Here is a 71,871-nt window from a genome sequence, read left to right as displayed (position 1 = left end):
CGCACAAAGATAAGCAAACAGATGCAAACCTCTCTTTGGCTCTTGAGTGCACCAGTGGAGGCCCATGCATTGCACCCCCTCCATTCTTTTGAATGGGACCCTGCTTGGCTGGCCAGCCTACTGCCAGGCCCCCTGCACATTCGAATGCAGCCAGCCTCCACCCAGGGATAATGGCGTCATTGTTGATGTGACTCATTTTATTAGCAGAAATGTCCCCTTTAAAACAACAGGCTCACATCTGGCCAACAGTCTTTTGAATCCCTGCCGCTCAGTCAGTAAAAGTTGACTCACAGTGATCTATTTAAATTATAGATAATCAGCCAAGGTGTATCTGACAAACGTAATCCGTGTTTGTTTACAGCACCTTTGCGTATTCAAATAATGCTAGTTTCATACGTGTATTTATGTGGGTCATGACATCCGTCATGTGAGATACATCTTATCTTACCCAGAGTGGGTCTTTGTTGCCCAGGAATGAATTATGCCATTCTTCTTATCAGTGCATTTAAACAGATTGCCTATGTGGTATGCGAATGGTTGACCTGCCCCCACTACTGGTTCCAATCCGCCTCAGTCGAGAGACTGGGGTTTCTTCTTGACTTAACCCTTTATTACGCCGACATGTTTGAATTCCATCCACCCTGGGAGGGCTTACCTACTGTGTCGTGACTGTGGCTTAACCTGCGCGTGTTGGTGTAGGTGCGCGGCCTGGACTGAATGGAAACAGGATCCCCAACCCCCCTCTCCCCTCATGCGAGCAGGCAGGTGTTGACACGGGGGATCACAGGTGGGAGACGAGGCACAGGTGAGGGCCTGTAGGATCAGAGGCGCTCAGCTGTGGCCTGCGCAGCGGCAGGCATTCCGGGTCGCCCCGGCTCACTTGCATACCAGCGCTGCCGGTCGCCGCAGACACACCGTCTCTCAATGTTCTTAACCCTTACATGTGGAAATGATTAAGCTGAATTGCAAAAAATGTCAGAATGGATTAAAACATCATACAGTACATGCAACAGCAAGACATACTGTATAATGGGTTGTAAGTTCATAAGCTCATACAAATCACACTCCATTCTAGTATCCTATGCTTGTGCACACATTCGAGACCACATCCACACACACACACATCTAACAGTACTGCTGGCCCTTGATTCTAGTCTAGTTATGTAAGAGGTGTAGAAAAGATGTGCTTACACCTGGTCCACAGCTCACTGCCACACTAGAGCAGAATATGAGCATGCAAAGAACAAATGTTTATTTGTGAAATATATGTGTATTAAAGAAATACTGTATAGTATTGACAGAGTGCATCAAAAAACTGAATTGGAAACAAAAAATGTTTTTATTGTTTTACTGGTGTTCAGAGGTTAACAGGTCAATTAAATCACTGTCAAATAAATTACTAATAAATTAGTCTACAGAAGTTGATTAATTAAATCAAACAAACAAAAAGGAGGTGTTTTGTCCCATTCTGCCCATGCAGTGTATATCTCATTTAGCACCTGGCCTGTCACATGTGCTAACGTTTTCATGAACTGCGTGTAGTAGTACCTCTGCCTGCAGCCTTGGTAGGCATGGATATGTTCCACTGTTTCCCTGTCACTTGACTGACACGGAAATTAACCAGAAAACACAGCGCTGGAATTTCGGCTCCTTCTTCAATTCACCCAGATACTTGCCATAGACGGGGAACATGTACTATTCCATGCATCTCTCTTCACACCTTCAGAACCATGAACAGTGCCCCCTGTGGTCAGGACGTTGCATTACCCTATGAGTGAAATCAACTCTATGGGTGGATCCCAAACATCTTTTTGCATGCGGCCTCTCTCCTCGGTCCTCCAGCTCGTGTCATTCAAATCATTCAAAGCTCAATGTCATCATGTCCAATTGCAACCAGAGGAGGGGAGAGTGAGGAGAAAGCAGTGAGGAGAGCTGTGAGGAGCAGTGAGGAGAAAGGGTCGATACACCAGGAAACACAAGAGCATCCTATATATGGAGAAACATTTTCAGTCGGAATTGTGTGATTATTGGTCCAAGCTGCCAAGGTGAAAAGTTCCATTCCACGTCTGTCAATTTTTGGTTTCAAACAACTTCATAGTAATTTATTAGCGACAATAAATTACTAGAAAGACCAAGAAAATACCTTTATATACTGAAATTATCATCCATCATTCACTACCATGCAAACTTTTAAAAAGTTTCAGACGCAGCACAGAAGAGCCAGCGCATGTGACTACCTGTACCGGTAAGGGAGCCTTTTTGTTTAGCCTTCTTCACAGATGCAAAGCAGGCATGTAGCTATCTGACAAGAATCTGTGTGTGTTTGGTTTTGGGTGTTGGTGAGGGGTAGTTGGGGGGGTCGGGTGGTGAAGACAAAAAAAGTTTTACAGATAATAAAGTCCTTTATCTTAAGCACAGCTGGGTTTAACGTTTCTCTGCCAAAAACTACATTTCCCTTGCTGATCAGTTATATAAGGAAGGTCTAATCTATCTGATGTTGCATTCTGAGTAATGTGGCAGGGTATCAGGTATATAGAGCTTTCAACTGGAAACAAGAGCAAGTCTGAACATTCAACATTTTAGAGGGTCTGAGTAAAGGTATGTATCTATTTTATGAACCGTAACACAAAGCACATCAGCAGACCCTATCAGACACAGGACTTTGGACTTTGATATGACTCAGGTATCCCGCACTTTGAGTGTTGTGGTACATACCCAAAGGTATGCATACCAATGGGACCCGTGTATGAGCATGCAAGGAGGAGAAAGAAGCATGCAAGAGGAAGGAGAAGATAGATTAGAGGAAAAGACAGAGAGAAAATAAAATATTTCTTAATATAATAGTTAAATGAACTCGGCTTTCTAAAGGCTTTCAGTTTCAATATCTGTCACATCACATACAGTACATTCTCCAGGTCAAAAATGAAAAACGATGTCTGAAAATGGACCGATTACCGCTTCAGCATTCTTAAGCTGAGCGGGAGCAAAGTAAACAACGGTGCAAAGACAAATCACTGCAATACCCAGAGGCCCCCTTGCCTCCGAGCCATGCTATAACTATTAAGATTTGTGTCGCTTTTCAGCATGGTTGGTTTTTTCTTTTCTTTTTCTTTTTTTCTCTTTTTTTGGGGCCACGTGGGCCGCTGCTGGGGAGACCAGAGTGTGGTCCGTCGCCGCAGAGAGCGAGCACGCTTAATGTGTTATCCAGTTGGCTCCAATGACTGGATCAACAAGCTTTTGTTTTCGCTCCAGGGCTCCTGGAGTTAATGTGACCTCCGACGCAAGCTGCCAGACGCCCGAAGACTCATCTTGGGACTGCACAAAGCCGAGTGTTATAGCGAGCTTTTGGAGATACAAAAGTAATCCCAGCTATTTGCCACAAAAAAGAAAAACGGATATGTCAATCAGGTTTTGGGTGAGGGTGTATTAAGCATGAAAAATTGCACAGAAGAGAGGGGACATCATTTTGTAACTCAATCGTGCTCGACAGGGAACGTTAGATTCTGGTCCAGGATCTCCCTCTGGTCAAAATGAGTATCTGTTCACCTCTTCAGAAGCTCTAGATCTGTCTCAGCTGTTGTTCTAGTTTATCCCTGTCCCCACCCTTCTTATTTTACAAAGGCATAACAGCCAAAATAAGAGACAGACAGTGAGAATAGTCAGAGAGAGAAAGAGAGAGAGAGAGAGTGCCATTCTCCATCTGTTTCTCCAGGTGGGTCCTGGGGTCCTGATTTCTCTACTGACATTGGCTCACTGACACAAATGACTATGGAGAGAGAAAGGGACAGAGGGAGAGAGAGAGATGAAAGATTGATGAAATGAACACAAGCTGATGCATGACAAAAACAAACTGAAAGTAGACCAATGTTTCTAGATCTAAGATCTGACAGTCTCCCTCTAACACCCAACCCACCCCCCCCCCATCCATCAACCGTCTCTCTCTCTCACACACACACACACACACACACACACACTCATTCACAGCAGTTTGCGTGTGTTGTCACTGTATGCGGATGCAGAGTTTGCTCCTCCGACAGCAGCCAAGGATGGAATCCCTCCACAGCCCAACAGTCACATTCCCCAGAGTAGATGGAGCCGCTCCAGGGTGACTCAAGACTCCTACACCCAGCTGCATGCATCATCACCATCATCATCACTCCTCTCCACAAGAGTTTGGTTTTCAAACATAGTTTAACTATAAAAGATCACAAAATCACTTTTTCTATCCTACTTTTAATGGATTGTGTATGTACTTATAATTTAAGTACATACACAATTCCCTACTGTGTATGAATGAAATGTGTTTGCTAATCACCTCCCTGCTCAATTTGGCTGGGAATTCCAGGGCTACTTCAAAACATGTTATGGCCACTCATCTTCAGTAGTCTGTATCCAGCTCATACGCATCTCATACCAGCATGTCAGGACGTCATCATAGTTACCACGTTATTACCGGGCTGTGGGGATTGCACACTCCAGGCTGCTGGAGGGCGCACAAAGAACTTGCTGCAAAGAAAACAGTATGCCTATAATGCCCTTTTTAAGATCACAGCAATCAGCCCGACCTCAAAGCATTACCGGCTGACCAGGAAATCTCCCGATTCTCCAGATTAACACTCAACTACTGCTTGGGGCCTTCTCTCTCTCTCTCTTTCTCTCTCTCTCTCTCTCTCTCTCTTACATGCACACACACACACACACACACACACACACACACACACACACATTAGTGTGCAGTGATAAAACACAACACGGCAGTCCTTATGGAATTCTCCCAGTGGCCCCTCGGCTACTGTATAGGTGTGTGCGTTTGGGATGGGCATCCTCAGTGGTGGGGAATTGGGAAGCCAGGGGGTGTGGTTATTGGTGGCAGGGCAGTGGATATGGGGGTGAATGGCCATTCGGTGAGGACCCCTGTGGACCACTGCCAAACCAGTGTCAGGAGAGGGGGCGGTGGAGGTGGAGGTTGTGTTTGCACACATACATTTTTGTAATGCAGTCAGCTTTTCATCTGCACTAGAGGCTGATACCCAGCAGCAGTCCATACATAAGCATCTAAGTATGTAATATATTTTAATAACTTCTTAAAATATAATACTAAGATGACATAACACTCTCTTACACTATCTATTTTGCTATTCCTTTGAAAAAATTAGTAACAACTAATTGATTTTGTTTTCATACATTCAGTTTGTGTGTTTGACAGGGAAAAAAATTATTTATTTATGAAATGTGTGGACATACACAGAAGATATAAAACAAAAATAAGTATGTTAAAGTATGTTACTGTGTAAAAGATACTGATAAGAAATAAGTATGTTAAAGTATGTTGCTGTGTGCAAGTCTTCCTGAAGCAAAGGCATGGGTTCCTTCCAATAAATGTGTTCTAAATTCACAAAATTTTTAGTCCACCATCGTATATTAACAGGGTTTGTGTTTATTTTGACAGTGTAGCTTCCATCCTGCCGGAAACATATAAAATGAGAGGAAACAGTAAAGTTTTATTTTTCTCTGACCTTGACTCATGTATCCTATACATTTAACATGCACACACACAAACATGCCCACACTCACAGATCCCTCTCTCTCTCTCTCTCTCCCCCTCTCTCTTTCTCTCTCTCAAAGTTCATTGTCTGTGCAGTAAATCCAACACCCCCTAGACTGAATGTCGGTTCATGTAGGATGGCAGTGCCAAGCCCCAGAGGCCCCCAGAGCAGCATGTTTTGCACATGGATGCCGGGTTGCATGGAGCAAGACCCATTACTCTCTCCTTGTTTCCCACTGGGGATTGCCAGGCCGGAGCAGACAGATGCAGAAGGGCATCGGGGAGCATGATGCCTGCTGACCTGTGAGCTCCCCTGGGAGGAATCCATTACCCTCCCCTCCCCACACCCCACCCTGCCTCCTGAGAACCACACAGAGACCCTGTTGTGCTGGAGCAATGTGGAGGTATGGGTAGAGCAAGGGAGAAGCAGAAGGGAATGCTTGAAAGAGTAAGAGGGATGGAGGGGAAAAGAAAGACAGACAGAAAAAGAGAGAGGGAGAGAAAGATTGAAGGAGGAGACTTCAGTGTCACTCTTTGCAGGTTTTTATCATTCATAAATGCTATAACAGAGTAATAGGTTAGGTCTTACCCTAACAACAACCCTAACAACAACCCTTACAAGCTAACAAACAAATTAATAAAACAGGTGTCTCATTTTATAAAATAATTTCATGCTTCTGTAATTGATATGTAGGCTAAGTATGTAAATGTGAAGAGAGAGAGAGGGAGAGAGAGAGAGAGAGAGAGAGAGAGAGAGAGTGTGTGTACAAAAAGAAATGAGGACCACAGACAAAAAAGTCTGCAGAGACTTGGGGCTGCACACGTGGCGTATGTCAACACGCCACACTCACGCAATTAGCTTGCCCCAGCTTTACAAGATGCCAAACTCCGCACACAGGAAGCCCACTGTTGCCCAACAAGATCTATTTTTAGCCAGCAGAAATGCATGCTGGGACGACCCCCCCCCTTCATAAATGTGTGTGTAGTGAGATTTGGCGTAATCAGAGGCTCAACAGGCCAGCAGACACTAGGTGAATGAGCACTGTTCCACTCAAGCACAGTGACTTTCTTTCACCATACATAAGCCCGTTGAAAAGACATTCTGCCTCTAGCAGGGCTCTAGTTGAGATGCAGAACATGTAAGGTAAACCAAACGGCTAACTCTAAAATCTTTGTCTCTTTTTCTCTCTAGGCCTCAGGATATGATGAATCTGTAGACTTTACTTTACTCAAGTTTGGCAGGTTGATGCAGAGAATGAACAGCTGGAGTCACAAGTGGCAGTTAAATAGCATTCATTAAAGATCAGAGTAGCAACTCAGGTGATGTTTACCACTTTTGTTCTATTTAGGTGAATAAGGCATACACACACACACACACACAGACACACACACTCACACACACATATATATATGTGTGTGTGAGTGTGTGCGTGTGTATGCCTTATTCACACATATATATATATATATATATATATATATATATATATATATATATATATATATATATACACAGAAAGAAGTCTTTTCAGGAAAACCTAACTTCTCATCACTTATAAGCAGGGTGCGATTTGTAGGGGGGGGGATGGTGAGGATTTCCCCCCTTCTGGTTTTCCTATCCCTACCTCTGCTAAATTATTTTTTATCGCCGGTGGGGACAACATTTATCCCCCTCTGCCCCTCATATTGATTAATGCTACTTCATATAAGTAGCTAAAGCGCTGCAACGTGAGAACAGTCTAGTAGGCTAGCCTACATAAAAATCTGACATCAGAAACGCACTGTCACCGTCAGCACTCATGCTGCTGACACAGTGGCTGCGTGATAACTTAATTTGGCCTTGATCGTGCAGGACATTTCTGAATGTCGAGTGTGTAATCCATCATAAATGGCTAGTTTCAATGGAAAAGTTAGCTGGACAAATGAAAGAAAACGAGAAGGGTTCAGTGAAGCATGTCGTCATATTTTAGAACCTTCAAAATTAGAAAACTGATGCAAGTATTAGAGTAGAACGTAGGCCTATTGTCCGAAGGAACTTACATTAAATGAGGAGATATTTGCTGAATGTCACAAAAAGTGTTACAGAAATTGCTTGGCATCGCTTATTCAATGACTCTCTACCGAAACACCTGTAGTTTGCGGAGGACGAACGAGAAAGCACTCGTTTGATAAATCAGCCAGTAGGCTAGGCCTAGTAGACAAATAACTTTCAGAAATAATCTGTAGGCCTACTGCAAAAACGAATGTTGGTGGGTATTTAAACTATCTAGCGGGTGTATTAACAGCTGCAAGAAATAGAAGCTTCATGGTCTTTATGTTCTGGTTCGTAAATTATTTTCATAAAACTTCAAGTTGCCCTATAACTTTACTCTCCAAACTCTTCACTGCACTGTAGCCAATTAACTGACAGTATGATAGTATGCTATTTATTTTCTGTAGGCTACAATAAACACAACTTTTGCAATATTACGCACTTGCCTACTGAACGCAAATCAGCAGGAGAGAGAATGCACGTAGCCTACACAGCGTGTAGCGCAATGTGTATGCTATTTGGTTACCAACTAACACTATCCAATTCACTAACTTAAGACTTCAGTGCCATCATATACAACGTTTTTTTACACAACAAATACAGAAAGGATGGAGGCAGCAAAAGTAGTCATTTCAGATGGGGCAAGAACAAGGTGAATTTGTATGCTTGTCAAAACGTAGTCCTACCCTGCATTAGAGGAGCTGATCATCATACCAAGCACACTCGCTGTTTAAAGTCATACACCACGGTAAACTAAAACTAAAATGTTACAAAGGTGGCAAAATTAATATCCCGACAAACACGGGACGTCCCCCGGACCTTATGCCGACATTCACGACGTCCCCGATTGGTCCTGAACGTCATGTTCTCTAGCGGACGTTCCGGTGACCTTATTGACGTCCGGAGCAAGTTATCGTTTGGATATTGCGTGACGTCCGGTGCAGGACTTTCTGGGGACGTCACCGTCAGGTCCCTCGGATGACATTTGCATTTGGTCATTTCAAATACCTCCTAAGGACCCGACAATAACGTTATATCGGGGACATGGGGGGACGTTTGCTTATTCACACATGGCAGCGGAGTTGAGAGCGCTCTGGCTACCGCCTGCAGGACGGAGACATCACATCCATGCACGACTTCACTTTACACGTCTGGGGATGACTAAAGTATCTATCTATCTAGTCTCTCTAGCAGTAGCTGCATTAGCCTACCGTAGTCTAAGGCAACATATCATACAGTTTATGAAGTTGTGCGTCTATGAGCAAAGTAGCCTAGTGTACTTTGCTCATAGACGCACAACTTCATAAACTGGGAAAGGGTTGTTAACGTTAAACTCAAAATGTATGTGTTACATAATTCAGCATGACATGCTGAATTATGTAGCACATACATTTTGAGTTTAACTTTTATGTATAACGTTACAAACTAGGGAAGGGATTTTATGAAATTCATGTTAGCTGATGTGATGCTTGGTGTAACGTTAGCAAAGTCGCTGTAGCTTCTAGCTTAACCTACAATGCGCATTTCTTCCGATAACTGTCATTACGTGATTCATGTAACATGCTCTAAATAGACAGTGGTTTATTTAACGTAGTCACGTAGCCTACTTATTATCTGTTTTATTTTCAGAAACACACGGCCGAATTGGGACTGAACCGACTTTTGGAGCTGAATACGATGCAATAAAACTAGAGAAATGTTAAAAACAGACCACGTAGCATTTGTTTAGGGTTGTCTAGCAACAGAAGTGGCTACTTAATTTGTAAAGCAAAACGATCTAGCTCTAATGCTACATTGCAGAAAAATTAAGGATAGGCTACTGCTTCTTCATGACTTGTTTAAATTTCATTGTAATTTACTTGACGCATGCTCGCGTTTCAAAGTGTCACACATAGCAGCTGTCCCCGATGTTACAGCAGCTCCTTGTGGAAACAGCAAAGAGTGCACGTATCCGATGAGATTTCTGACGGGGAGCAGAAGCTCTCTGCCTCACCAGAGCCTTACTGTTTATTAATAAAACAATGATATAGAATAGAAACATCTGGAATCTATTTATTTCATCTTAAAGTTGGCTACAAAGAGCATTCATAGCCTAGAGAAAACGATACATTTTTCTTTATCTGCAATGTTCCAGGAAGATAGGCTTACATTTATAGGCTGTCCTTCTTTGTCCCTCACAGGTCCAAGAAAACGAGTGGATATAACGTCAATGCATTCTATGTTCCATGTAGGCTACTTATTTCATGTTGAGTTTTGCTTCCCAGCATGCATTGCGATTCATTTAGTATTTTTGGCTATTATTAGTTTTTAATATTTTGAAACAATATGGTTTGAACAATTTATCTACTTGGCCTACTCTGATGATGTTTTGAACAATATGCTACGGGATATGCCCATTAAAACGTCGTATTAGTTTATTAAGAAAATGACACCATAGATGTCAAAGCAGGACATCCTAGCCCGGTATAAATATCCAAGTCTACTCATCATTAGTGTAGGCCTAATGCATTCGGAGGACGTGATTTCATACATGCGTGAAAATATGAGGTGAGTAAAGTTGATTGTGTAGTTGTAGAACAAGTCATTAATGCGTGTTCATGTTCCGTCTACCTCTCTCCCAGCAACGCTGAGACTTACAGGATGTAATAGCCTACCGTACTAAATCGCGCTTCATGTTTTTTTTTTTTTTACCATCGCGGAAATATAAACGTCGCGCGCATAACGTCGCGGTGACCATTACAGGACGTCCTCTCAAAGTCTCGTGGAAGTCTTTTAGACCTCCCGAACAGAGGTCCGCGGGACGTAAAGGGAACCCTACACAATGTCGAGGAGATGACGTTCGCCAGGGGACCTTTAGGGGACGTCGCCAGGACTTTATTTTGTTTACTGGGATAGGCTATAATTAGCCATGACATTACTAGGCAATGAATCGTTCGTTCATTTTTTTTTGGGGGGGGGGGAGGTTACAAACTTATTAAAAATCATCCCCCCCCCCTCTGTTTTTTACACAAATCGCACCCTGCTTATAAGACACTGCACAACATGGCTTAGTCCACACCATATAGCAGTGAGATGGAGGAGAGTTAGTCTGATGACGTACTGCATCTTGGTGAAGTTTGATGTGGAAACATTAGGGGTCAAAAGCAAATGGCAAAACAATGACAAACTACATGACATTTGTGTGATGATGATAAATTGACTTATTGTAAGCTCTTTAGACAAGGGTGCATATACATGCACATATACTTCAAATACAGTGTGGGTAAATTCTGGGTCACTTCAACTACTCCAAGACATTTTTATTTAACTTTGCATAAAGACCAACCACAGACAAATACTTTCATAATTGTGAACTAAGAAAGTTGTATATATTATAATGTTTTAATGATGTTTTAAGACAAATAGGCTAAGTGGATTTTGTAATGTAAAAACATTTCCCATGCACTGCACTCTACTGCCCCCATGTGAAAAATACACACTCAGTCAACGGTCAACCTGTGAGAGATTCACAATTAAGGGAAGGAGCACTAATGTTTGCCTATTAATTTTTTCCTATTTTAAACAAATCATGAATTGCAACTGTGTCAAAGAAAAGATAAGATAAGACTAGATAAGATTGCAGAAAGAGGCCTAGATCATTATCAGTTTTTTAAGGTTAGGCGGAGTAGGAGATAATATTAGGAATCCCTGCTCAATGCGATTTGGTTAGGCTGATTTCAAAGTTAACACAAAGTACGATGTTGGAAACATTACCCAGATGTGAGTGCCCAGACTCTCTTCACAAAATGAAATAAAGTATTGAGTCTGGTGAAACCAGGCTTCTCTGTGGTTGTTCCTCTGTAGTGGTGGTTGTCCCTATAACTGAGACCCCAGAGGCCAAGCAGCACCCCCTTCTCCTGTACCTCCCTCTATGCTCTTCCTGCTCCAGTATGAGAGTGGAGTAGCTATCTTAATTATTAGTGGTGTGGGCGCTTATGTGTCTTTATGGGAAATATTGTGTATATTTCCATTTCCCGTGATTTTGGTCTGATTACAGACTCTGGCATACAGAGGCAGAATTAGACTACCACAGAAGTACTATCTCACAGCTCAAAAGGACTAAGGAAAGAACAAGGGGTTGACCTTTGTCAGGATGTATACATGCATGTGTTACCATACTCATCTCCAACCTTGCTATAAACCATATTGACATATGCCTTCATTTTCTTCCTTAGTGTTTGTTGGCAGTAACCATCTTCACATGTTCAGTGAGACCCTGAAACAGCTCTATTCTACTGTATTTTTTATTAACATTCCACAGACAGTGAATTTGCCCTTGTGTCTAGAAAGATAGACAAGAATGCTGCAAAGTAGGTCTGTACTGTTTCACACTGTTATTAGGATGCAACACCATTTTGTGTTTGCTGTTGAGATGTTTGCATGTATAAAAATGCATATGCTTGTTCTGCTTTTCTCATGCTCTGCTCTATTATGACCTGTATGAGAGGACTACAGATGTATTGTGTATATTGAATGGCTTCACATCAGTATAAAACACAAGTTACTGAGAGACATAACAGCATTGACCTTTTGGGTACATTTCTATCCATAATCTTATCAGTGGAGGTGTATTATAAAACTGGATTCAGACTTGTCAGAGGACAGCTTCAGTATTTTAAGTAGTCTCACCAGAGGGCTATTTCTCAGAATTTTACTGCCAGGTTTTCTGGTGTCACTCCAATCAGACACCTGTGTGTTTTTGTTTGTGTGTGTGGGTGTGTGTGTGTGTGTGTGTGTATGTGGTAGTTATTCTATATTACTTAGCTCACAATAATATACCACAGATAGGCTGCATAATGACATACTATTACCATTTGAGTTATTTATAATCATTCATGTCATAGCCATTGTAACTATTGTTGATGGAGGTTTGAAATATCCTCTATTGCATTGATTGAGATAAATGGAAGCAGAGGGCAAATTGCAAAGTCACTTTTAATAATAAGGGCAATATTAAGTGATCTTTACATTTATATATACTGTACACAGGCATACATGTTTTTTTTATAATGCTGTGCTTTCATCTATATGATATCAGTCTACTTTTGCTTTTAATACTAGTAATCTTAGTCTTTGTCTTCTTCAAGATTTCAGTATTTGTAGACAAAATTAGGCATCAATAGCAATCTATAGGCATTAAACCTGCAAGAAAGAAAACTATAGGCTTATACAATATCGTCATTTCAGCCACCTGGTGACCCAACAAACAAGTTTACAGTCTTGACCTCAATGTAATAAAAACATTAAAACCAGTTGTAAATTCAAAATAAAATGTTAAAAAATAAATGTTAGTTTAAAGTGTTGCTTCATTATCCTAATGCTGAAATGGCAAAAGAGTTGTTGGCCAAAAAAAAAACCAATATGCAACATTTGTACTAGTAGAGGAGATGGATTAGCTAGTAATCAGTATTGTCGTAATATATAAGAGAGGAAAGGTAAGGGAAACATTAAACTGATATTAAAGCTGGTGATTAGAACTGTGTAACACTTCACTAACACAAAAATGGAGAGATTAATAGCCTCACTTAACAGAGTTGACTGGGCTGATGAGGATCAGTGGAGCTGAGTTTTTGCCATCTTTAGTTATGCCATGGGGGTTTAACATTGGATAGATTTTGTCACTGAAGACAACACCTCTGTATGAGTAGATCAGATTCCATCTGTCTGCATCATAGAAAGAGACCAAACCTGCGTCATAATCCACAAACACCCCCACCCTCTCTGGACTCTCTTGAAGTGGAAGGGGAACATCAGGACCAGCCTGTGCAATGTACTCATTTCCATTTGACATCTTTATTGTCCAGTGTCCTTTCACAGGACTCGGTTTAATGCTTTCCTTCCTGACAATGGACTCTCTGACAACCCCTGCTGTCCATCCAGTATTCCCACTGACCTGCACCTCATAGTAAAATCTACCAGAGGAGAGACTCTGCTTTCCCAGGACGGCATACAAATCTCTAAACCTCTTTGAATTTTCAGTGTAGTGCTGTTCTGTGGCTCCAAACTTCACTTGTTTCTTATCAGCAGACAGGATAAGATGAGGATTAGCTGTATCTGGATCCAGAGTCACGTCCACTGCAAGAGATTACAGGCCCATACAACAAAGTGTGATATCTTTATCTAAAATTTAGTTTTGGTAACATGGAAATCTTTGTCCACTGTCACTGTCAACTTGGGCAACTTAGCCTATTCATTGGAGACAGAGTCACATTCATTGCAAAAACAGCTACACTACATGGGTAAGCACCAATTCAAGGACTTATAACCCAATCAAATCCTTTCTAAATCACAAATGACTTACCTGCATATTGAGTAATTTGCATCCCTGTGTGAAAAAGAGTAAAAGAAAAGTTTAGCACACTCCTTAGCACACTCCGTCTCTCATGCTTGTACAAACAAGCTGATACTAATCCCTAATTACAGTTCAAATTTGTGCAATTTAAAGGAACACGCCACCCAATGTCAGTAGTAATATATATTCTTACCTTAACTTTCGCGAGTTGAGTCATACCTCTCCCGCGTCGGTACGTGCACTCAAACGCTCTGGTGCGCGGCGCGAATGTTGCATGCAGCATGTTGCTATGCTAGCGGGCTCAGACGTCGCCATAGAGAGAGGAAGATAGCAGTAATAAAAAACATCCACGTTTTCCCTACTTAAATACAGTTGCACGAGTAGTTGATAAAAATGTGTAAGCTCACACAACATGAAACGTGGCGATTTTCCAAGCAAATAAACAGGAGAACTACAATGTGTGGCGCAATAGCACTTGGGAGTACTTCGACCTAGCGTAGTAATATTAATTAACACCTAATTGTAGATCCTATCCACCACAGAGTTTAGAATCCATGCTTGATCGACCCCTCAGCCTCCCTCTCTGAGCGAGAGAGAGGCACACACACTAGAGATGCACGGATGGGCTATTATTTCAACCGTAACTGCATAGCAAAACTTATCATCCATCCGCCATCCATCCGCACCACAGTTTTTTGACCAATTTTAAAAACCGCACCCGCCCGCCATCCGCTGGTTGTTTTAATGTATATGGGTGATGCGGCGCTGCTGACGTGAGGCTAGAAAGCTCTTGCCTGTTCTAGAAAGACTGATCCAATGCAGCAAATATATTAAAAGGCTAAAGTCCTACATTGGCTATGTTGTAGCCTATCCCCAGAATATCAGCAGCAAACTCAGTCTCTGTCGCGCAAAACAGTCTCCAAATAAAACGCATTACGCCTGCCGGCGCCACTGTATGGAGTGATATGACTCAGAAATGACATCGGGCGATGGCAGTGCGAGATGTTCAGAACGTAAGAGCTAAAACTTACAAGCTCAATAACATCCACAGCGGAAAAAAGAAGGTAAGAAAAATAGTTGGAAAACTTAGATGTGTAAGGCAAGCAAGCAAGTTTGGCGGTTGTTACTAAAAATGTGAACATGCACGTTGCACTGTTGTGCGGTGGACTTTCGGAATGAATGGCGTTTCTTTAATATCGAGGCGCTATGAAATGTGGTTAAGGGAAATGGGGAATATTTTAAGCCTTGAAAGGATCAGGTATCACAACATTGATAAGTTGAAATACTATGACAAGATCTGGGACCCTCTGCTATTGTACATAAAGGGCGAAGTCTGACAAACTCCTATTGCTGTATACTTTTGTAAACCTTGATCATTGTTTTCTTTTCAGTTTATTTTGTATACTCTGTATTGAACTAATTACATTCATGACCGTGATGACTGTTTTGTCAATATGTGCTATGTTCTGTCTATAACTAAAATAATAAAAACATTTATAAAAAAAAAAAAAAAGGCTCAAGTCCTACATTGGCTATGTTGATGATTTTAATATCTCACCACATAAACAGGAAATGTGTCATAAATCACAGTGCATTGAATGAATGGTCTGAAACTTCTCAGGTTAATAGATATCATGATTATGATGATATCCAGACACCCAATGGGCCTGCCTGACATAGCGCCACCACCTGGCCAAGCAGGAAATGTGCCAGAAATGGACAATGCCTTAAGTGATTGATCTGAAACTTTATAAAATATCAGATATCATTATTGTGATGGTATTCACATTCGTAATTCACAGGCCTAGCATAGCGCCACCATCTGGCCAAGCAGGAAATGTGTCAGAAATGCTCTATGCTTTGAATAAATGGTCTGAAACTTCTCATGTTAATAGATATTATGATTATGATGATATCCAGACACCCGATGGGCCTGCCTGGCATAGCGCCACCACTTGGTAAAGCAGGAAATGTGCCAGAAATGGACAATGCCTTAAGTGATTGATCTGAAAGTTTACAAAAAAATTGGATATCATTATTGTGATGATATTCACATGTGTAATTTCCATGCCTAACATAGCGCCACCATCTGGCCAACCAAAAAGTGTATCAGAAATGTTCTTTGCTTAAAATGAATGGTCTGAAATTTCTCAGGTTAAAATATATTATGATTATGATGACACCCAATGGGCCTGCCTTGCATTGCGCCCCCACCTGGCCAAGCAAGTACATGTGGCAGAAAATAAAACAAAAACAAATAGCACACGCATCAAATATGTACATTTCACAAATGCACCACGTCGGTGCTTTGTTGGATTCCGACATGTCAGGTGCTCGGGCCCGCCATTGCCGCTTGCGGCTATATTTAATATTACTACGCTAGGTCGAAGTACTCCCAAGTGCTATTGCGCCACACATTGTAGTTCTCCTGTTTATTCGCTTGGAAAATCGCCACGTTTCATGTTGTGTGACCTTACACATTTTTATCAACTACTCGTGCAACTTTATTTAAGTAGGGAAAACGTGGATGTTTTTTATTACTGCTATCTTCCTCTCTCTATGGCTACATCTGAGCCCGCTAGCATAGCAACATGCTAACACATTCGCGCTGCGCACCAGAGCGTTTGAGTGCACGTACCGACACGGGAGAGGTATGACTCAACTCGTGAAAGTTAAGGTAAGAACATATATTACTACTGACATTGGGTGGCGTGTTCCTTTAAGGTAGGGAAATACTTTGACAACTGAATCAAAAGTCATCAAAAGACATTCAACAAACAACCATTGGTAGGCGACTTTAAGCTAAGATAAATAACATTTCCATAATAGTAATAAGCGTAACCATACAGTATGCTAACCTGTCCTCTGTCACTCAGCACACTGAACACACAGTTCATGTTGAATGCTCAAAATGGTATATTTTACTAGCCTGGGTGCCATTCCGAAATTAGTCCCGCCCACAACATTTGAGGTCGGGAAGTTCGGTCTGGTATTGCTCCATTGTGGAGCAAGTATGCTTGCCCTAAATCGGGCGGACCAATCAAATCGGGCTTTACGATGATGGACAGGTGAGCAACAGCGCCTGGTCTATCACGTCATCTGAGCACGCTTAGATTAGGCTTATGTTTGAAACAAAAACGCTGTGTCTAGAAGGATACATGGCTTTTAAGACCCCATACGGAAAATGCATATTATTTAATGAGGTTTTATCACTGAAAACATGATAAAACCTCACCTTTTACAAAAGACCAGAAAACAATCTTAAGGCATTTGTGGAGAAGAAGGATGGTTTGTGTGTTTTCTTCCTACACCTCACGGTAAGCTATTTCGTTGCTCTGATTGGTTAGGTCTATCCAATTGAGTGCAGAGGCATTCCCCCCCTGTATCGGTTGAAACACGCCCCATAATTACGTCCCAATGGAGCAGTATCAGACTCATATTCTGACTAGAATTGAGTATGACTACATCAGGCTAATATTTTACACTTGCAGGACAAAACACCATTTTGACAGCAGGTGACAAGAGATCACAGCCCTAATATGTAATTTAGGCTAAAAGTCAAGTTGAAAATGACCACCAACAAGGCCCTGTCTATTGGCTTTCCATCTGACTTTCGATGTCCATTTGAGTCCTGCTTTTCTGAAATATCATTAATTCCACAATTCATCCCTCCCACATAGTCTATATGTCGTGCTGATACATCTGCATATACATCAGTGTTAGATAGATAGATAGATAGATATATACTTTATTGATCCCCAAGGGGAAATTCAGGAGTTCTTGATAACACTACTATTCAAGAGAGGATTTCATTGAGGCACCCCCTCCTCACATGTTGCTTTTGCATTAAAATATCATCCACAACATAAAATATGTAAAGCAACACTCACTCAAGTTATAAAATCTCTTCTGTGGTGCATCCCTCTCGGCAATCACAGTGTTCAGTCTGTCCTGTAACTGAGTTTTTTCTCTGTTTATATTGTTGTATCGTGTCTGGAGCTCCAATTTCTCTGAATTCAGGTTGTTGTAACTGGTCTGCAACTGGGATTTCTCTGAATCCAGGTTGTTGTATCTGGTCTGGAGCTGGGATTTCTCCGCATTCAGGTTGTTGTAGCTGGTTTGTAACTGAGATTTCTCTGAATTCAGGTTGTTGTAGCTAGTCGGTAACTGAGATTTCTCTCTATTCAGGTTGTTAAATCTGTCCTGGAGTTTAGATTTTTCAGAATTTAGGTTGTTGTAATTGGTATGTAGCTGGAATTTCTCAAAATTCAAGTTGTTGTAGCTGGTTTGTAACTGAGATTTTTCTCCAGTCAAGTTCTGATATCTGTCTTGTAACAAGGAATTATCTGTGTTCAAAGTTTCCCAGTTGCTCTGTAATTTGGAGTTCTCTTTAAATAGGTTGTTATACTTATCCTGTAACTGTGCTTTCTCTTCAGTTACATTGCTGTAACTGGTTTCCAAAAGGGCCCTCTGTTTATTGAGGCTGTTGTAACCTGTCTGCAGTTGGGTGTTGTATTTTGTCAGGTTGTTATAGCTGGTCTGTAATTGGGATTTCTCTCTATTCAGGTTGTTACACACAGGGTGCGATTTGTGAAAAAACCAGAGGGGGGTATGATTTTGAATAAGTTTGTAATCGTGTGTTCTGCAGCTGAGAACATCAGAAAAAAACACTATTATACCCTAATTCCTGGTTTCTGACAGACTGAAACCCTCCTGACGAGGCAGTTGGAAATGGACATGCATGGTCAGCTGATTCACGTGTTCCCATCGTCTTGTTCACACATAAACATTTAAAGTTTACACTTAATTAACCCCAATCCACTCTTCCTCTAACGGGAAGGAATCAGCACACAGCAGAGTTCATTGTCAGAGAGGGTTTGGTCTAGAATGTAATAGCTACACAGCCCTGTTTGCTACCTCACACTATAATGTGAAGTGTGTGAGTGCATGTGTCCATTGAGGTGTGGTTCAATGTGCCTGTGTGTGTCTGTGTGTTTGTGTGTGTGCTCGTATGCCATCCAAAATACCATAATGACCAAAATTTCAAAAAGAGGTCAACTAGTTGACAAAAAAGTTAGGCTACTGAAGGTTACTGACTTACTAAAACCCTCCTGACGAGGTAGATTTAAATGGAAAGGAATGGTCAGCAGAATCGAATGGTCCTGAACTGTTGTCCAATCACCTTTTTTTATAGGGCAGGCAGCTCGGTCATCAAAGTTCCTTTACTGCATATATTCTTCATAAATTCATATCGCACCATGGGTCAATTCTCAGCAACTTTCTATGAATTGAAACTGTCAAAAGGCCAACATATCACCATAGAACTGGATGAGCAGTACAACAGCCAAGGCCATCAGAAATTGAAAACGTGTTAGATCAAAACTTTAAGGGGGTCCGGAGACATTTCTAATTCAATAAAACACCAATGAAGACCTGCTTGATAGCCCCATGAAATGCTCACAGAGGCTACTGTATTGGTGATGCGTACACACATGTTCCTTTATTCGAGATTTTGTTATTGTTGCTTTGGTTCTTTACAGGGACTGAAAACAGAATCATTTCAAGGCCTCTTCTCTAAATGGTAACCGGTTATGACATTATAGAAGAACGGTTACAGTTTTTCTCGATTGCTGGGACCCACTTGGTCTTCATGAACACTTTCTTCATCTCTTGCGAATATGTTCACACATTTTCATTGGGTTCACACATTTTTCACACCCTTTTGCAAAACAGTTAACACAGATGTCATTCAAAAACCCCAAACTCTATTGGTTTTCCTGTGCTAAATAAAAGGAAAACATATTTTCAAAGGTGATATAGATTCCTTGCATAAGTCTGAATCTCTGATACACTTGTGTGAAACTGCTTTGCACAATTCTTCAATCAGCAATCATTCATTATGCATATGAGATGCATGTCTGTTCTGTAGTTGCTGCATCCATTCATTGTTATTCTCTCTCCTGCTCAAACCAAAGTTGTGCGTGCATTAAGCTCAGGGTGCGATTTGTGAAAAAACCAGAGGGGGGGATGATTTTGAATAAGTTTGTAACCCCCCCACCCCCCCCCCCCAAAAAAAAATGAACGAACGATTCATAGCCTAGTAATGTCATGGCTGAGTGTCCAAGTGACTTCCGTTTTACTTCCGCTACAAGGGACCTGTCTTTCAAAAAAATATGAACGGGAGTTAATGGAGAGATAACAATTATTTTTTGGTCCCATTTGAATTGTGCCACGAATTTCACATATGATGTGTGTGAATTTAAAAGATAATTTTTCACGTCAAGAAAGTACTGTTGTTCGATAGACTTTAAAAGTTATGTTGGTTTTGTACGAATCCGCTCAGTGGACTACATCTCTCCTCTCGAACGATGTACGTCACCAACGTAATGAAACGATAAGATTAGAAGCTAGCTGATAGCTGTTATGCTAGTTAACGTTGCATCTTGCTGCCTGCTATGTAACTTAACAGTATCTAATGTACAGTCTATGGACGAATACAACTTACCTGATGTGTTTAATCCTCTGACTCATGGTATTTTCATCGGCAAGGAAAGCCCAATTAAGACCTGTTGCTGGTATGCTTGTACAATCTAGTGTGGCTGTGAATGAGCTAACGTCACTAGCGCGACTGATGGGTTTGTAGTCGTTGGAATTACGATCTTTCACAATGTTGTAATTGAATAGTTACGAAACAAACTGCAAATGTCTTTACATGAAAAATTGTCTTTAAAATTGACAAACATCATATGGGTAATTCAAGGCACAAGTCAACCGGGACCAGAAAATAATTTCTTTTTCGCCATAGACTGGCGTTCAAAATTTTTTGAAAGATAGGTCCCATGGAGGCAAGTGGAAGTGGCGTCACTGACACACTCTATATATATTATTTTTGCCACCTTTGTAACATTTTAGTTTTAGTTTACCGTGGTGTATGACTTTAAACAGCGAGTGTGCTTGGTATGATGATCCAACCCAATCTCACTCCCTACTCGTCAAAGGTCTGACGCATGGTCAAGGGTCCTTGGCGTCAAATTCCAACGAGAAAGGTGTACCTTCTGCGTTGTTTTCCGACGTGGAAAACGTAGACAACGCTATCTGCTTCGAGTAGGCCTATTAGGTAGGACTGTACAGTCCTCAGTACACAGTACAGTACAGTACACTCCTCAGTCCTACTCGAAGCAGATAGCGTTGTCTGACAGTCGAGTGGGTTAATGCACGTATTTCCAGAACAGGTCTGCAACTTTCAGGCAGTTCTGAGTTCGAATCTAGGCAGGAGCAGAGCCTATTATAATGAGCGCATACGGGGAGTAAAACGACTGTTACGCGCTGTTACAACTGTAGGCTACAATGGTCGCAATACAGAAATATGCGCGTGTTAGTTTAGTTAGAGATTATTGTTATTATTATTATTATTATTTTACCTTACGTTACCTACACCAAAGCTGAATAAAATTATGCAAGATCAAAGTAACCTAAGGTAGCCTATGGCTCTGATGGTCTGCGATTTTTGTTTTTAGATCATTTCAAACAAATCATTAGTCTAACGTGACGGCATCACCTTTGATGGACATTTATTTCCTTTCGTCTATATTTGACGATGAGGGATTAACATGAATGTCTATCTGACGGACCCCCACGTCGGAAAACAATGCAGAAGGTACACATTTCTCGTTGGAATTTGACACCAAGAACCCTTGACCATGCGTCAGACCTTTGACGAGTAGGGAGTGAGACTCAACAATTCGTCTGCGTTAGTTCGCGTGACTTTCTTCTCCCGTGTTTTTAATTCCAAAGAGGTACCTGAGCGGAGGTCCATCAATCTACTTGAAGCTCATGACGGATATCTCGTAGGCCTAGTTAGTTTATATCATTAAATAATATTGTAACGTCGGTGCCTTTTGGACTGAGTGCTAGCCTCCCAGAATGCAATGTGTGTGAATGCTGGTTTGTGTGATGTCGGTTTTAGTTAGTGTAATTGCGTTTTCCGTGTCATGTATGTGTTAGCTTGTGTAGTCTTTCTTTACGTTGTACCTCATGTGTTTTACCCGGTGTATTGTATGTGACTACCCTGCTTGTGTATCGTGCTTGTTTTCTTGACTTCCCTTGTGTTTCATATGTAATGGTGTCTTGGTCTATGTGTTCGCTTACGCGAATAAACCTTTGATTGGACAACTGAGTGTGTTGCTATCAAATCGTTACATTGGTGTCAGAAGCGACTTTCGAACATGGCCTCCGCTCAGCGAGAGAAGCTGGGAATGGAAGACCATACCATTGGGTGGAGGCCCACGCAAGAGGATCCAGAGAGAGCCCTTGTAAGGACTGCTAAAGAGCTTGAGGCCTTCTGTTGTTACTGCCGCCGGAGGAGAGGAGCTGTCGCCTGGACCTGCCTGCTGCCATGGGAGGAGATCTTGCCGGAAGAGGGGCCTGAAGAAGCGGTCGCGGAGAAGACGACGCTGGCCTGGGCGCTGACTCCACGGCGAACCGCGACGCGTGAGCAGAGCCGAGGGCGATCGGCGAGGAAGAGGTTCCTGGACGATGGACGGTTGGCGGAGCCGCTGGTGGCAGTGAACTCACGACGGTGGGGCAGCCTCGACGGAAAGGCCCTCTGAACTCTGAACTTTAAAAACGTTTGGGTGCGTGTGAGAGGCACCGTGCTGTGTGGGCGCCCATTCTAGTTGGCCTGTTGGCCGGCGCCAGAGAAAAAAAAAAGAAAGGTTCGCTGTGTTGGGAGATAGCACGAGGCAGAAGAGGGGGGTCAAGCCTTCGTCGTGACCATGACGGAGTGGAGCGGGCCGGGAGCAAAGGAGGACAGCTCTGCGAGGAGGCAGCGCGAGGAGGGGATGCCGAAACCGGTAGCTGACGGCCTGAGAGCTCAGCGTGGTCCGGCTGCAGCGGAGCTGGTGCCTGCCTATCCTGGTCGGTGCAACTGTGGAGTGGAGCGACAGTTGACCCGTGAGTTCCGGTGCTTGGTGCCACAGTCGACGGTTGGAAAGGCCACCTAGGGCCCCGCCAGGAGAGGAGGAGTGCCGCGGTGACACGCCGCGGAAAGTGCAGCCTGAGGGCGGCTGCTGAGAGGGAGCTGGTGACGAGCGGGGACGGCCACGTGGCTGCTAGCACGCCCGCACTGGATTGCTAGCAGCGTGGCTCCCCGTTGAGTGAGCTCCTGCGGCGTGTGCACCCCACGTGTTGTTGCCGGTACCACAGACTGATGGACTGAGCGAGTGAATGCCCACACCGACGTTATGGCAATGGCTAAGTGAGGAGATATTGCCGAGGACGGCAATAGTTCGCGAGGGGGCTGTGTAACGTCGGTGCCTTTTGGACTAAGTGCTAGCCTCCCAGAATGCAATGTGTGTGAATGCTGGTTTGTGTAATGTCAGTTTTAGTTAGTGTAATTGCGTTTTCCGTGTCATGTATGTGTTAGCTTGTGTAGTCTTTCTTTACGTTGTACCTCATGTGTTTTACCCGGTGTATTGTATGTGACTACCCTGTTTGTGTATCGTGCTTGTTTTCTTGACTTCCCTTGTGTTTCATATGTAATGGTGTCTTGGTCTATGTGTTTGGCTGATTCCCGCTTACGCGAATAAACCTTTGATTGGACAACTGAGTGTGTCGCTATCAAATCGTTACAATATTACATTCAGGGGGGGTTCAGAGGGCCAGCAATTCAAACTGCCGCCATGTCACCGGAACTTCGGAAAAAAGTATTATTCAAGTGTCTGCAAATCCTATGTGTACCTGCTTGTAACCTGTAACTTTAAACACGATTTTCTCAGTTTTCCAGTTGGAAAAAGATAACGGGAGACCAATTCAAAATTCTGTATCTTGACAACAATTCAAGATATGATACCATTTAAAGCTTATTGTGTCCTCTGTCCATTGATACCAAAATCTGAATTTTGAATTTTAGGTCACTGGATAATTTTGACAAATCGGGTCACAAATTTCAAATATCATTAATTCTCCAATTCATCCCTTCCACATAGTCTACATGTCACCACTGTTGCCTGCAGATACATTTATATATCTGCATATACATCAGTGTTCTTGATAATGCTACTACTCAAGGGTGGATTTCATTGAGGCACCCCCTCTTCACATGTTGCTTTGGCATTAAAATAACATCCACAACATAAGATAGGTAAAGCAACTAATTATGTTTAAACACTCACTTGGGTTGCAAAATCTCTTCTTTAGTGCTTCCCTCTCAGCCACAGTGTTCAGTCTGTCCTGTAGCTGGGATTTCTCTCGGTTCAGGTTGTTGAATCTGGTCAGCAACTGGGATTTCTCACTGTTCAGGTTGTTAAATTTGTCCTGCAGTTTCGATTTTTCAGAATTCAAGTTGTTGTAACTGGTCTGTAGCTGTGATTTCTCTGAATTCAGGTTGTTGAATCTGGTCTGCAACTGGGATTTCTCACTATTCAGATTATTACATTTGTCCTGCAGTTTCGATTTTTCAGAATTCAAGTTGTTGTAACCGGTCTGTAGCTGCAGTTTCTCTGAATTCAGGTTGTTGTATCTGGTCTGCAACTGGGATTTTTCTGAATTCAGATTGTTGTAGCTAGTCTGTAGCTGGAATGTCTCTTTAAATAGGTTGTTATACTTATCTTGTAACTGTGATTTTTCTTCAGTTACGCTGTTGTAACTAGTTTCCAAAAGGGCCTTCTGTTTATTGAGGCTGTTGTAACCTGTCTGCAGTTGGGTGTTGTATTTTGTCAGGTTGTTATATCTGGTCTGGAGCTGGGATTTCTCTGAATTCAGGGTGTTGTAGCTAGTCTGTAACTGGGATTTCTCTCTATTCAAGTTGTTATATTTGTCCTGTAGTTTAGACTGTTCTGAATTCAAGTTGTTGTAAATGGTCTGTACATTAGATTTCTCTTTTGTTAAATTTTGATATCTGTCTTGTAATAAGGAATTCTCTCCGTTCAAAGTTTCCCATTTGCTCTGTAATTTGGAGTTCTCTTTAAATAGGTTGTTATACTTATCTTGTAACTGTGATTTTTCTTCAGTTACGTTGTTGTAACTGGTCTGTAATTGGGATTTCTCTCTATTCAGGTTGTTAAATCCGGCCTGCAGTTTAGATTTTTCAGAATCCAGGTTGTTATAATTTGTCTGTAACTGGATCTTCCCTCTACTCAAGTTGTCGTAACTCTCTTGCAACTGTAATTTGTCTCTGATCAGATTGTCATAACCTGACTGCATCTCTGTGCAGTTGGCCTGTGACTGTTGGGTCTCCATCATTTTGAAACTGAGAACTGCAACACCAGACAGCAGAAGAACACACAGTAGACCCAGACACACAGCAGTGCTCTTCAAGGGACCTGTGGATAAAACAGATGCAATAATCTGAGAATTAGGACAATAGGCTACTGTAGTACAATATCACCCACTGAGATTATATTTAACCTCTGATAACTGGAATTTATCTTATGCTTACGCTACACTCTTTAACATCATGCCCCCAGAGTGTAGCACTAGCTGCCTGGCCACTCTAGCTGTTGGCTGCAGCAACTCGAGCTAAGTAGCACCAGTTTGTTTCATTTTATTTTGTACCGACAGTACTTGGTGACCTTGACAAACAGTAATCAAATCAAAGTAACCATAGGCGCAGCAGCACAATGATAATGTTGTGTATGTAGGTGTGTTTGTATGGGTGCATGTGTGTGTGTGTATGTGTGTTTATGTGTGCGTGTTTGTGCGTGTCGTGTGTGTGCATGTATGTGTGTGTGCATGTGTAGTGTGTGTGCATGTGTAGTGTGTGTGTGTGTTTACGTGTCTTTGTGTGTGTGTGTGTTTTTATGTGTGTGTGCATGTGTGTGTGTCTTTATGTATGTGTACATAAATAAAGCAAATCAGGGACTCTTTGCACCTACTCTTTGCAATAAGTGCCATGGGATCTTTAACAACCATGGTGAGTCAGGACCTCATTCATGCAAAGGAAAACATCTCCTGCAGTACAGTGTCCCTGTCACTGCAATAGGACATTGGGATTGATCTTTGTTTGGTGGCTTTTGGCCAAAGGGAAGAGTGCCACCTACTGGCCAGCCACCAACACCACTTCCAGCAGAAACCTACTCTTCCAAGGAGGTTTCTTATCCAAGTACTAACTAAGCCTGCTTGCTTCAGTAATTCAGCAAAGCCAGGGCGATTACAACACCTCATTTTTACTTTTTCATTTTTAACTAGGTGGCGCTATACTGTACATGAAATTAGTGATTATGGAATGGGTTGACATGGCCCCTTAAGATCAACATACAAAAAAAAGGTGGTCCTCCTAAACCCTACGGTTCTCGAGATATTCACAGAAAACTGTGTCCGCACTACCCTCCTTTCGGGGGGTCCAGTCCAGCGGGGGGGGGCTACAGATCAAAACGAAAAACAATGGTTCCATGCTATCCTTGTGGGGCTACATGCCCACCAAGTTTCGTGTACCCTGGTCTTTCAGTGTCCCGGGAATCCTTGATGAAAAATTGGCCATGCGAAAAAGAAAAAAAAAATCTGACTAAACCTGCGGCGGTCATAATAAATAGAAATGTCACACTCACCAGAGTGATGAGGACCTGGGCCTTCCTGGTTATCTCTGGCGTCTACAGGTCGAGAGATGCCCTCAGTCATCTCCATTCTGCACCTACTCTTCTGTTCTGGCTGCTCAGATTATCTTGACATCTTTTCCACTCTGTCATGTGGAGTGAGTCTGTCAGTGAAATTCAGACCCACAGAGTTTGACAGGTTTTATACCCGTACAAACCAGGATGAGGATGTCACAGCAGCTGAGAACATCAGAAAAAAAACACTATAACACTATTTCCCTGTTATCTCTTCCTGTGGTGTGGAAGGGTTAGCCAACTGTGAAGGGGTCACACAGTGTTTCATGAGGTAAACACATAGTCATTATGATCACTAGCTGAGTGTTTGTAAGGTGATGAACTTGGGTCTAGAGGCATTTTATTGGTATGCATTGCCATTTTATTGGTATGCATTTTATTGTCTTTCTTTGAGCCTATGTGTAAGAGAAAAAAGGTGTCAGCGAAAACAATTTAGCAGGAAGGTATACTGTGTTCATTGTAAATGTCTCTCAGTTACTGCCAGACTGAAACCCTCCTGATGTGGGAGATGGAAATGGACATGAATGTTCAGCTGATTCACAGGTTCCTTGTTCACACATAAAAGTTTTATGTCTCCATGGTTGAAAGACAAACCTGTTAAAGTGTCCTCAAAAGTGTCCTTTTGGCTGGTCTTAGACATGACAAAATTGTTTCTCATTTCTAGAGTGCCACTTCAAACAATAAGTTGAAGAAAGAATGTGTCTTAATGAGTGCCCTTCTAGTGTTGTAAATGTTTTTTTTATTTATTATAACACAAATATTTTAGTTCACTGTTTGTGTTATGAGAAAACTTGTCATATTTCAGGGGGGATTGCTTAATAACACAGTGTTCATTTTCATTAAGGATGAAAACTATTTAATTAGGGATGGATTACTCAACAGGCCTTGGGCCACTCAATTATATTAAGTTATGTTATTCACCCCTGATATCTGAATGGCGCCCCCTCAAATAACACAGGTCATGCTCTTTGTGATAATCATGCTTTGTAATTGGCATTTTTTTCAAAGCAAGATGCCTTAAATCTGTTGATGGTTATGGCATATTTGTAAATCTCAAATGGTCCATTTCTTTCCACAGAACTTTCCAGAAGTCATTATTTAAGGGGCCCTCTTCATATCTGTGCCCAGGGGCTCAGTGGCTCATAATCTGTTCATACTTGATACACTGTAGTTTTGGTGTAGGGTTGGGACCCCACGTCATGAGATAAGTGCCCTTTTGTTTTTTTCGACCCTGCCTTTGGGTGTGCTAGTAAAAATGTCAACACTGGCTTTGTACACACCGTTAACAGCATTAAACAGTGCAATTGGAAAGGAAAATTGCATAATGTAAGATAACGTCCATCATATTACTTACAGCTTGAACATCTGTGGAACGGCTCCGTTTCCTGTTGATTTTCATTTTCGGCGCCCATGTTAACAGGTTACAGCAGTCACACTGCCTCCGACATATCTGGCTCAAACCGCGCTGCAACCGCAACCCAGCTAGAAAATTAAAGGTATGCCATTTTTTCCTGCTTGACGCAAACAGTTCTGTGCAGAAATACATTGAGAAGACCAGCTGATATTCATAATCTACTACAGGCACTGACAAAAGTATTGGCATCCCTTTAGAAATGTTGGTTTCTAAGCAAAATACACACACTTTTGGAGTTTTTTTGATAAAACAAACCAGGACCATTTCAATAGCTCAACAAAACTGAAACAACAATTGGTTTCCCCAAACTGAACACAAAATATCACCAAAATGCAGCGGGAAGTGAATACTGTCAAACTGACATGTGAAGGATGCCAAGTTAATGAAAGTTTTCGCTTCAAGTGTTTCAATTACAAAATAGTATTTTGTATTTGAAATGCGTATTTTAAATACATGTATTAGAAATACTGCCCATCCCTGGCAACATGGTAAAAAGATGAAAATGACTTGATTTTACTTTCAATTCCTTTTACAAGGTATTAACATTAACATTTTTCATAACTCCATGTAGGACGTTTCTGTACATAAATGTAAGCACTGTGGCAGTAGTAATGCAATATTTAGAAAATGTAGGCTACTCTTGTACTGTTGATACTCAAGTACTTTTAAAAACAAGTACTTCAGTACTTTTACTTAAGTAGACATCTGACTGTTGTACTTTTACTTGTACTTGAGTAAAATTTAGCAAAGGGTATCTGTACTTTTACTCAAGTAATGAAGCTATGTACTCTGTCCGCCTCTGTTAACTGCCAAACCTATTGTCACTTTTTTTATGGTTTTGGTTCAGTATTTTGTTTTGTTCATGCTTATAGTACAGCAGTATGTTTGGATGAGGAAGAATGAAGCATACACTGGAAAGGGCACCCTGTCTAAACTGATGCATGGCAATAACTAGGTGATACTTTGGGCCTATTTTGCTTCCTCTGGCACTGAAAATCAGCTGCATATAAAGGAGTAGGTAGAGTCATTCAAATATTTGGAAATCCTTGAAGAAAAACATCATACTGTCCATAGAAACCAATAGAAATGTAAAGTGAGTAAACTTGAGTCTACTGTCCATTAGAAATGGACTGATATTTCTCAGGAATGCTTCCACAGCTGATGTCTGACTACCCATAACCTTAGCACTGGATTTTAACAATGGAAAGTGTGCTTTTATCACTGCAAAAAACACTTTTTGTGAAGGGTGCCAAGACTTTTTAACGTGTCAGTTTGACAGTATTCACTTCCCGCAGCATTTTGGTGATATTTTGTATTAAATTTGGGTTGCATTTCTTATAATATTGTTATGATCTCTGATTGTCTGTTTTTCTGTGTTGCAGGGGCGGAGTCATGGCACAGGTGCTGCTAGTCAGCTGATCAGGGCACCTGGGGCTATATAAGGGGCTACCTGGCTGGGGTTCATGGTTCCCTGCCACATGCGTCACCTTTGTCTTTCATTTAGATTTTGCACATTACTCTGATTTACACTACACCTTTATTTTCTCACCATTTCACTAATACTGACTGCATTTCACGTTTTTCATACATTATTACATTAATAAACATCTTTTTGTTAACCTTTTATATACGTGTAGTCTCCCGTATGTTAAATCACCACAAACAAGCCTGGTGGTCTTAACAATATAATATAATATATATCCAATATTGAATGCTTAGCTGGAATGATGTTTTCTTCTATCATCCTATTATTAAAGCAGGCATACCTGAGGGCATGTAATTGGGTTACGGGTTACGGGTACAGGAATAACATGTTTTACACAGGCACTGCACTAGTTCATGTTTAAAAGGGGAAGTGGAGGCCACATGTGTACTATAAAGTAGCAGAAATAGGCTGACCACCAACCAGACTCTGAAAAGGAGGACAAGTTGTGTCTAAAATTGAGGACAAATTCCAAAATGAGGGCACACCCAATTTCTGCTTATTGGCCTATTCCTATTGAGGGGGGGGGGGGTAAAAACGTCAACCTTAGATAGATAGATAGATAGATAGATAGATAGACAGATACTTTATTGATCCCCAAGGGGAAATTCAAGCTTTTAACAGCCTTAACAGCAAACTGCCAAAAAAAAGCTCACCGAAAAAGAAGAAGGGTTCACTGGCCTGTTCTTCTTCAGTGAGTTTTTTTAGCAGTTTGCAAACTGAGTGCATTACCACCACCATCTGCTGGACTTATAATGGCATAATGGCAAGTGTACCCTTTAGCCTCGTTCTGGCCGCCGGGTGAATAAGGCGAATAGCATAGCTTTGTAGCCAGATTGGGTGGGGTGGAGGGGTGCATGCATTGTGTATCACATAGTGACTGGAAAGGAAGACCACCCACACAATAAAAGGTCATTACTGTCCACTGATCTTTCTTTCTTAAAATGTCTTCCAGGAACCAAATGAAGATGGAAACCTTCATGTTCTTGCTTTTCATCACTGTCAAATATGTCAAATTTAGACTTGCATTTTCCGAACAGCAGTCAATTGTAAAACAGTTTATGGCAATGTTTAAAGTTTATTTTCAGATTTGTTGTAGTACATCACCATTTGACATTGACAAGTCTTTTATTACAGCACCCTAAACAAAATATTTACTGATCAAATCTATTATTCAAACATTAAGAATAAAAATATTAGCGCAATTTCAGAATATTCATATATACAAAGGAAAGAGGAAGTGACACAGAAGCACATGTAAACCAGGAGCAAACGCAATGGGGTTTTCTCAAACCTCTCCTTGCATACAGCCTCTCTCCTCGGTCCTCAGTCATCCAGCTCGTCCTCCAGAAATCGTTCAATGCCCGACGTCATCAAGGACATCTCATTCATCTAATTGCAACCAGAGGAGGCAAGACCGAGGAGGGAGGTGGAAGGCCCGATAAGCGAGGAAACACACCATCCTACGCGGAAGCGTGGCATTTCGGAGATGGGCGTTCTGTGGCTACGCAGGGTGATGTCTCCTGTCGGAACATTTAAAACCAATGTTTTCAAAACAATGGTAGGCGCATCGGCGTTTAAATGTAAGTGGTAGCCTAATTGTATGTCATTCAATGAAAATGTGACGGGTAGTTGTTATGAATTAAGCAGCCTCAGAAGTCTTTTGGATCCGCCCCTTACACTGACGTTGCACATTTTCCAAATGGCGTTCACGCAGTTGAGGACGTCTCATTTGTGCAGTTCATCGGGCTTCATTCCTCCATCCTCCTATAGTTCCTTCCTCGTTTCCTTCACAACATTAATTAGGAAGAAGGGCTAGGGGCGGGGGGAGGAAGGAAGGAAGGAAGGGAGGATAGACAAGGAGACAGATGAGAAAACCCCAAGATGCACACTATGGGGGTGCACTCTTGTTGGGCAGCTCGAATGGACAGCTGAGCGACAGGGCAGTCCAGCTGCAGTCCAGCAGCTGGGGTGGACAGCTGGATTACAGACTAGACAGGCAGGACAGCTGTGGAGGGCGACCCCGAGGCAGACCTGACATGGCAGCCCAGCCCAGAACACAGACCAGATCGGCAGGGTAGCTCTGGACCCTGAAGCAAAGCCAACTGTCCTGGTCGCACTGGAGGACGGCTCGGCAGCACTGGACTCGGGGCTGAGATCCGGACTGGATTCAGGACTAGGTATTGACACTGGAGAACACAGAGAGCTGGCCACTGGAGAACAGAGAGCTGGCCACTGGAGAACAGAGAGAGCTGGCCACTGGAGAACACAGAGAGCTGACCACTGGAGAACAGAGAGCTGGCCACTGGAGAACAGAGAGAGCTGACCACTGGAGAACAGAGAGAGCTGGCCACTGGAGAACACAAAGAGCTGGCCACTGGAGAACAGAGAGCTGGCCATTGGAGAACACAGAGAGCTGGCCACTGGAGAACAGAGAGCTGGCCACTGGAGAACAGAGAGCTGGCCACTGGAGAACACAGAGAGCTGGCCACTGGAGAACAGAGAGCTGGCCACTGGAGAGTGCTGAGGAGCTTGGACTGGAGGTGTCAGGGCTGTGCCGACTGCAAAAGTCTGGGCTGCTGGCAGCGACACTAGCATAACCATGGGCAGCAAAACTGTTGTATCGCTGGGCAGCAGGGGGTTGAAGGTGATCTCAAAAATCAAAAACATTTAAGAACACAGGCTAAAAGTTTAAAAAAAAACTTGCATGCAGGGTCCATGTAAGGCTCCACCATTTTTGTCACATGTACAAAACAAAGAATCCCTGTCTTCCCTGGACAGCAGAATAAAAAAATGCTTTGGGTAGTCATAGAAATTCTGTTGTGGGCCTCCATATCTTGCTTCCCATCAGCAGGATAAGATAGATAGGGCTGTGTTCTATGAGACACATCCAGAGTCACATCCACTGCAGGATATTAAAGGCACATCCAGTGAAGGTTGAGCATCTCCATTGCTTTTTAAACTATTAAAAGGCATACCTATTATGCCCCGTAAACATTCCTGCATGAAACAGAAAAACAAGTGAAGCATGCAAGGCATCCCTTCATTAAGGTCTCAGCAGCCATGACATTGAACATTTGACATTGCAACCAAAATATCTTGACTCAGATCTGTTTTACATTTCGTTGTACCTGTGACAATGACAATAAAGATCTATTTATTCTATCTGTCTTGTGGTACTTCTCTAAATTTGTGTTGTTATATATGGTGTGTAACTTAATTATTGATAACAATTTATTTTAAGGAATATGTGTTAGCCATTGACATAGGACTACCTGTATGAGTGCCTAATATGGGCTGTATTAACCATAATTAATGATCTATTAGGCCTGTATTCACCTATTATTCTCATTACATAAATCATTTATTCCTGGTAAATTTCCAACTAGTTGGTTTCAACAAAGTTTACTGAATATATATGACACAAGAGTGAAACTCCTAATACACTATCTGAATATTTTACTAGTGACAGAAAAGTTGTAGAATAGATATTCCTATTGACTAACAATGCTTCATGCAATGGCACAGCCGGTCCAAATACTCATCTAGGTTGCTAGTTGCAACTGAGAGGCAGGGCCCCTGTTTTAAAGTGGAAATTTGTTCTACAGTATAGTATTACTGATCCAATATACTCCCTGATCTTAAATGAAGGGTCACATGGAATTTAAATGTTTATTAAAAATGCCAAGAAAATGTCCTACAAGTAACCTAACATATCTATACAAAGTTTGCACAAGACAGACCAAAGCTTCAAATTGTCATCATGCTCTGATAGAAGTCTCTTATCTAGTGAGACTACAAGATGGACTTGTTTGTAAAGTTTGTTTGGTAGGAATACTTATTCTACCAATATTCCACCACTATAAGTAACATATTATTTCTATGTTTACCATACTATATCATTAACCTTAGATTAAGACCAACTATTGCTCAAAACAAATCAAATGTATTTCATTTCATTTATGTATTTGACTGATACTTTTGTTCAAACCAACCTATATAGACCCTAATAGCAGGGACAGTGCCCCTAAAACAACTATATCATTATTTATGTGTGCTACTGACTTTTGTCACTCTTGTCATGTTAACTGATGTGTAACTACAGTTTTGTAACTGAGTGTTGTGACTTTTCTTTGATCAGATTCCTTTTACTAATTTATAAATCATATTATATATCAAACTTCGGGTTATTGTTATTTGTGATACTACACTCTCAGTGAGAAAAAAGACGTGGCCTACCTGCATTGTGCATACAATTCCTGCTCATTCCTGTGTGAGACAGACAGAGAAGTTAACCAAAAGCTTATACAAATATTTGATGATTAGATGAATGTAATCAAGTTAATAACAGCACGGCCACATTAAACACAGTATGGACATTTAAATGTTTCAGCAAGGAATTATTTACACACCAGAATCTACACATACATACTTCAGTCAAATATGTATAAAGAATGCAAAATACTCTCTTCTTTATAGTAAACATACTATTTAACCATACTCTCACTTTACTCTCAGCTTTACGATCCTGTAACAAGCACTGTGTCTCATAAGGCATACTTATGTCTTAGAATACCTAATTTGAGTGCATGAGTGCGTTCACACTGAAAATTCAGGTGATGGGAAGGGCATTGCTAGTCTGGATGGTGTACTCATAACTGTTAAAAAGTTGAGTGGGGAACAATGGACACTTTTTGCCCTCAACGGACACCATCTTGTCTACATAGCAGAAGAGCAGAGAGCATTTTCAAACTTGTGACAATCGCGGTTGAGAAAGCTGAAGCAGCAGTAGTGGAAAACACACCTTACAGATGTACAAGCATGTCACTGTCGAATACACCAACAAAGTTATATTTAAATGTTGCGACTGTAATTTCCGTTACACGTGGTGAGATTTGAGACTAAGAATGATTCTGTTGAAATTCACGCATTACGTGAGTAAGCACACAGTGCACACACACACTGCATCAAAGTGTACTGACGGAAGTACACCATCTGAAACAGACAGATTGACTCTTCTTACAAGACATACCTGTTATATTTTAAGAAATCCATCCCTGTTTGAAACAGAAAGAAAGGTTAGACAGACATAAGGCTTCACTCTATACTTTAATGTACAACACAGAGATGCAGAAAGGCATTAGAGCTGCATTTTCTGGACTTTTCTGGAGATTGCTGCAGATCATTGGAGGCTGCTTGTAACTTGCCTGCAACTAGAATGTATCGTTTCTATTGATCTATTACAACCCTCGTAAGTGAGTGCGATTTATCTCTGTGTAAATTTGTCAACACTGCGTTCTCAGTCATGTAAAGACATACCTGAATAGTGCATACTATCCATCCCTGTGTGAAACAGACAGAAGTTAGCATAATAAAGGCTTCCCTGCTAGTTGGAGATGATATTAATAACATTAAACAGAGATAATAAAAATACACAGAGAGTTAAAAGGTTTAAGCACAAAAATATGTATACACCCGATTCCATGCCCTCTGAAATACTTCAATAACCACTGTTCTAATTGGATGAAAATCATATAGGATTAGTGCTTATCATACAGTACTATTCTAGTCATAATTGTATACACTGAAGTTAGATAGCAGTTATATAATCTGGTTATGAGGACTCCCAAGAGTTTGGAGGTGAAGTACCATCCTATAGCCTACCTAAGATTGTTCACATGCAAATGTACCTGACCCAATAGAAATGTATGTGTTCTCATATTTCAACACTCACATGCTCTACAGAGTCTCCTCATTATGTCCTTCTTCTCAGCATCCATCGAGTTGAATCTTTCCTGCAACTGAGATTTCTCGCTGTTCAGATGATTATATCTGTCCTGTAATTTTGATTTTTCTGAATTCAAGCTGTTGTACGTAATTTGCAATTTAGATTTCTCTGAATTCAGATTGTTGTAACTGGTTTGTAGCTGAGATTTCTCTGTATTGAGCTTATTATAACTGTCTTGTAATTTAGATTTCTCTGAATTCAGGTTGTTGTAATTGGTCTGTAACTGAGATTTATCTGTATTGAGTTTATTATAACTGTCCTGTAATTTAGATTTCTCTGAATTCAGGTTGTTGTAATTGGTCTGTAACTGAGATTTCTCTTTATAAAGACTATTGTATTTGTCCTGTAATTTAGATTTCTCTGAATTCAGATTGTTGGAACTGATCTGTAGCTGAGATTTCTCTGTATTGAGTTTATTATAACTGTCCTGTAATTTAGATTTCTCTGAATTCAGATTGTTGGAACTGATCTGTAGCTGAGATTTCTCTGTATTGAGTTTATTATAACTGTCCTGTAATTTAGATTTCTCTGAATTCAGATCATTGTAACTGGTCTGTAGCTGAGATTTCTCTGTATTGATCTTATTATAACTGTCCCGTAATTTAGATTTCTCTGAAATCAAACTGTTGCAACTGGTCTGTAACTTAGTTTTCTCTTCATTAAGACTTTTGTATTTGTCCTGTAACTGAGTTTTCTCTTCATTGAGACTGTTGTATTTGTCCTGTAATTTCGATTTCTCTGAATTGAGACTATTGTATATCCTATATAACCTGGATATCTCTGAATTCAGGCTGTTGTATGTGCTGTCCAGCTTGGTTTCTAATTGAGTTTTCTCTTCATTAAGACTGCTGTATTTGCTCTCTAACGTAACTTTCTCTGAATACAGGCTGCTGACACGGATCTGTAGCTGATAATTTTCGTTATTCAGTTTGTTATAACGGTCATGTAATTTCAAATTTTCTGAATTCAGGTTGTTGTAATTAGTCTCTAACTGTCTTTTCTCTTTAACAAAGTTGTTGTATTTTTCTTGTAAAGTAGATTTCTCTAAATTCAGTTTGCTGTAACTGGTTTGTAATTGAGTCTTCTCTGTATTTAGATTGTTGTATCGGTCTTGTAATTTAGATGTTTCTGAATTGAGGTTGTTGTAAGTGCTTTGTAACTGAGTTATCTCTTTCGTAAGATTGTTGTATTTTTCCTGTAATTTCGCATTCTCTGAATTCAGAATGTTGCATGTGATTTCCTGCTTGGATTTCCCTGAATTCAGGTTGTCGTATCTGGTTTGTAACTGAGATTTCTCTTTAATAACATTATCATATTTTTCTTGTAATTTAGATTTCTCTGAATTCAGTCTGTTGTAACTGGTCTGTAGCAGAGATTGTACTGTGCTTAAGTTGTTACATTTATTCTGTAAAGAGAAATGTTTTGAATTCAGGTTGTTATAAGTGGTCTGTAACTGAGAATGTTCTCTACTTGCGTTATTATATTTGTCCTGTAATTTAGATTTTTCGAAATTTAGGTTGTTGTAGCTAATCTGTAACTGGGATTTCTCTAAATTAAGGATGTTATAAATATCCTGTAATGTAGATTTTTCTAAATCCATTTTGTTGTAATTGGTCTGTAGCTGATCATTACTTTTCAACAGATTTGTGTAGCTTATCTGCAACTGGGACTTCTCTCTAACCAAACTGCTAAAATTGCCTTGTAGAATAACTTTCTCTCTACTAAGACTATCATAACTGTCCTGTAACTGGGATTTCTCTCTTTTGAGCACATTATTCCTAATCTGTATTTGCTGTTTTTCTTTTGCTATGTCATCTCTCTCCTTCGACAAATCGAGATATCCTGTTTGTAACTTTGAAGTCTCTCTGGTCAGATTGTTCTTCATATCCGTTAACAGGGACTTCTCATGTTTGATGGTGTTGTATCTTATCTGCAGCTGTTGGCATTCTGTGCTCTTGGTATCATACTCTGACAGCAGCTGCAGTTTCTGTTGGCATCTGGTCTGTAACTGTTTGGTCTCCATCAGTTTGATACTGACAACTGCCATGCCACAGAGCAGGAGAGCACACAGCAGACCCAGACACACAGCAGCCGTCTTCCAGGGACCTGAGAATGAGAGATAATACAGCAATATTCAGTAGAACCTTGACAACAGCATATCATGTAAACATCTCTGTTGTTGTTTGTGTTGGTAGACTTTACAATTCATTTTACAAATGTAATAAACCAATTTCCTCATTGTTTTCAATGTCAGACTCAAAGATCACCAAAAGATTATTTTTATTCCTGATTTTACTCAACTCTACCAGGGGTGCCAATAGGATGTACTGTACACATTGCTATTCAGATATCTTTAACTTTTGCTTAATGAACTGGCATATTCCGTTTTCCAATTCCAAATGGCATTCTGCCCATGCTATGTGGGCATGTGCTCGTCCAGATTTTTACATCTGGGTCTTTTAAGTTTTAAAATAATACCAAAAAGTCTCTGAATATGCCCAATTTAAGATAACTGTGTATCTATTTCAACCTCCCTCAGACCGTCACCACGGTCTACACCTTGAATGATGCCATCCTTCTACCTATCCGCGAGACCTAATGTCAACAACGTCACGTCGTGACTGACCTGAGGGGCTTGGCTCACTGCCTATATTATCATCCAGGTGAGCAAGCCACTTCCTCTTTGCCTTTCTCGCTGAAACCCGAGACCGGTAAGTGTGTGGTTGATAAGAAACCATATTAGACTCCACGTAGTCAATCCTTGCTTCAGTACAGGTGCCTAGTGCCCCTGTGGATTGTGTGGTTCAATTTTGTTGTTGATAATTTAAGGCCGCTGCACGTTCTTGTAGACATTTGTTGAATTATTCCAGCTAGTCGATTGTTGACTGCTTGCTGACTTCGCTCGTGCGTTCGCGCACAGAGTGCGAAGTTTATTCGCATCTCCCTGGTGTGTACGCGCACAGTGTGGGCTGCTTGTTTATGTTGCGGGTGCGTTCGCGCACAGTGAGTTTTTGTTGTTCGTGCACGGCCTGTTCAGATAGAGAGTGAAGGAAGCGGTGTGTTCGCGCACAGTAAGCCTTTTGTTGCTAGAGAGTAAGTATAGAGTTTGAAAGTTTTGTAAAGTAAGTATTAAGTGATATATAAAGCAGTATGTTCGCACATGGTTAGCCTTTTTCGTTTGTATTTTAAGTGTAAAGTTTGTTTCATGTAAAGCAGTGCATTCGTGCATGTTGTTGGTCCTGCAGCCTCAGCGGTCTGTATTGGCAGGAATAAATAAAGCAGTGTGTTCGCACACGGTAAGTCTTTTTTGTTTGTTAAATATTAAGTGTGAAGTTTGTTTAGTGTAAAGCAGTGCATTCGTGCATATTAAGCCTTGTTAGTCCTGCAGCCTCAGCGGTCTGTACACAGCAGGAATAAATAAAGCGGTGTGTTCGCACACGGTAAGCCTTTGTTTGTTTATTAAATATTGAGTGTGACGTTTGTTTCATGAAAAGCAGTGCATTCGTGCATGCTAAGCCTTGTTAGTCCTGCAGCCTCAGCGGTCTGTACACAGCAGGAATAAATAAAGCGGTGTGTTCGCACACGGTAAGTCTTCTCTGGTTACTGGCTACTGGTTATTAGTATACCGTTTGTCACTTTCCGAGCGGTGTGTTCGTGCATTGTAAGTCTCTCAGTTTGCTGGCCTATACGGCGTGTTCGCGCGCGGTGGGTTGCAGCTTGCTTGGCCACAAGTCTAGGGGCCTTCACGTTTCCCCGTTTGAGCGGTACTCGCCAGTCTTGTCTGTCTGGGTCCTTCACACGGTAACGGAAGACTTTGGTGCTGTTGTATTTTCTATTGCTTCCAGGCAAAATGGCCTCCCAGTCCTGCTGGAGTTGCCTGGCGCCTATGGACCCTCGTGATGGCCATAGGGAATGCCCCACCTGTTTAGGGGTGGCACATGTGAGGGAAGATGTGGAGAATCCATGCAGAGCTGCACTTGATCTTCCCCTGGAGGAGCGTGCGTGTAGGGCTGAGAGTTTGGAGCAGCCGGAAGACTCAAGGGCTCCTGCTCTACCGCCTTTGGTCAGAGATGACAGACAGGGGGCTGGCGGGCACAGAAAGCGTGTGCGTGCACACTCCCCTGAAAGAGCACAGGCACACAGTTTAGCAGCGCCTGCCACTAAGAGGCGACGGGGAGGAACCCGTGCGCCCCAAGCGGAATCCCACTCTGAAATCTTGGCCGCTATAAAGGGTCTCTCAGAGAGGATGGGCATGATGGAGGCTCGGCACCTTCCTGCAGGCGGTGGTTCCAGTGAACCGAGCAGGTCTTCCCACGATGACTTGCCCTCGTATCAGGGGGAGAGTGTGGAGCAAGCGGACGTTTTGTCCTTGTACGCACAGGGCTCCCTGCTCGACTCTAACAGGCCGTCTGAGCAGGAGGAGCACACATCGTCGTTGTCTCAAGCAGGCTCCGTCCAAGTGGACATAGGAGATAGTGAGTTTTCGACGGCTGATGTATTATCCAGGGTCCTGTCGGCAGCCGAACTTGTGGGTTTGAGCGGGCCAGTTGAAGCCCCAGCTCCAGTGCTAGGGGTCTGGGCTGGCATTCCCATAGCCCGTCCGGCAACCGTGGTCCCGGTTGCGTCAGATTATCTGCAGATGCTCAGAAGGTCATGGGGCAACCCTGCCGGTCCACCACAGGTTAACGCAGGGTGTCGCGCTTTGATAAAGGACCAGTTTGAGTCAGACTCCGGGCTGACTGACATGCCGCCAGTTGAGAGAGAGATGGCAGCGCTCATGTCATTGGGGCCAGCTCGGGTGACTGCAGACCCCAGGTGCCCGGTCAAGGAGTGTCGTAAAACTGACACTCTAGTGTGTCAGTCTTACAATGCAGCGGCTCGTGCGGCGCGATCTGGTAGTGCACTGACTATTTTGTTGGCAGCGATCAGGAAGTCTCTGGACCCTGAAGATAAGGACACGATGTCGCTGGTTGACTCGGCTCTTATCGCCCATACCCAGCTCACCAGGGATGTTGGTGCTGCTATGTCCACTGCAGTGATGGCGCGCAGGCAGGTTTGGCTTGCACAGACCTCTCTCCCGGAAGGGGTGAGAAAGGACCTTGTTAAAATGCCGGTGGTGCCTGGTAAGGTGTTTCACCCCGGCTCTCAGGGCCTGTTTGACACGGCGGAGCAGTCTCGCCGTACGAGGCAGTCGGTCCGTCGGACCTATAGTAGAGCAGGTGGTCCGAGGTATCTGCCAAGAGGCTCATATCCCACACCACAGCAGTCCTGGGCCAGGGGGATTGACCGGACCGGGAGAGTTGAATTTGTTGCCCCTCAACGCCCTCAGCATCCTCCCCGCGGGGCTCGGCCTCTGTCTCAAAGTCGGCGCCCTCCCAGAGCTGCAAGGTCTAGGGGTAGGTTCACCTAGTGGGACGGGGCGGCCGGCCGAAGCGGTCTCCCAGCTGCGCCTGGACAGCTGGATAGGTTGTGTGTCAGACCAGTGGGTGCTGGCTACAGTCGCGAACGGCTACAGAATTCAGTTTCGGTGCTGCCCACCTCCCTTCTCTCGGGTTCTTATGACAGTGGTCAAAGACCCGTGTCAGGCAGATATTTTACACAAAGAAATTTTAACCCTTTTAGAGAAGAAGGCTATCGAGAGAGTAAACACCGGCGCACAGCATGCTGGGTTTTACTCCAAATATTTTATCATTCCAAAGAAAGATGGGGGCCTGCGTCCTGTCCTCGACCTAAGGCGGTTAAACGCTTTTTTAAAAGTCCGGCCGTTCAAGATGCTCACCACTCGGCAGATTCTGGTGTCCATCGAAAGGGAAGAGTGGTTTACTTCCCTGGACCTGAAAGAAGCATACTTTCATGTCCCCATCTGTCTAGACCACAGGCAGTTTCTGAGGTTTGCATTTCAGGGGCAGGCCTATCAGTTCAGAGTGCTCCCTTTTGGCCTGTCTCTCTCGCCCAGAGTTTTTACAAGGGTGGTGGCAGCAGCCTTGTCCCCCCTCCAGGCAGCGGGCATGAAGATCCTTCCCTACTTGGACGACTGGCTGATTTGTGCACAAGGTCGCAGCCAAGTCATGCAGGACACACAGAGGGTCATCCAGCATGTGCAGAACCTGGGGTTCAGGGTGAACCTGGACAAGAGCAACCTCATTCCCACACAGGAGGCAACATTTGTGGGATTGCGTCTCAGTTCAGTCACAATGTCTGCCTCACTCACCCCTCAGAGGGTGTTGAAACTTTTAACTCTAGCGAGTCAGTTCCACCTTGGCAGGAGACTGGAGATGGCACAGTTTCAGAGGTTGCTGGGAACCATAGCGGCGGCAACAGTGGTGGTTCCATTGGGTCTCCTCAGGGCTCGACCGTTGCAGAGGTGGCTGAATGCGTTTGGCCTTCATCCCAGCAGAGACAGGCGCGTAAAACTCAGGGTGTCACGGACGTTTCTTCACGCGTTGCGTCCTTGGAAAGACGAGGCACTGCTAACTTGGGGGGTCCCACTGGGGCACATACCGTCACGCAGGACGGTGGTGTCCACAGATGCCTCCCTGACGGGGTGGGGGGCAGTCTGGGAAGGCAGGTCAGTTCGGGGTGCTTGGAATCCCCCATGGGGGGACGAGCATATAAATGTGCTAGAGCTGAAGGCGGTCCATATGGCCCTGCTGGAGCTTCTCCCCCTCATCAGGAACAGATATGTGTTGGTGAGAACAGACAACACCTCTGTGGTGTATCACATAAATCATCAAGGGGGCACCAGGTCCCAGCGCTGCCTCCAGGTCGCCAGGGAGCTGCTGTTATGGGCCTTTGTACATCTTCCATCTCTGAGGGCAATGTATGTCCCAGGAGTGCAGAATCGGGCGGCAGACCTCCTGTCCAGAACGGGTCCCCTCCCGGGCGAGTGGAGACTGCATCCAGAGGTGGTATCTCAGCTGTGGTCTCGGTTCGGCAGAGCCCAAGCCGACCTATTTGCGTCCTCAGAGACGACTCACTGCGAGAGGTGGTTTTCATTAGGGGGCCACGGGGCACCACTCGGCCAGGATGCACTGTCCCAGGACTGGCCAGTAGGTCTACTATATGCCTTCCCTCCTCTTCCCCTGATCCCCCATGTGCTTCATAGGGTTCTCACAGGCCGTCACAGGGTCCTGTTGATAGCCCCAAGGTGGCCAGGGAGATGCTGGTTCCCCGCTCTCCTCCGCCTGCTCCAAGGGCAGCCATGGCCCCTTCCAGTCAGGGCAGATCTCCTGTCTCAGATAGACGGCAAGATCTGGCACCCCAAACCAGCGACTTTGCAACTGTGGGCATGGCCGCTGCTCAGCCCCTCCCTCAGGAATTAGATGAGGCAGTCATACGGACCATACAGTGTGCCAGGGCTCCCTCTACGCAAGCGTGCTACAGCCAGAAATGGAGGGTGTTCTCAGACTGGTGTCGTGGTAGACAGTTAGTCCCGGACACATGTGCGGTGCATAGTATTTTAAGCTTCCTTCAGTCACTGCTGGACATGCAAAGAGCATCCAGCACTATTAAGGTTTATGCAGCAGCTATCTCGTCCTTCCATCAGCCAGTTGATGGACTCGCAATTGGGAAACATCCCTTGGTCTCTCAATTTCTTAAAGGGGCAGGCCGTCTCCGGCCGGGCCAAGCTTTGAGGGCCCTGTCATGGGACCTTCCCACAGTGCTGCGCGCACTGACACTAGCTCCATATGAGCCATTGGACCAGGTGGACCTTAAGTTTCTCACACAGAAGACGGTGTTCCTTTTGGCGATCTGTTCAGCCAAAAGGGTAAGTGAGTTACATGCTTTGTCTGTCAGTGAGCAATGTCTTAGATGGAAGGCCGACTACACTGGTGTGTCGCTGTGGCCAAATCCCTCCTTCCTTCCCAAGGTTGTGAATCCTCAGACCGTGAACCAGGTGATTGAGGTCAGCGCTTTCCACACGGAGCCTGAGGTCAGGGTGGATAACCTGAACTTGGAAAGTCTCTGCCCTATAAGGGCATTAAGGACTTACGTGACACATACTCAGATGCTGAGACATTCACATTCGCAGCTGTTCGTCTGTTATGGTGGAGGTAAGCGCGGTGACCCTGTATCCAAACAGCGCCTGTCACATTGGGTGGTCGACACCATTTCCCAGGCCTATAGTAGTCTGAATCTTCCCGCTCCTGGTAACCTGGTGGCGCACTCTACAAGGAGTATGGCCACCTCATGGGCGGCCCTGAGGGGCGTTCCTGTAGCGGAGATCTGTGCGGCTGCTTCGTGGAGCACACCCTGCACATTTGCACGATTTTATAGGGTGAACGTGGCAGCACCTGCTCCTCTGAGCTCAGCGGTGCTTTCTGCTGCACGCAGGACATAAGTGCAGAGAGCACTTTATTCCTCGCGACCCTGATGGCATGAGTCATCCAAGGTGTAGACCGTGGTGACGGTCTGAGGGAGGTCAAAATAGATCGTAAGTTATGTACATAACTATGGATCTATGAGACCGACCGATGACCGTCACCATCTCTTGTCGCTCGGAACGAGCTGTGGCGTTCCAGGCAAAGAGGAAGTGGCTTGCTCACCTGGATGATAATATAGGCAGTGAGCCAAGCCCCTCAGGTCAGTCATGACATGACGTTGTTGACATTAGGTCTCGCGGATAGGTAGAAGGATGGCATCATTCAAGGTGTAGACCGTGGTGACGGTCATCGGTTGGTCTCATAGATCCATAGTTATGGACATAACTTACGATTTTTCTACGGGAAGACTTCACCCCCCCCCCCCCACCCCTACACTCTAACTGTGCCCACCCAAACTTTTAGCTTTCAAAACATGCCTGACTAGACCACTCTCAAAGCCTGTTCTTAGTTATTTACAGTTACAGCTTTTTACAATATATATATATTGTCTTGTATTCTTTCATCAAAAGGCTTCTTTACAGTACAGTATAGTTACCATCATACAACTTAAAAGTATCTTTTCTGCTAATTTACTTCGGCCTCATCAACAATATTTTATAATATTATAAGTGCACAAATAGCACACACAATATTTACAATATCACAATCAGTATTGTTGCTATTCAGAGAAACAAGGCCTGTGTCATATCATTTGTAAGCTTTATAAAGAAGAGTAATATAATTACAATTTATACAATATACAATACAATACAATACAATAATAACACAATAATAACAAATAACAATTTCATATCCACCTGAACATTGAGGAATTATACATTCCTGGTTACCTTTGGAGTTTGAAGACTTGCTAAGAGCCTCTCTGTCTGCTTTACATTTGCCCATAGAGGGTCTGTCGACTTCATCGGAATCGGCATGTGGATAGATGCCCTCTGTCATTTCCATTCTGCCCTCCTCCTCTTTACGGATCGCTCAATCTCCACTCTGTTGTGTGGAGTTGGTCGGCTTGTTAAGAGCAGAGCTGCAGTTTTTGGCACTTTTTATGCTCTTAGAAACAGAAATGGAGGAAGTTACAGCAGCTGAGAACATCAGGAAAACAGTGACCGTTCCCCCATTGGGCAAGAATTTGTACACAGTGGAGAGTTCATTAAGGGAGCACTGGACATGGGTCAAGTTCCTGAGGTAAAGGAAACCCTGACACTATGAAACGCTATTATGACATTATGAAATCTAAGAGGAGTCTGTCGGTAACACATTGGTTGATAGTGGATATCCTGTTGCACATCTCAAAGGTATTCACAAGTGTATATCAAATTTGTACTCAGTTCCATGAGTGATAATCTGAATACTCCAGCAAGTCATCATCATTCAAAGTTGTTTGAAAATCAGCGTTCTTGTGTGAAAATAGCTATAATATAGTACAAAGTGAAATGTGAATGGAAGTAAACTAATTAAAAACAATGTAACATTTTGATTGTACATATAAATGCAATTGAAAAACCCTTGTAGAGCATATAGAGATGGGTAAATCTGCATTAGGAAATGTGCAAAATTATATATTGCTATTTTATATTTCCATTGTGTTACAATTACTCAGCAATTACTCTGCATCAGATTTGTGTGTGTGTGTGTGTGTGAGTGAGAGAGAGAGAGAGAGGGAGTGAGAGAGAGAGAAGGAGAAGGAGAATGCTTGAATATACCAACCAACCTTCCTCCTCGAGAGACAATATTTAATCTTGAATGCTTGAATGTCATGCCACTTGCTTACTGATCAATATGTTTTGTATAGACTTACCACAGGTTACTCTATACAACCACAGGTGGCACTGTGGTAACTCTACACAAAACATATTGATCTCAATGGTGCATTTTGCCTATGTTCAGGGTGGAAATAAAAAAGAAAGATTTGCATAAGACAAGTCAAATTGGTATCTTTAAAAAGAAGGGATCATGGAGAGTGAAGGAAACAATATAAAAACATTATTTGTATATTCTTACAATGTGTTAAGGCGCTCTGAAAATGAGAACCAAAATTATTTTTCAGACTTGTGAGGTCTGCTGTTCAGATCCTGAAGGAATTTATGTTCTGTTCATTGCTTTTTGTGAGAGTGTTTCTACTTATCTCAATAAGGGAAATAAATTAAGAGCCTATGTTGAGTACAAATATGTCTTCTGAAGGCAGCCAAAAACTCCAATAAAATTTTGATCAACTTTGAGGGACAGCTATGACCATGCAGGATCATCCAGACCAAATGTGATAATTTTGCTACCTACAATTCCTATTTATGTACCAGCATGCAACATTTGAGCCTCCTACATGGTTTAGTTCTTGTGCTATGGGCTTGTGAACTTTGACAAAAAAAAGAGGCTGAACAAAATCAACACCCCCCTCCCCCTGTAAAACTGGCTGTATCTTGGAAAGTATTGATCTTACACAAAAGTCATTTTACAGTGTGTCTCCTGGATAACATAGGTACACCTGGTAATTTTTTCAGAATTTTTTGAGACCTAAGTGTGTGGGCCCTGGTTGAATTGACGTGGAATGACCCACATCTATTGTATCATGGTCCCCCTCATTAACTGTCCAGCATGCCATTTCAGTGCAATTGATCAGGAGAAAACAGGAACAGGACGTCTGACAAAAGCTCTGCTGTAAACGATGTGCCATGTCACACCTCACACCAATGCTGTGCTCATTGCCGGTTATGACATGATGTGATAACTTGACCAAATGTCATAACTTTCACTTTATTGAGTAATAACCCCAACATTCTGTAGTAGCGGAAGTTAGCTAACATCCCTTTCTAGAAACAACCCCCTGAATGCAATATGTAATACAGTTCCACATGTTTTGTAATAAGATAATATGATGGTATCTGGTACTCTGGGATGAATCAGGTTTTGGGGCCTTATTGAGAGCCATCAGTTGCCATGGTGGGGGTCGCACCTTAGGCCACTAGGTATTCTTTAAGTGGTCAAAAGTCTTCCCTTGGATTGGTGGAGCTATGTTTTGCCCCTCCTCTTTACCCCTTCCCCATTGGTTTTGCATGCTGATGTCATATGGTGAGATTATGGTCTATTTTATTTCATGTTGTGTTTTCATGTGTGTATTTGGCACTGTTTTTCCCTTTTTCTTAATTTGATTTGGTGTTCTTTTTTGATTTATTTTACTATGCATGCATTATCTTAGTGATTGTTTGGCCGTGATTTAGAATGTGGGGCAACGCCCCCGTTTCTCTTAAGTGCCCAACCACAGGTGATTAGGAGATGAACAGCTGTTGGTAATTGCCACGCCAAATCACAGACTGTTTAAAAAAGCAAATGAACTGGAACAGTGCGTGTCTGATATCCCGTGAACTCTGTTTGTTGTAGCCCTGTTCCCCACGTTTATTGTTGGGTAGTCGCGATTGTCTTATGTCTTTGCTACGATCGTTGCATGGATTATTGTCTGCTTGTGTCAAAGCCTGAAGTTGCTGATGTGCCGGTCCTGCCCAGTGGCGTAACAAGCCAATGGTGGGCCCAGGTGCGAGAGCGCTACACGGGCCCCATACCAGCGAATTTTGGCCCAAGATGAATTAGCTCTGATACATGCAATACACATTAAGGGTGACTTCAATTGTTTATGCAAAGGGCCTGAGGCACCGAAGTAGTTTAGTTACAGATTACAATTTCAAATAAAAAACACACGACTACATATCCATTACATGTCAAAACATTAAAAAAAAATATTTTATTAACAGCCTGCAGGCCAGGGTAATCTAATATTACTGCATTAACATCAACTCGCATGGAATTATGGGAACACTCAATGCGCCTCTTCAACCCTCTGCTGAAACTGCAAGCGTAGATTGCTTGCTTATAAACTCGCACTGCGCAGAAACAAAACTTAATGTAGCCTAACTTATTTAACCGTCCAGAAACCAAATAAAATTATTCATATGCATACAATCCCCAATATGCGTGAATTAGGCCATTAGAAGAAGGCCATCTTACGAGCCTTTCGTTGTGCAGGACAGGATAGCTAACCCACGGAGCCTCTCCTGCCCCATGCTGCTCCTTAGGTATAGGTCTTAATAAATTTGAGTTTGGAAAAAGATCGCTTAGCTGTTGCCACAGTCACAGGCAATGTCAGAAACAACATGAGTAGGCTACACACTTCCCCGAATGTGGATGTTACACTGTCATAATCTACCACCAGCATTTTGGCAAGTTGAAAAATAGATGACATCTGTGAAATCTCTGCTTTAAAGCAAGACCTGAATGAGAGGAGTTGTGTTGGGAATGTCGGTGCAATGCCCCTGCTATAATGGTCTGACAAACGTCTTGCCTTTTCAAGCAGTTCATCATCACCTGCCAGTTGAAGGGTCGTACGTAAAGACTCAAACACATGACAAGTTTCCCGCATACTTGCAAATCTTTGGGAGAGCTGACTGATTATGATGTCCAGAGTTGCATAAAATACCTGCACTTTGACTCTCTGCATAGGTTAAGCGCTCATCTTCCGATAGATCGTCAAAGTGACGCTTCACTCTCCGTGCTCTAAAGTTCTAAAAAAAAAAAAAAAAAGGAGGCAGGGCGGGGGTAGCGACGGGCCCCGGGAGGTCACGGGCCCTGGTGCGACTGTACTTGCTGCACCTACTATAGTTACGCCACTGGTCCTGCCTTCAATCCGTTGGCTGCTGTGTGTCCTCGTCTTCCCCTCTGCTGCGCTAAGATTGCTGCCGTCCTCTGCTGCGCTAAGATTGCTGCCGTCCTCTGCTGTGCTGTCCGGAGCCTGCCTTGTCCGTCCTGGATCTGTGGTTTTGTGGAGCGCTGTTCAACAGGACTGGGAGTCAGATTCGTCTGCTCCCAGTTTATTGGTGAGTGACGTCCTGTGTCAGGCTATGCTGTCTTCCCTCGTCTGAGGTTAAGATCTACGTCTCACTAAATCGGAGTGCTCCAGACTGTCTGCCGTAGTCATATTCCCATATATATATAGCCTATGCATATTCCCGAATTGCAGTGATTAATTTGGTATTGCACGATTGTTGCTCTTCTAGTGTGGTGCTGTGCTTATGCTGTGTTTGTTATCTACGGAGATACTGGCGGCCTTCTCTTTGTTTGTGTGAGTGTTGTGCCGGTGCGTGTGAGTGATTGACAGGTGGCCTGCTGTGCAGACGTCACTGCCTGGTGTGAGACGGACTTGTGTTAGACGAGGAACCTCTTATGGACTGTGGGCTCCTAGTTACTAACTCCAAGTGGACTTTTGAATCTGATGTCTAGCTTTTAAGCTTGAGTGCGTGCGTGTGCTTGGTGTACCCCTTTTTATTATTGTAATCAGAGATTGTAATAAATATATTTTTATACAAAAAATTGTTGTCTGGGTAAATCTGATGTGTTGCTCCCACCAAACTAAACGAACTTGTGAATAAAATATAAGATTATTTTATTTAATAGAGTCCCAGCTCTCCAATTGGGTGGCGTAGTCGAGCTACATTGCTTGTATCACACTAACCCAGTTTAGATTATTATCAAAGCAATGACACTACAGGATGAGCTAGATACTATAAATACTCTACAGTATATCATGCGCTTGTCAACTTCAGATAACATTAATTAAAGTGAAAAGAATTGAAGTGAGTTAGGCTGCTTGCTCTGTGTATGGTTGCTACGATCTACTGTCTTGTTATATCAAATTCATACAGAGAAGACCTTTGTGTTACTGATAGAATATAAATTATATATAGTGGCAATAGGGTTGTTACCATGAAGTGTCGGTCAATTAAAATTAGACATCACTATTCACTGACACTACTACTGACAATGTTCATTTGAATATGTTTTTAAGGTGTGAAAGACAGTTTGCAGCATTGTAATATTTCCCTATGATATTTTCCGCAATGGTTAACAACTTGTTATTAATAGGTGAACGATTAAAACATTACACATTAAAAACAACTTGTGAGTAAGATTTAAACTTTCCTTTAATGATGATAGTGAATCATCTTTCTTTATAAAATTTTTAGTGTATTTCAGAATAGATGAACATTACCTCTAGATGAACATTACCTCTAATTAAAGAAAGAGGGTCATATTTCGGTGCAGCAAAATACAATGAGGACAATTGTATTGTGGATACAATGAGAACAATACAAACAACAACTTCATAAATGTTTTGTTGTATTGGATGATAGACACTTTTCTAGAGGACACAAGAGGGAGTAAATGTGTTGTAATAGGAAGTAGATAGATAGATACTTTATTGATCCCTAGGGGGAATTCAAGTCACAACATTACTAATATGAATTATAAAACACAAGAGACACATTGTTGGTGTGTTATTTAACACAAGAGACTGGGGTGACAACGCTCAGTGGAAAAGAATCGCCAGCATACAAGTAGGGATACATTTTCTTCCTGAAGAAGACTCCTTTGAAAGAGTAGACCAGAGCCCACGTGTCTGCATCGTAGAATGAGACCAAACCTGCGTCATAATCCACAAACACCCCCACCCTTTCTGGGTCCTCTTTCAGGGAGAGGAAAACAGAGGGTGCAGCACCTGCCCTGTATGAACTGCCAGACCTCTTTATTATCCAGTAGCCATTGTTTGGATTCCTGCTTGAGGCTACTGCCCTCCTGTTACAGGACTCGCTGACCACTCCCAGTTCCCAGCTCCTGCTCACATTGACCTGCACCTCATAATAAGATCTACCTGAGGAGAACCCCTGTGTTCCCTGGACAGCGTAATAAAGAAACCGCTTTGGACTGTAGGGGAGATGCTGTCTCGTGTTTTCCCGAACCACTTGCTTTCCACCAGCAGACAGGGTGAGATGGTCATCAGCAGTATCAGGATCCAGAGCCATTTCCACTGCAGGAGATGAAAGGCACATGCAGTGAGGGATGAATACCAACATAGGGCTTCATCTACACCCATGGACACCATCATCATAACACCATTTGACACAACTGCATAATCAATCAGACTGCATTCTGGGGAGCTGGTAGCCTGGGTGTTCCCATGCTGCCTTGCGCGCGATTTGATTCACGCTGCTAAGGCAGCCTGGACACCATGGAGCAAATTTTCGCCTGAGATAGGGGACCAATCACAGAACAAGGGGAAAGCAAGACGATGATGAGCTATGCACAGACGCATTTGATAGACATCCGTGGCACCCAATAAACGGATCTGGGCATTTTTTTCAAATACGAGAAAATTAACGTTTGGTTCCCAGACCACGTTTCATTGAGAAGTGGTGGCGCTAGCCAGGCTAGGGAGCTGGCAAAAGCAGCATCATCTTGACCACATATGGGTCCTAGATCCAACTTGGGACCCCGGTCCGAATCTGACTGATGGTCATTTCCTGACCCCACTCCCATATGTCTTTCTCCCACTCATTTCCCTGTTACTTTCAACCGTCTCAGTTTATGGTCATACTGGACTATTTGTTGAGTCACCCTAAATTAATGAATTTTTTCCCTTTCCTGAAGTAATGTTAACTTAATTCATGATAAGTTTAAAACTTAAGCACTTATTCATTGGGTAACAATGGTTAACAGAAAACTGTTATCAGAAATACACATGTTGAGTGAAAAGAATACCTGCATACTGAGTAGCATCCATCTCTGTGTGAAAAAGCAAGAAAAGATCCTAGATCACCACTGATGACATTGAGAAAATGTTAAGATGTTTAAGCACAGAAACATATCAAATCAACATCACCACAGTCACTTGGAAGAAATTAGTGAAAATAATCTTTCATCTTTGCATTGGTAAAAATACTGACTTGGTATCTTGTAATGTATACTTGATAAATGGAACTATTGGCGTTGGTCCACAGACTGGATCCATGTTAAAATAGTAGACTAAAAGTATGTAATGACCCCAAGCCTAGGCCTATATCAGATCTTGCAGCAACACCAACCTGACCAACATTCCTTCAACAAAAGATTTTGAATTCTCCTTTGAATTGGTGAAACGGAACAATTTTAAATATGATTAATGCTGTTAATTATTATCACTAAGAAATAATGTGCATACTTTACTATAATTGTCTCTAGACATGTTCTGCAAAACTTTCTAAGAGTCCTCGTGAAAATGTTATTATTGAGATGGAGATCTCAATGTGAAGCACACACATACTGTACATATTTGCAGTGTTGGGGAGTAACGGAATACATGTACCGGCGTTACGTATTCAGAATACAAATTATGAGTAACTGTATTCCGATACAGTTACAAGTTAAATAGTTGGTATTTAGAACAGTTACATTGTTGAAATCAATGGATTACATGACGATACTTCTCTGTTCCATAAGTTTATTCACTCGCTAAATAAATTAAGGCAACTCCATTTCCCAGAAGCTCATGAAAGCAATCTATGATTTCCATGTTTAAATCCAAGCCCCGCCGTCTTGCACTAGCCTCAAAACGCAGCCAGCGCGCATTATGGACGCGTCATCGGAGACCCTGAAATGACTGTTTGCACAGCAAATTAGGAGTAAAGTAAGTGGAGGTAACTCCTGCTCCTCACTGATCGCGGTTCCTGATGTCTGTTCAAAGGATATTTTCCCAAGTATTAATAGCTCAGGCTACTTCGGCCAATCGGTTACACAGTTTGCTAATCAATAAACAGAGCCTAGTTCACGTGTTGATTTAGACCAGGGGTGGGCAAACTGCGGCCCGCGGCCAAGCACTTTCATCCGGCCCGCCGAGCATTTCATTTAGTTATCAGGCTGCTCGCTATTTTTTTCCTGCGATAGAGACGACTTTGGTTAGCTTTACTGCAAACTGCTTTTCACTCTCCTTAGATAACGTTTACAATGTCAATGTCAAAACATCATGTTAAATAGAGATAACATCATGTTAAACTAAGTTAACTCTTAGTTATCTCCTTTGCAGCAGATCTAACGTGAACATTATAATAATAATAATAATAATAATAAGCTTTATTTGTATAGCACCTTTCATACACAGAATGCAGCTCAAAGTGCTTTACATTTGAAGCATGTAACAAAATAATAGTCAGTCAGTCATTATCAATCACATTTCTTCATTGCTGGGGCCGTTTATGATCCACTCAGCAACATATCAAAAATATAGAAAATGACATGTCATAAGACTGGCAGCCTTAACCCTCTTACCCCCCACAAGCACGCCATATGGCAACTGTGGCAAGGAAAAACTCCCATATTCCAGGAAGAAACCTTGAGCAGAACCTGACTTAATAGGGGGAGCCCATCTGCTTCTGGCTGGCTGCGCCCTCCAATAGCAGCAGATGTAGAATAATCTGAAAAAGTAGTCTACAGGATAAGACGAGTTATGCAATCCATTTAATTGGGAACGCGTCTGCACTCACGAGAGGGAGAGAGAGCCGCAGGTTCCAGCTGGCTTGTTATTGTTGATAATTGATATCTCCTTCTTATAAGAAACTTTTTAAAAGGAAATCATGAAGGCAACAGTAGTTCCCACTACTGACCATTTAAAAACTGTGAGAGGGCCCAGCCGTTGCACTAGCCATAGCGGAGCAGGCAGAAAATCATTGAGACATAAAGGTGAATTAAAGCGACTGTCTTAAAGCAACAGTGCACAATTTATACATTTGTTAAACAGCATAAAATTAGCAGTATTTTAAAGCAATTAATATTTTAAAACAAATACTTTTCATACTAAATTATAGGCTATAAAAAATGTATGCCCGCAGCCAATTTTCAAAACCAAAAGTGGCCCTTGAGCTAAAAAGTTTGCCCACCCCTGATTTAGACCTACAATTAAACCAATCTCTAAAATAGGCACTGCATTCTAAGCTTTTTATTCTAACTTAAAATAGCTTTATGGATTTTTTTTTTCTAATTAGATCTACATTTACGTTTTAAAATGAATTATATGGTGCAGCCTCTGAAGAATTATTCTTGCGAGTAGGCTAGCATATTTTAACTTGCGGTTTTTGATTGTCATTACGCAATCACGTTCATTTTGAGAGCACTGATATACAGTAGCCTAGATAGTGTTTACATTTACAGGTCATTTGCGTTCCACCTGTCATATGCGCCCCTCACTTGTACTGGGTTGATGCCACCGAAAAATCTCACAGGCACTAATATATTTTCTGGCTACGCCCTTAAAGTAGCCTATTTATTTAGTTTGTTTTAATTAGCCTAGTCGCCTGCTGTACAGTAGTTTTAGTGGTCACCTTGCTATTTTAAAGTTGTATCAGGTAGCTTAGTTGACTTTACATTCGCCTAACACTTCAGCCATTTGGAACAGAAGAACACACAAGAATAGGCCTGTTTAGTAGGCCTAAGCAGGATTTGATGGCCGCATTCCTACACTTATAAAATGCAATTCAATGCGGAAGTAATCTAAGTATTCAGAATACGTTACTCAGATTGAGTAACGTAACAGAATACGTTACAGATTACATTTTTGGGCACGTATTCTGTATTCAGTAACGGAATACGTTTTGAAAGTAACCCTCAACACTGCATATTTGTTGAAATGGAATTGATGCTCAGATAAGACTGGTCTGATACAAATATGTGTGAAAATATTGCCGTATGCAAACACTCACTTGCTTCACAAAATCTCCTCAGTAGTTCGTCCTTCTCAGCAGCCGTGGTTAGTTCGTCCTTCTTAGCAGCCGTGGTGTTGAGTCTGCCCTGTAACTGGGACTTCTCTGAATTCAGGTCATTATAACGGTCTTGTAGCTGTGATTTCTCTGAATTCAGGTTGTTGTAACTGGTCTGTAACCTAGATTTCTCACTACTCAGGTCATTATAACGGTCTTGTAGCTGTGATTTCTCTGAATTCAGGTTGTTGTAACTGGTCTGTAACCTAGATTTCTCACTACTCAGGTCATTATAACGGTCTTGTAGCTGTGATTTCTCTGAATTCAGGTTGTTGTAACTGGTCTGTAACCTAGATTTCTCACTACTCAGGTCATTATAACGGTCTTGTAGCTGTGATTTTTCTGAATTCAGGTTGCTGTAATTGGCCTGTAGCTGGGACTTCTCTCTATTCAAGTTGTTATATTTGTCCTGTAACTGTGATTTTTCTCTAACCAGATTCTTGTTACTAATTTGTAAATTAGATTTTTCTGTCTTCAGATTGCTGTAATCTCTCTGTAATTGCATCATGTCTGTCTCACTCAAGTGCTTATGACTATCTTGTAGCTGTGCTGTCTCATTTTTCAGGTCGCTGCTACTCGCCTGTACCTGAGAAGTTCCTTTCATCTGATTGTTGTGGCTGATTTTGGTCCCCCTCACTTCGAAACTGAGAACCGTGATGCCAGACAGCAGGACAGCACACAGTAAACCCAGACACATGGCTATGCTTTTCCAGGGTCCTAAAAATGAAAGAAAAAAGAATCTTAGAATTATCACAATGTTTTATTCTCTGAGTTGGAAACAAATAATGAAAATAATCTTTCATCTTTGCATTGGTAAATATACAGACTTGTTTAAGAAGTCAGTGCATTATTTTAACTCATCTTCTGATCATTGCCATGTTGAATTATTGCCGCTGACTTGTACAGACTTAGTCAAGATGGCGGTGACTTCGGGTTCAAGAGTAACACCAGTAGTTCTCACTCTCCTAATTTCTTTCTGCCCCATTGAGAGTCATTTATTGTATAGCAATGGCACTCACACAAAGTAGATTTAGGCTTTATCAAGATTTACAGTACATAAAAAAACGTAGAGTTAGTAGAGCTGATAATCACTGAAAGAAGATGTGTCCAAATAACATTTATAAACTTTATAACAATAGCCAATCATTTATTTGTTCCATTGACAAAAAATGAAATTATTAGCATTTTATATTTACCAGAATGTTGAGGATTTGGGCCTTCCTTCCTCTGTCCAGAGTATGGAGTCTTGATGTCAACCTCAGTTGCGTCTGCTTCTTCATATTGGTCTGAAGAGGGTCTGTTGACTCCAGCAGAGTCTAAAAGTCGATAGACACTCTGGGTCATCTCCATTCTGCCCTGGTCTTCCCTACCGGCTGCTCAGATTATCATGGGATCTTCTTCTCCAGTCTGTCATGTGGAGTGTGTTGGCCTATGAAGATCAGAGCTGCAGTGATTTGGCAGATTTTATACTCTAAGACAGTGGTTCTTAAACTTTTTGTCTGGCGACCCCACAAAAAAGTATGGCGAGGTCTGGCGACCCCACTTTCCCCAAACCCATTCTAAGTCCTTACTCAAATACCCCCCTCAAACGTTAACAACTAAATCAAGCAAAAACTAGAAAGCAAAGTCATTTGTTTTATTTACTCCATATGAACAAGAACCGAGAAGACCAAACAATCACGATTAAACAAGTGTAGGCTGCCGCCATATCAGATCAGAGCGCTATGTGCGTAGCGCGCGCACACACAAGCACGCACACACACATAGCCTACTGTACACATGCAGCATTAGGCCTACAACGTTAGTTAGTACAACGTTAGATGTATTTTTTATTTCCCTTTTCTGGTTTACTATCTTTAACAATTTCAATGGGAAGGGTGGGCATGCTTCCGTGAACATAGCAAGTTAATTCTAGGAGGAATGCTGCATACGGCGACACGGAGATTTTCCTCCATGGTGCTGAGCCGACATCTGTATTTTGAGATGTCGGTTTCATTTTGACAGGTTTTAAGCTCTCATTCGCCAGAACATCGCCGCAAATCACATTGTGGGTGGTCGAGGTTATCTTTAACTTGGCAAGTGAATCCATATTTCAGAAATTCTTTCTGATAAAGCCGACGCGCCGTTTGTTCTTTTTTATTCTCACCGGCCTGTAGACTTGTCCCATCTGAGGATCACGGAGGAGTAGACGCACTGGTAGATGGCACTTCCGAGCTTTTGTTCAATTTTTTAAGCAGCCACCTGTCCATTTTGGCTAGTAGGCTACCTATGTCTTTTGTTTTGTTTTACTTAAAATAGCGGGAACAAGTTGAGTTTGCGTAGTGGAGCAGATAGTTGTTTCTATCAGCGGACCAGTAGCTCATAGGCTGAACCAGATCTCGTTGAAAGACGAAAACATTTCTCTCTCTTCTCTTAACTGCGTGTAAATAAGAAAAAGGCAGAAAAGGCCAATATTATTTTCCTTTGTTTCACCTAATAATAATTTCAGACTGAATACAGAAAATAATTGGCGACCCCACGGATGTTTTTGGCGACCCCATTTGGGGTCGCGACCCCTAGTTTAAGAATCACTGATTTATGCTACCAAATTAGCTTGCTAATAGGTAGGTGCAGCATGCAAAGTTCTATGTGAAGTGCCAAGCCGGTGTTATGTTAGTTCACTGGCTAAGGAGCACACGTTTGGACTACTAATGTAGCTTGGTAATAGGCTAAAGCAGTAGCTTTTGTTTGTACATGGTCCTGGAGCAACGTTGCCATGTTGGTCTTGGAATGTTGTTCCAGGACCGACTTTAGAATGTTGGTACAGGACCGTCTTTACAATGTTGGTCCAGGACCGTCTTTATAATGTTGGTTCAAGACCCACATTGTCATGTTTGTCCAGCACCGTCTCTACAATGTTGGTCCAGGACCCACATTGTCATGTTTGTCCAGGATCGTCATTACAATGTTGGTCCAGCACCGTCTTTACAATGTTGGTCCAGGACCCACATTGTCATGTTTGTCCAGGACTGTCTTTACAATGTTGGTCCAGGACCTTGTCATTTTTGTCCAGGACTGTCTTTAAAATTTTGGTCCAGCACCGTTTTTACCATGTTAATCCTGGACCAACATCGCCATGTTGATCCTGGACCAACATTGTAAAGACGGTCCTGGACCAACATGGTGATGTCACTCCTGGAAAATGTACAACAAACAAAAGTGACTGCTTTAGCCTATTACCAAGAAGGGACCCAATAGTTTAATTAGCTTTGAAGCTCATTTAGCAATCTTGTTGCCATGGTAATTTGTGCTCAGTGTTGGGAGGGTTACTTTCAAAACGTATTCCGTTACTGAATACAGAATACGTGCCCAAAAATGTAATCTGTAACGTATTCCGTTACGTTACTCAATCTGAGTAACGTATTCTGAATACTTAGATTACTTCCGCATTGAATTGCATTTTATAAGTGTAGGAATGCGGCAATCAAATCCTGCTTAGGCCTACTAAACAGGCCTATTCTGGTGTGTTCTTCTGTTCCAAATGGCTGAAGTGTTAGGCGAATGTAAAGTCAACTAAGCTACCTGATACAACTTTAAAATAGCAAGGTGACCACTAAAACTACTGTACAGCAGGCGACTAGGCTAATTAAAACAAACTAAATAAATAGGCTACTTTAAGGGCGTAGCCAGAAAATATATTAGTGCCTGTGAGATTTTTCGGTGGCATCAACCCAGTACAAGTGAGGGGCGCATATGACAGGTGGAACGCAAATGACCTGTAAATGTAAACACTATCTAGGCTACTGTATATCAGTGCTCTCAAAATTAACGTGATTGCGTAATGACAATCAAAAACCGCAAGTTAAAATATGCTAGCCTACTCGCAAGAATAATTCTTCAGAGGCTGCACCATATAATTTATTTTAAAACGTAAATGTAGATCTAATTAGAAAAAAAAAATCCATAAAGCTATTTTAAGTTAGAATAAAAAGCTTAGAATGCAGTGCCTATTTTAGAGATTGGTTTAATTGTAGGTCTAAATCAGGGGTGGGCAAACTTTTTAGCTCAAGGGCCACATTTGGTTTTGAAAATTGGCTGCGGGCATACATTTTTTATAGCCTATAATTTAGTATGAAAAGTATTTGTTTTAAAATATTAATTGCTTTAAAATACTGCTAATTTTATGCTGTTTAACAAATGTATAAATTGTGCACTGTTGCTTTAAGACAGTCGCTTTAATTCACCTTTATTTCTCAATGATCTTCTGCCTGCTCCGCTATGGCTAGTGCTACGGCTGGGCCCTCTCACAGTTTTTAAATGGTCAGTAGTGGGAACTACTGTTGCCTTCATGATTTCCTTTTAAAAGTTTCTTATAAGAAGGAGATATCAATTATCAACAATAACAAGCCAGCTGGAACCTGCGGCTCTCTCTCCCTCTCGTGAGTGCAGACGCGTTCCCAATTAAATGGATTGCATAATGTTCACGTTAGATCTGCTGCAAAGGAGATAACTAAGAGTTAACTTAGTTTAACATGATGTTATCTCTATTTAACATGATGTTTTGACATTGACATTGTAAACGTTATCTAAGGAGAGTGAAAAGCAGTTTGCAGTAAAGCTAACCAAAGTCGTCTCTATCGCAGGAAAAAAATAGCGAGCAGCCTGATAACTAAATGAAATGCTCGGCGGGCCGGATGAAAGTGCTTGGCCGCGGGCCGCAGTTTGCCCACCCCTGGTCTAAATCAACACGTGAACTAGGCTCTGTTTATTGATTAGCAAACTGTGTAACCGATTGGCCGAAGTAGCCTGAGCTATTAATACTTGGGAAAATATCCTTTGAACAGACATCAGGAACCGCGATCAGTGAGGAGCAGGAGTTACCTCCACTTACTTTACTCCTAATTTGCTGTGCAAACAGTCATTTCAGGGTCTCCGATGACGCGTCCATAATGCGCGCTGGCTGCGTTTTGAGGCTAGTGCAAGACGGCGGGGCTTGGATTTAAACATGGAAATCATAGATTGCTTTCAGGAGCTTCTGGGAAATGGAGTTGTCTTAATTTATTTAGCGAGTGAATAAACTTATGAAACAGAGAAGTATCGTCATGTAATCCATTGATTTCAACAATGTAACTGTATTCTAAATACCAACTTTTTAACTTGTAACTGTGGTTAACTGGCTGCGTTGGTGACGTTTCACGAGTGATGACGTTTCTTTGACAGATGTGGCCGCTTGCAGATTTGTCACTTTCTGATGGAAACTGGAGACGAACAAATACAAATATGCATGGCATATTTAAATGTCAAAATTGTCTGTAGTACGCTACATGCACTGGACCATAAATATGCCACCAAAAAAATAAATACCTAAACAGCCTAATAATAACTCCACGTGGGTATCGAACCTGCTTCTTAAATGAAACCTCTTAAGTGATAACCATTCATCTACGTACTTGCGCCACGAACCAGTTGATAAGTCATAGAAATGTACTTGACTAACTCTATACAATTAGAAGAAGTCAGCTGATGATTGTAGCAAGTTAACATGGCTGATGGTGTTGTCTTGCTACAGCAGTTGCCCAAGCCAGTAGGTCTTCAAAGTAGCATGGTTAAGTTTTCAAACATGTCACTGACTGCTGGTCAGGCTCTCTGTGGCCACCTAGTATCTGTAGCCTAAATTGAGGAAGCGTTGCTGGTCTAAAAATAAATAAATAATAATAATAAAAAATGGGCGATGGGGAGGATCGAACCCATGTCGACTGCGTGAAAAAGCAATGTATAGGCATTAACTTGTTGCGCCACAGGAGACGCACCCAAACCGTTAATTAGGAAATATCAAAAAAACATCAAACCCATGTTTACATGTCAGCAACATTAACGTTAATAGCCTATAAGCCTAAGAGTTTTGTGCGCAAATTTTGTGTAAAATATGGACACGTTATAGACTTCTCCTGCCCATTGCAGTGTGCGTTTCAATGTCTGTGTTTCATGAACTGAATTCTTAAAAAAATAGGCTGGACAAAAGGATACACAATTAGGCAACACATTTTTATTTATTTGCTGACGTTCATGTGGCTCTACAGACACTTCAGGTAGGGGCGGCCATAGCCTAACCTCAGTGAAACGTTTGTCAAACTTAACCATGATACTTTGAAGGCCTACTAAATGGCTTGGGCAACAGTAGCATGATAACATGGTAGCCAGATAACATGAACAGCTATGTTAACGTGATACAATTATAATAACGTTAGCTGACTTCTTTTAATCATAAAAAATAAAGTCAATTTCTATGGGTGTCGTCAGCTGGTTCGTGGCGCAAGTGGATAGACGTGTGTTTACCAAGCAACCAGGTCAATTAATTGTTCGTGGTTTGATACCCATGTGGAGTTTTATGCTATTTAGGTATTTTTATGCTATTTAGGTATTTGTTTTTGGTTTGCATATTCATGGTCCAGTGCATGTAGTACTACAGACAATTGTGACTTTTAAACATGTCATGCATATTTGTGTGCATCTCTAGTATCAGAAAGTGACAAATCTGCAAGTGGCCACATCTGGCAAAGATTCAATCATGAAACGTCATCAATGCAGCCAGTTAACATGGGAGCCAGTTGCCATGTAACACCGGTACATGTATTCCGTTACTCCCCAACACTGTTTGTGCTAATGTTAGCTGCTAGGCTAGGTAAAATACAAAAAATAGCTTGCTAATAGGCAGGGTTGGGTAGTAACGGATTACATGTAATCTGGATTACGTAATCAGATTACAAAAATCAAGTAACTATAATCAGCCCAGATTACAATAAAAAAATTGTGTAATCAGATTACAGTTACATTGTTGGGGATTACCTGATTACATTTTATCATGCAAACAATGCAACTTTTTTATGATAGCCTAGCTATCTTTTCATTTGACAAGCAGTTCATACGGATGTTCACTTTTTAGACTTTTTTAAGATATAGTTAAGAACAAAATGATTCATACCCCTGGCAAATATTGATTTTCCCTTGACCAATATGTTTGTTCTTACTTAAAATGACACTTGCACATGCCAAAAGGTTGCAAGACAATGTCGTAAAAACATGGAATAAAAAAAGTGTTTTTATCTTTTTTAACTCATTGAACGCCAAGCTGTTTTCGGGAGCTTTGTCCTAGAGTGCAAGCAATCTAGACCATTGTTGATGATTTTTGTACAGCCACAGCATATTTTGTGTTATAGCTATGCACACATACAATAGCTCGATTAAAAGGTGAGACTTTAAGCTCTCGGTGGGTGCAAACATGTATTTCTACAAGCCTCTGTTCCTGAGAAATCCCAAGCTAAACAGTGGCTAGTTTTCATCAAAATCGCTGTTTTTTTTCTAGAAATGGAGATATAACGTCTTTCATGAAATATGAAGTGTTGCCTGTTACTTACTTGTGTAAACTTTCCGGGAAGTGATCAGCGAGACCTGGCGAGACTGCCACCTAGTGATAGACCCACGAAAATGGCCTGGTTTTGACCTGACGTGCATGCGTCACTGATTCGACCCAAAGCGGCAACCAAGTTGTGATAACATGTCCACATAAAATGTCCAGATTGTGCGTTTTCATGAGTTTCACGATCGTCATATATTTCATTTCCATTCATCACAGAGTTCCCAAAATCACATATAAGGTGTGTTAGAGTGTCTAGTTTCGTAATTAAAATAAAAAAGCTAAAAAATTAATATTACGTTTTTGGCACTCAACGCATGGGAAGGAAAAACGTAATATTACATTTTTGGCACTCAATGAGTTAACATTTTTATGAAAAATTGCGTGTTTAAACAATCACTGGAAACATCTTTATTTACCACCACAGCTCTCAAAATGGTTCATATAATACCCACCAAGCCTCTTCATGTCTCCACAATGATTGTAGACTGCACCTTTTTAGCAGCAATCTGGGGTTTGAGGCAGGAACGATTATTTGCCATCACTTTGGCCTTGAGCTCACTTTTTTGACGGATTGAGGTCCGCACTAAAATGTTGATATTGCTCTCTGTTAACCATTTCTTGCCTTGTTTGGCTGTATGTTTTGGATCATTGTGTGGTTTAATGTTCAAATGCTGCCTTTTGGGGCAGCCATGGCCTACTGGTTAAGGCTTCGGCCTTTGGGCTTGCTGGTTCGACTTCACTAATTCACGGATTGGGATAAATGCAGAGACCAAATGTCCCTCACGGGATCAAAAGATATACTTACTTACTAACTTACATACTATTGGGGCAGGTCTCTCGGCACACTGCCTGATCTTTTCCTCCTAATCTTAATGTAGCCTCTTGTTTTAGTGTTATCGTTTACTTCGAGAAAATCATCAGGTCCCCCTGGTTGAAAAACATCCCAAAATAATAATTTTCTCACCCCCACAATTGAAATGGACATGGTGTCATTTGGGTTGAATGCTTCCCTTTTTTATGCCAATCTCAGGCCATGTCCCTGGGTCACAAAAATCCAGCGAAAGCTAAATTCTTTGTCCAGGTGTGCCCTTATAAAGGTTAAGCTGAGTTGTGCATGTTTGGAGAAGAGCTGAGAAAAATAGAATGAGAATTCTTTCATCAATTCTGTGGTGGTGTCTTTTACTTAATGGGGTGATTCTTCAATTGGGGGCAATTTTGCCATCTCAAATTTTAAATGATAAAATCAGGAAAAATGTGGTTTAAATTATGCCAAGACAATGATAGATAGATAGATAGATAAATACTTTATTGATCCCCAAGGGAAAATTCAGGGGGTCTCAGTAGCATACAGACATCACACACAACATGCACTTACAGCAAATGGTAAATATAAGTATAAGTATAAACATATAACCAAACTCCACTGTACAATAGAGACAGTAGGAGATAAGAAAAGCTAACAAAACTAAAAATACTATATAAATTAAATGTAGAAAAACAGTGTGCTTAAGGGTGGTCAAGTATGAGACGCTTGTAATGACAGGGCCTGTAGTTCTGTGTGCAAAGTGAGGTGCTCAAGAGAGTGAGTATCCTGGTGAAGGTGCAAAGTAGTCCAACAGTAGTTCTGTGTGTATGGTAAGGTGCTCAAGAGAGTGAGTGTCCTGGTGAAGGTGCCAAAAAAGTAGTCCAACAGTAGTCCCTTAGTTATGTGTGCATGGTAAGGTGCTCAAGAGAGTAAGTGTCCTGGTGAAGGTGCAAAAAGTAGTCCAACAATAGTCCTTAAGTTAAGTGTGCACGGTAAGGTGCTCAGAGAGTGAGTGTCATGGTGAAGGTGCAACAAGTAGTCCAGCATTAGTCCAACAGTGCAATAATAAGGTCTAGAGACCAGCATAAATAATATGGACAAATAATCAGTTTACAATGCTTACATACTTTAATATGAAGGTATAATGCTGGCCACAACCGAGTTTAAATATATTTAAAATAATTTATATTTATTTGCCAACTGGCATTACAAAATGTCATTCCCATCACAACATCAAAAACTTAAAAAATTAAATAAAATGATCTAACAAGGAGATAATTTAAACTCATTCATGTTGTAAACATTGTTAACCATCAACAATAAGTATAAATTCAAAATGTTCACATTCAGCAAATTACATATATTTTGATATTCTCACCATCAAAATGTGATTTTCTGTGTTCAACAAAGTATACTTTTGTTTAATTTCTGGAAAAGTAGTTTTAGATATTTTTTCTTTGAATATGTGGATAAGTATTTCATTAAGCTTTTCATGTAGCAGCTCAATATTGACGATAAAGCTATTTTTAAAGTATTTTTACTGTAAATTAAATAGCGTGGCGGTAATGACTTGCTGTTCTGGTAATGACATAGTGTTTTGGTAATGACAAGCAATGAAAAAATGGGAATGTTTGAATAGACAAAAATAGGGACAAAACTAAACCAGAAACCTCTAAAAAAAGTCTAGAGAATCACATGAAACAAAGGCGTAAAACAGCAGAAAATATGAAAATACAGACCATAACTATATTGAGATTATTACTGGTAGGAAAAAGATGGCATGGTTTAACAATGCATATTTCAGGCCTAAAATGAAACCTCCTTGAAATATGGATTATTTATGTTTTTTTTTTCTTTTTGTTGTTTAATCTGCATCCCTAGGAAGATACAAATAAATGTTTCATGGCAACTGGTCATTGACAATTCTTAGGTATACTTCCAATGTTAAATGTGTGCTAGTGTGGACATCTGTAAAAGTTAAGGTTAAGTCAGTATAAGGTTAAATATTTGCATAAAATATTTGTAGGCCTAGCATTTATTATTGTTCCTTGACTGACAGAAAAAAGAGGTCTTCCTATACTTTTCCCCTGTATTCTCTAGACCTTTCTGCTAATGTCTTGGGAGTCATGCTGGTTGAAAAAATAAATTAGTTTTAGGAAGTAAGGTATCTCACTTGAGTTTCATTGCAACATCACACCATTAGGCTTCTTTAGCTTAATTTCTAAACAGATGATAAAATATAGATGGTGAAACAGAAAATTTGTTATTACCGCCATCACCTGTCATTACCGCCATCACCATCACGACAAGTTTTGTGTTGGTAATGACGGTTGCGGTAATGACATTTTTCATCTTATTTCAGGAAAAAAGATGCTAGGTCATGGATTTGCTAACATCATTCATCAGCTAGTACAACATGAACTTTAAATACACATAAATAATGTGAATATTTCATTTTTTTCATAAAAATATTGCTGCAACAGCATTTATGGTAATGACGCTGAATAAGTATTGTTGGGGGACAATACTAAAATGTTAAAAATATTCACAAATTGTATAGATGTGAACCAAAATAATGCATAAAATGCATTTTTAAGTTACTATTTAAACATATGTTGTGATTTTTTAATGAAATGATAACATTTAATCACATTTTAAGAGCAGAAAAGTTTGAAAGTCTGGGTTGGGGACAAGGCCTAAGTAGCCAAATATTGGTGTTAAAAACAGTTTTAAAAATATAAATCATAAAGATTTTAGTGTATTACTTTTTTTGGTGGTGCAATAAACATTATTTGAAATAACTAAACTATTTATTTTGTAATATAGTATTTCTAACATGAATTTATAACCTGGGGACATAAAAGTTCCCCTAATTGAAGAATGACCCATTTATTGAAGTAATCCTGAAGTAATCAGATTACGTTACGTTACGTATGTTTTTGGTAATCCAACTGATTACGTTACTGATTACAAAAATTGCCATGTAATTTGTAGTCAGTAATGGATTACATTTCAAAGTAATCTGACCCAACCCTGCTAATAGGCAATACAAATCTGTCAGTTGTCGTTAGACTGTTTTTCTTTTTTGCTACATTTCTGAGAAACTTGCCATGTTTAAACCTTTATACAATAATCTGCAAAATATTTTTGTCTGCTTTGTTTATTCCATGCCTATTATAGGGAAGTTTGTCCCTGTACATCACAGGGAAGTTGGTCATGGTCCATCATAAGCAAGTTGGTCCAGGTCCATCACAGTGAAGCTGGGCCCAGTTTCCCGATAACGACGGAGACACGCTCTTAAGAGGGTTTTCTACGATTCATCTTACGATCGTTCGTTTGGTTTTTCCGACTGTTTCCCGAACATGCTCTTAGCGTGAACGCGCGTGCACTGCTCCTAAGATGCTCTTAAGGGGATCTGTCCACATTAATAGTTCTGAAATATCCTCTAATTTGACGGTGATGTCAGGTGACTGCACGTCACAGCTATAGGCCTACCATTTAAACTTCGGATCTACACATTAATTCACATCAATACGAAAATAGAAACACTTTGACATCTGCATGTAAGCATCCCAAGTAGGTTATATACCACAACACAGACATAAATAATTGTAATTATTTTAAGATTAGATTGTTGCACCATGCAATATTTTTTCGCGGTGTCACTTAAGAACACGTTTGAAGATAAGAAAGAAGTCAAGTAAGAAAGTGAGGAAATGTGTAGGCCTAGGCTTAGATTTTGATGCACAGACTAAACCACATGTTGCTTTCTCTGCTTTTTTACCTCATAGGCCTAATAAAATATAGCCTTCACTTAGCAAAGATAATGTCAAACTATTCTGGCAACGTCTCGTTTGATTGCATTTTTGTCCCCTTGTCATCACATTATTATGACCATTAAATGTAGGCTATGCTATTTTGCACGCTAAAATCTGATTAATCACAGGTAAACACAATAAAGAATGGGAACGTAAATTGGATTATGTATTCTAAGTTGTAATTCCTCTGTATGTCCTGTTGGTGACCTCAGTGAGAAGTAGCTTACTGTTAAGACGCTCTTAGCCGGTAACGAGTACTCTGGAGCACTCGTAGATCTACGAGTGTTTTCACGACGCTCTTAAGCTACGATGGTTTCGGGAAACAGTCGGCAAATCTTAAGACGTTCGTAAGAGGGACTTTACGACGCTCTTAGGCTTAAGATGCTTTCGGGGAACTGGGCCCAGGTCCAGGCCCATCACAGAGAAGTTGCTTCATGTCCATCACAGGGAAGTTGGTCCAGGTCCATCATAAGGAAGTTGACCCAGGTCCATCACAGTGAAGCTGGTCCAGGTCCATCACAGGGAAGTTGGTCCAGGTCCATCGCAGGGATGTTGGTCCAGGCTCATCATAAGAAATTTGGTCCAGGTCCATCACAGGGAAGCTGGCCCAGGTCCCAGGTCATAAGACATACCAGTCTGCACACACTCTGCTTTGGTCTGGACCCAAATGGATGGTCAAGCGATACTGTACATCACTGTTTCAATTTAATTTTCTCCTCATTAATCTGTTTATACTATAATTTAAGAGTTTGGGACATGGAACAGCAGTTTAAGAAAGATGTTTAGCAGACATGGGGGACTCGAGTCACACGTTTTTTAGGACGACTTGCTTAATCAACATGTATAAAAGACTTGACTTGACTTTGACTGGCTATTCATGACTTGAGACTTGACTTAGACTTGAGACAAATGACTTGAAATGACTTGACTTTTAATGTTTTCATTATATTAAGGAGTTAACTTTACGATTTTAGAAAATCTGCTTTGTTGCATGCGTCACACGAGCGAACCTGTCATTGTTACCAAGTGACGCGACAGACCAACAGCAAGTGCCCGATCATATGAGACAGACTGAGGTAGGCTAACTTGCAAATATGGAAGGCTCTACGTTTATACCAAAACATAAAATAATGTTTAATCTTGATATGCTAGCGAAATGTTGCCAATGTAACCTAAAGTAAGCGCCTCTTTTTCTCCCTCCCTCTTAAACACGTCCCTGTTCCATACGTTACAGCCTAGTAGGCTACTAACAACAGTAAGTAGGCCTAGTTAACTGCCAGCAAAAAAAAATTTGAAAAAAAAAAGTGAAAAAAAAAAGTGAAAAAAAAAAGTGAAAAAAAAAGTGAAAAAAAAAGTGGCTTACTTCACATGTTAGGCATGTATAATATGATATAGCATTGACGGTCCTAAACCCTCCTAAAACCCATTGCGCTTTCGCGCTTGTCAAAGTTTGGCATTGACGTCGGCGACAGCGTTTGATTGATTGATTACTTTTTCAACATTATTGGGTTGGAGATGTGACAGCTCAGGACAGGTGTAACTTGAACTGTTTGAATATATTTTCATGATTTGATGTAGCTTACCTAATATTTGAGGCATATTGAAACAATAATATGCTATTTTATAATATGTCTACTTGAAATAGCCTACATTTATTTTTATTCGTATACATTTCATTTTATTCTATAAACCGTTCAGGTGTATGTGGCTTGAATGAATGCAATGTCTATTTGTTTGTTACAAATAAAACTCCAGCAGTTCATAACTAGCCTACTGTAGCTTATTTTAAAATGAAAACGTGGGTAAAGCCATGGCCGCCTTCACCAGTATTGCCAGGGCAATACTAGTTTTCATACATGACAACCTATAAGATAACCTATAAGCCTACTCAGTAAACATCACAAATTGCTGATATGTCGCGCAATAGCTTACCATCATGACTTGGTGAACAGGTGTTTTCCCCAGTGGTGTAGCCTAGTCTACACTACGTGATACGCAAGACTACGCCGTATACTCACTTAAAAAGCAACAATATTGTAGCCTACCCACTTAAAATACGCAAGGATACGTATCAACATGTGTCAAATTGTTGACATGAAATATTTTCCACAAACAAGATGCAACAGTAATCTGAGCGCTGCATATGGGGGAAAAACTATAATTCATAAACAGTCTGCGCCCCACCCTCCTTATCGGCCTGAGCACTACAGGCTACAAGCTACATATTTATAAAGCCTGAAACGGTGGCGACATGCAACTGCGGGTGCACGTGTGTCCAAATAATAAAACTCTCAAAAATCAAATAAAATAGGCTATAAGCAGTTTGTTTTGTCACTAGCAGAAAATGAGTCTGCATACATTAGACCTACAACCGATTACAACCGACAGCCCTGTTACGTTAATAATAAATACGGTAATAAGGTAGGCTAATAAAACAAATAATAGGCATGTGACATTGGATTTACACTTCTGCCGTTTATAGTTCACTATGTCTGCGGTAGGCCTAGGATTTTCATTGTTTTAACCACATCACCTGTCTACCTTACTGTTGTCATTGTTCAAACGAGGGAGACTCGTGCATACTCAGAAAGATATGATAATAAACTATAACCACCTTGACGGAAGAACTGCACTCGACACACACGTTGTGGGAAGTTCAGCAAAAGAGAAAGTGTTTATTGTTGCGCACAGTTTTATACTTACGTATCACGTGCCCTTACTAAAGTATACCATTGGCTCTTACCCACTAGCATTCTTAACCACAAATAAAAGTTATTTTATAATACAATTGAGGGCATACTTATTTCTTTTTATACATGTCAACACCCCCACTTGCACTCACATTGTTAGCTTAATAACTGAAAACATTAATTTCAACTGTGTGCCGTCTAGGCTAAACAATACATTTATTCTCCAAACATAAACTTATCAAACTTCATCAACTTCAGTTTTGTTGCAGGCTTTGTCATTACATCTGCAATCATTTCATCGGTTGGGCAATATTCCAGACTCACTTTTCCATCATTCACAGTTGACCTCACAAAATGATATTTTATGTCAACATGCTTGCATCTCTGTCTATTTACAGGATTCCTCGCTAAAGCAATTGTGCCCTGGTTGTCCTCGTACACTTTTGGTGGCATGCATTGACATCCATCAATACCTTCCAACAGTTGAACAAGATACATACACTCCTGCACAGTTGCAGCTAATGCCATGTATTATCAGGGTTCCCGCGGATCCTTAAAAAGTCTTAAAAAGTCTTAAATATAATTTTCGGTTTTTAAGGCCTAAAAAAGTCTTAAATAACCTGGAATGTCTTGAATTTTCGAAAGGGAGGTATTAAATTTCGTATGGGACCGAGCGAGTGAAATGTCTCCATCCGGTTTTGTGTATTTATTCAACCGCAATTTTATAAGTGACCAGCGTAGGCTACCTTTTGGCATTCCGTAGATCAAGAACTAGAGGAGTGTAGTAGTTGCAGTCAGAACGGTACAGCGGGCGGGAGAAAGTTGGTAAGCCAGTTACAGTAGCTTAGTGAAATTATGGGCAAATGTCTGTTTAACGATAAGTGGTTGGAGGATGGTAAATATAAGGGTTGGTTGAAGAAAACTGACAACAAGAAGGAGGCCCGATGTGATCTCTGCAAAAAAAATATACAGTTGGGGACAATGGGTCAAACAGCCTTAGATTCCCACGCGAAAAGCGAGAAACACAAGCGCTACATTGTGGATCAGTCGGGTAGTTTATCTATTCAAATATTTACAACACCATCACCCAGTGCTCAGCCAACTACATCTGCTACTGGTAGGCCTATAGCGTCTACCTCCAGTGCGTCTACCTCTGCCTTCAGTACGTTCTCTAACACAGCCACGTTAAAGGCAGAAGTGCTTTGGGTTTTACGCACAGTTAGCCGCCACCAATCTTACTCGTCAAACGATGAGATTCACACCGTCTTCCAGGCGATGTTCCCGGACTCCGAGTGTGCGAGCGCTTTTAGTTGTGGCAGAGACAAGACGGCCTATCTTGCGCGATTTGGCATTGCTCCATATGTGAAAAAGGAGCTTGTGGCACGGATAAACCAAGGAGACTTTGTCATCATGTTTGACGAAAGTATGAACAGAGCAACAAAAAGTAAACAGTTGGACCTGCATGTCAGACATTGGGTAACTGACGAGACTGGCACTCATCACGTTCAATCCCGTTATCTTGGGTCTCAATTCATGGGCCATTCTACAGCAGAGGATTTGCTGGAACATTTTAAGGTAAGCCATTCCTCTCCTATCCTACCACTAACCAAAATGACCTTTGCGTAGACACAGTGTTTTTGTATATGTACCATGCTCTTTACTACTGAATGTTTGTCTTGAATTCATTCTTAGTGTAGAAAAAAATTCCCGCTGTAATCAAGCATTTTCCTTGCAATGAATTTGTGGAAGTGTAATATCTAGTGGATGAAAGGGAAATTACACTTGCCCTGGAAGTAAGCCAGTAGTATCCTGCAAATAAGTAAAATGGTTCGTTTATAACAATCATACTTTTATTTTAAGAATCTCAAGTCATTTTGACACAAAAGCATATCACATAGATTATGGGCAAGACATGTTAGCCTATCTTAAGATAGCAATTCTCCTGTACTAACATATGCTAATATATTGTTATAAACCATATCTGTAAACACATAAATAAAAACATTAATAAAATAACATAGTGGTTATTGTTCAAATTAAAGTTAAAGTTGTTAAAGCGATTATTGTTAAAGTTAAAGTTGTTAAAGCGGTTTTATTTATATTGTACTTTTATTTTTCGTGATTTCAGGAGTGTACCAAAGACCTCAACTTGAGGAAGATGATCTCTTTGTCAATGGATGGACCCTCTGTAAATTGGAAATTTGTGAACCTCCTACAGCAGGAGCATGCCGTACAATTTGGGGGGGTTCAACTCGAAATTGTTGGAAGTTGTGGTCTACATACCCTCCATAACGCTTTCAAGAGTGGATTTGAGGTGTGGCAGGTAGAGAAGGTACTTAAATCTCTGCACTATCTCTTTCACAATGCCCCAGCCAGGAGAGAGGATTTCACATTATCAACATCCTCAACAACATTCCCCTTACCCTTCTGCGGTCATCGGTGGCTTGAGAACTTGTCAACTGTGCAAAGAGCATTAGAAATTTGGCCCTCCATTGAGAAGTTTGTGGACCAGGTGAAGGCAAAGAAGGTGAAGAACCCAGGGACATCATCATTTGACACCCTCTCTGAGGCTCTTTTGCAGGGCAAGCTCCATTTCTTTATGGCTTTATCGAGAGCTTTCCAGCCGTTTTTGGAGAAATACCAGACAGATGCTCCAATGATGCCGTTCTTGTGGAAAGATCTGGAGGATTTGATCAGGGTAATTATCCATCGTAAAATACACAACACACTTATATGGTCAGGACACAGGACAGGTTTAACTTTAATTATTATTTTTAGAGTCTTCTGAAACGATTCATTAAGCGAGAAGCACTGCCAAGTACTCCTTATAAGCTGGTGAGACTGGAAGTCACCGACCAGAAGCTTTGGCTTAGTCCGAAGGATGTCGATATAGGCATGGGTGCAACAGCTATCATCAAGGTGGGACATCCAGTATATTCAGTCCATTAACCATTCAGAGAAATGACTCATCTTCGGATG

At 41.5% G+C, this 71,871-nt stretch overlaps 4 protein-coding genes across 4 annotated transcripts; 1 reads left to right on the top strand and 3 right to left on the bottom strand.

Moving 5' to 3' along the window:
* Window positions 1-12,567: 12,567 nt before the first annotated feature.
* On the bottom strand, window positions 12,568-26,621 carry LOC143128134 (uncharacterized). The gene is made up of 4 exons (XM_076289802.1): window positions 26,451-26,621; window positions 24,078-25,226; window positions 13,915-13,938; window positions 12,568-13,688 (listed from the first exon to the last, which is right to left on the bottom strand). The coding sequence occupies exons 1-4, from the start codon at window positions 26,524-26,526 to the stop codon at window positions 13,135-13,137; spliced, it is 1,803 nt and encodes a 600-aa protein (XP_076145917.1). The 5' UTR covers window positions 26,527-26,621; the 3' UTR covers window positions 12,568-13,134.
* A 3,896-nt stretch (window positions 26,622-30,517) lies between these two features.
* LOC143127749 (uncharacterized) lies at window positions 30,518-37,282 on the bottom strand. The gene is made up of 5 exons (XM_076289419.1): window positions 35,142-37,282; window positions 34,727-34,750; window positions 34,440-34,464; window positions 33,647-33,676; window positions 30,518-32,407 (listed from the first exon to the last, which is right to left on the bottom strand). The coding sequence occupies exons 1-5, from the start codon at window positions 37,240-37,242 to the stop codon at window positions 32,389-32,391; spliced, it is 2,199 nt and encodes a 732-aa protein (XP_076145534.1). The 5' UTR covers window positions 37,243-37,282; the 3' UTR covers window positions 30,518-32,388.
* Window positions 37,283-39,045: 1,763 nt separating this feature from the next.
* Window positions 39,046-42,517, top strand: LOC143127104 (uncharacterized). The gene is made up of 2 exons (XM_076288408.1): window positions 39,046-40,244; window positions 40,345-42,517. The coding sequence occupies exons 1-2, from the start codon at window positions 39,046-39,048 to the stop codon at window positions 42,515-42,517; spliced, it is 3,372 nt and encodes a 1,123-aa protein (XP_076144523.1).
* A 7,085-nt stretch (window positions 42,518-49,602) lies between these two features.
* Window positions 49,603-55,576, bottom strand: LOC143127750 (uncharacterized). Its single transcript, XM_076289420.1, has 4 exons — window positions 55,380-55,576; window positions 54,127-54,900; window positions 51,158-51,181; window positions 49,603-50,426 (listed from the first exon to the last, which is right to left on the bottom strand). Exons 1-4 carry the CDS (start codon window positions 55,531-55,533, stop codon window positions 49,897-49,899), a joined length of 1,482 nt encoding a protein of 493 aa, XP_076145535.1. The 5' UTR covers window positions 55,534-55,576; the 3' UTR covers window positions 49,603-49,896.
* Window positions 55,577-71,871: the final 16,295 nt, after the last annotated feature.

This window comes from Alosa pseudoharengus, unplaced genomic scaffold (genome assembly GCF_046254945.1).
Source record: "Alosa pseudoharengus isolate Yale_2024_CS ecotype anadromous, Long Island Sound unplaced genomic scaffold, YU_APseudo_1.1 YU_APseudo_1.1_scf_17, whole genome shotgun sequence".
Classification (NCBI taxonomy): domain Eukaryota; kingdom Metazoa; phylum Chordata; class Actinopteri; order Clupeiformes; family Clupeidae; genus Alosa; species Alosa pseudoharengus.
Note: the sequence above shows the minus strand (reverse complement) of the source record. Positions and strands in the feature narration are given on the sequence as shown.

What these genes read in the sequence shown, in the direction of transcription:
- LOC143127749 (XM_076289419.1), bottom strand. Translation starts at nt 37,242, where the DNA reads ATGGCAGTTGTCAGTATCAAACTGATGGAGACCAAACAGTTACAGACC. An exon ending in GAGGAGACTCTGTAGAGCAT is followed by an intron (nt 34,751 to 35,141) that starts GTGAGTGTTGAA and finishes TGTTTCACACAG; the next exon opens with GGATGGATAGTATGCACTAT. An exon ending in GGATAGTATGCACTATTCAG is followed by an intron (nt 34,465 to 34,726) that starts GTATGTCTTTAC and finishes TGTTTCAAACAG; the next exon opens with GGATGGATTTCTTAAAATAT.
- LOC143127104 (XM_076288408.1), top strand. Translation starts at nt 39,046, where the DNA reads ATGGCCTCCCAGTCCTGCTGGAGTTGCCTGGCGCCTATGGACCCTCGT. An exon ending in ACTGCAGTGATGGCGCGCAG is followed by an intron (nt 40,245 to 40,344) that starts GCAGGTTTGGCT and finishes CCCGGCTCTCAG; the next exon opens with GGCCTGTTTGACACGGCGGA.
- LOC143127750 (XM_076289420.1), bottom strand. Translation starts at nt 55,533, where the DNA reads ATGGAGATGACCCAGAGTGTCTATCGACTTTTAGACTCTGCTGGAGTC. An exon ending in CCCAAATCCTCAACATTCTG is followed by an intron (nt 54,901 to 55,379) that starts GTAAATATAAAA and finishes TTTCATTTTTAG; the next exon opens with GACCCTGGAAAAGCATAGCC. An exon ending in GAGGAGATTTTGTGAAGCAA is followed by an intron (nt 51,182 to 54,126) that starts GTGAGTGTTTGC and finishes TTTTTCACACAG; the next exon opens with AGATGGATGCTACTCAGTAT.
- LOC143128134 (XM_076289802.1), bottom strand. Translation starts at nt 26,526, where the DNA reads ATGGAGATGACTGAGGGCATCTCTCGACCTGTAGACGCCAGAGATAAC. An exon ending in GAAGAGATTTTGCAACCCAA is followed by an intron (nt 13,939 to 24,077) that starts GTGAGTGTTTAA and finishes TTTTTCACACAG; the next exon opens with GGATGCAAATTACTCAATAT. An exon ending in GCAAATTACTCAATATGCAG is followed by an intron (nt 13,689 to 13,914) that starts GTAAGTCATTTG and finishes AATCTCTTGCAG; the next exon opens with TGGACGTGACTCTGGATCCA.